At 44.5% G+C, this 72,089-nt stretch overlaps 1 protein-coding gene across 1 annotated transcript; it reads left to right on the top strand.

Annotated features, from left to right (window-relative positions):
- The first annotated feature begins 46,234 nt into the window (after window positions 1-46,234).
- On the top strand, window positions 46,235-56,903 carry LOC124622461 (prostaglandin reductase 1-like). The gene is made up of 3 exons (XM_047148164.1): window positions 46,235-46,469; window positions 48,886-49,236; window positions 56,429-56,903. Exons 1-3 carry the CDS (start codon window positions 46,269-46,271, stop codon window positions 56,879-56,881), a joined length of 1,005 nt encoding a protein of 334 aa, XP_047004120.1. The 5' UTR covers window positions 46,235-46,268; the 3' UTR covers window positions 56,882-56,903.
- The last annotated feature ends 15,186 nt before the right edge of the window (window positions 56,904-72,089 follow it).

Raw genomic sequence — 72,089 nt, 5'->3', positions numbered from 1 at the left:
AGATGAGGGAGACCTGAAGAAGGGAGGGAGGGGAAGAGATGGGGGAGGGGAATGGGGGGCGCACGGAAGAGGGCCAGGTAGGGAGGGATGTGGGAAGGAGAGAGGCAAGTATGGGGTGCAGGGTCTCAGGGCAGGGGGGATGGAGGAAAATCCGCTCTGGGAGAAGGAGGAAAGAGGAGAAGGGGGCTCTGGGGAGGGGGGGGGGAACAAGGCCGGGTTATAGTTGGAAGGAAATATGTCACGGCGAAGCTCGTCATCCGGGAGGGGGAGGCGTTGGAAATTGCCCTGATGAAGGAGATGGAGGGTGTGGAGGTGGAGAGAGGGAGGGATACAGCGATAGAGGCGCGGCAACGGGCGGGGGGTGGAGAGGAAGGAGGAAACCAGAGGGTGGGGGGGATCAACCCTGCAAACAATGTAAAGGATGCGGAGATGTCGGAGGAACAAGAGGAGGTGGGGGAAGGGGATCAGTTCATACAGGAGCCGTGTGGGGGAAGGAAGGTGGATACGGAAGGCAAGGCGGAGCGCGTGGCGTTCAAGGATTTGGAGAGCCTTGTAAAAGCGGGTGGAGGCGGAGATCCAGGCGACGCTGGCATAACAGAGGATAGGACGGATGAGGGATTTGTAGGTGTGGAGGATGGTAGAAGGATGCAATCCCCATGTCTGGCCGGACAGGAGTTTCAGCAGGCGGAGGCGGGAATGGGCTTTCTGCTGGATGGTCAGGAGATGAGGGGTCCAGGTGAGGTGTCGGTCAAGGGTGAGGCCAAGGTATTTCAGGGTGGGGGTGAGTTGGATAGGACGACCAGAAAGGGTGAGGTAGAAATCGTGGAGGCGAAAGGAGCGAGTGGTGCGGCCTATGATGATTGCCTGGGTTTTGGAGGGGTTGAGACGGAGGAGCCACTGGTTACACCAAGTGGTGAACTGGTTAAGGTGGGTTTGGAGGGTACGTTGAGACCGTTGAAGGGTAGGATAGAGAGCCAGGAAGGCGGTGTCATCAGCATATTGGAGAAGGTGGACTGGTGGGGGTGGCTTGGGCATATCAGCTGTATACAAGAGATAAAGGAGAGGGGAGAGGACAGAACCCTGGGGGACGCCAGCCGTGGGATAAAAGATAAGGGAGTTGGTGTTGTGGAGGGTGACATAGGAAGGACGGTGCGAGAGGAAGGAAGCGACCAGATGGACAAAATTGATAGGCAGGGTGTAGGTTTGGAGTTTAAAGAGAAGACCGGGATGCCATACACGGTCATAGGCATTTTGGAGGTCAAGGGAAACAAAAATGGCAGAGCGACGGGAGTTGAGCTGGAGGGACAGAAGGTGAACAAGGTTGAGGAGTTGGTCGTCAGCAGAGAAGGAGGGTCGGAAGCCACACTGGGTAAGGGGGAGGAGGTGGTGGTGAGCAAGGTGCCGATGGATACGGTGGGAGAGGATGGATTCAAAGACCTTACTGAAGACGGAGGTGAGGCAGATGGGACGATAGGAAGAGGCGGCAGAAGGGGGTTTGTTGGGTTTGAGGAATAGGAGGACGCGGGAGGTCTTCCACAGGTCAGGGTAGAAGCCAGTAGAGAGGATGACATTATAGAGATGGGTGAGGACAGTTAGCAAGGAATAGGGGCTTTCTCGAAGGTGACGGTAGGTGACACAGTCGTGACCAGGGGCCGTGTTGCGTTTGGACTGGAGGAGAAGTTTAATGTCTTGTGCTGTGATGGGAGTGTTGACGTCGGAGGGGGGCAACTGCCCCAAGTACTGGAGACTAGGAGCAAGTGGAGCGACTGAGGTATCAGCACGTTCCATGACGGTGGGGAAAAGAGAATAATCAAAGTGGGGATCATCGGGGATGGAGAAGACCTCGGAAAGGTGGGAAGCGAAGTGGTTGGCCTTACGGAGGTTGTCTGGAAGGGGGCGATCGTTATGGAGAAGGGGGTAGTGGGGAGCGGAAAGGGAACCAGTAAGACGATGGAAGGCGGACCAGTACTTGGAGGAGTTGATAGGGAGGGTGGCATTGAGTCGTGTACAGGTCTGGCGCCAGTCCCGGCGTTTCGTTGCTGTAATAAGGTTCCGTACGTGTCGCTGTATTTGCCGGTGGCGTTGGAGTGTATCTCTGTCACGAGTGCGGAGGAAGGAGCGATAGAGGCGGCGGGATTCACGGAGGAGGAGGACAGCCCGTGGAGGGAGAGTGGGACGGTGTGGGTGGATGGTTTTAGTAGGAACATGGGCCTCCACGGCGTCAGTAATTACCGTCTGAAGGAAGGACGAGGCGCGGATGATGTCGTCAGGATGGCGATAGGTAAGAGGGTGGCTTTCGACCTGGGTGGAAATGGAGTCTCGGTAGGCATCCCAGTTGGCACGGCGATAGTCATGGACGACCTTGGGAGGGGGTGCAGGTTGCGGAGCCGGAGGGGGGTGGTTTGCAGACGTTATGGTGAGAAGGACAGGGAGGTGATCGCTACCTGTGGGGTCAAGGACGGCGACAGTGATACGCCCAAGGAGGTTGGCGGAGGCAATGACAACATCGGGGGTGGTGTTACTTTCGGGTCAGGTGTGCTGGGGAATGGGAACAAGGTCACCCTGGATTGTGGAGAGGAACTGATGCCACCGCCGAAGGGTAGCAGGAGTGCGGCTATGGATGTTGAGGTCGGCGGCAATCACATAGGTGGAGAAGGTGTGGTCAATGTGTGAGATGAAGTCATAAGGAAGAGGAGCAGTGGAGCGGACATAGATGGTGGCACAGGTAATGGTGAGGGAGGGGAAGAAGACGCTAAGGATAAGGTGTTCAGTGGGGTCATTGAGGAGAGGTTGTGGCTGGACGGGGATATGCTTAAGGTGGCCAATCGCGACTCCACCCTGCGCACGAGGACCAGGAGCATCAGTGCGGTGGAGGATATGGGGGGAGGTGCAGATAGAATGGTGGGACTGGAGAAAGGTTTCGTTCAAGAGGAAGGTGTCGACCTGGTGGTGGGAGAGGGTGTGCATGAGGAGGTATTTGTTGGAGCAGAAGGAGCGAATGTTCTGGAAGAGGATGCGAGACTCGTGCCGCGCCATGACGGGAAGGAGGGGGGGAAGAGAGGGAAGGGAAGAGACTTAAACTAGGGTGTCGAGGCGGGTGAAGGTGAAGTGGGCTTGGTTGTGGGAGTAAGTGGCGAAGGTGTTCAGGTGGAAAACAGAGCGAGCAGCAAGGGATATTTGTTGGAAGGTGTGCGGGCGCTGAAAAGGGTGAATGTTTTGGAGTAATGAACCGGATGATGTCCTCGGCCGTGGGGGGTGGACGGAGGGAATTGTTAGGATGGACAGGAGGATCGACGGGACGAACTGGGACTGTAAGTTCAGGGGTGGCTGGAGGGGGTTTAGCTTTACACTTGTGGGAGTATGTGGGATGGGGGCCATTGCAGGTATTACAGGAAGGAGGAGCAGCGAGGTTGGGGCAGTTCTTGAGAAAGTGGGAGGCCTTGCAATGGGGACAGGTGGGGGGGTTTTTGCAGTTGGGAGTCAGGTGGTCATTGTACATCAGGCACCGCTGGCAACGGTAGGATTGGGGAGGGGATTTGGAGGATTCAACAGGGTGGCGACGGTGGTATATCAGGGCACCCTGGGTGAGGAGATGGTCTATGGATGGGGCGGACTCTGAGAATACCCGCATGAGGTAGGTGGGACCAGAGGCATTGTGGATACGGCGGGCAGAGCGGATTTCCAAGTCCGGGTGGGAGTTCAGTTCTACCAACACTTCATCCTCTGTGATCACCGGGCTGAGCTTGGTGATCACAGCGGTGTAGGTGGGGGGGCGACGGGGAGGCTGGGGCTGACGAGGAGTGGAAGCGGAAAGGAAGGGTGTCAGAGAGGCGTGGGGGTCAAACATAACTCGTGGGAGTTTTCGCAGGAGGTCTGTGTGAAAGGATGGGGACGGGGAATGAGTTGGGAGATGGGAGCACCAGGTAAGTACTTTCGTATTTCCTTGGTGAGGGTACGAGCGTCGAGGAACTTAGGATCGGGAGTTGACAGGACAAAGGTGTGGAGGGTGGGGGCCAAGGTAGGGGTGGCAGGAAGAGGGGTGGTGTCCATGGTGACGGCAGGGGGAGGGGGAGGTGGTGTTGATTTTTTGTGGGAAGTGGCGGGAGCAGAGTCGGTAAGGACGCGCTTTTGGGGTTTTTTGGAGACTGGAGGCTGGGAGGAGGGGAGAGGGACGGGGAGGAGAGGGAGGTGGCGGGTGGCAGATCCCTGTGGCGTAGTGGAGGCACCGGGAGAAGCAGCTGGTTCAGTGGTGGCGATGGTGGCTCGGCGCGACGTGATGCGTGCGGGAGATGCAGAAGACGAAGCGACGGGGTCGGTGAGAGAGGGGAAGCCAACCACCTGAGGGGCGGCAGCAGAGGCGGCAACAGAGGCGTACGTGAGGGCGGGGGTAGTAGTGGGAGCTGTTGAGGGTGTGGAGGCTGGAGGAAGGGTGTAGAGGTGTGGGTATACAGCAGGGGAGGAGATAGGGGGGGGGGGTAAGTGGGGGAAGGGAAGGGGAGGTGGAAGGAGGGAGGCCAGAGGCGGCACTCCAGGAAGTGACTGTGGGAGAGGGGGAGGGGGAGGTGTAGATGACGGTGGAGGTGGGAGTACTCATTGCAGACGAACGGCGACGGACAGACGGACGTGCAGCAGGCGGCGTCGGCGTCGGCGATGGGCAGCGGCGAACAGACGGACGAACAGCAGGCGGCGTCGGCGTCGGCGGCGAACAGACGGACGAACAGCAGGCGGCGGCGGCGGCGGCAGCGGTTGCGACGACGGCGATGGACAGCCAGCAGGCGGACGGACGGACGGACGAACGAACGAACAGCGACAGCAGCGGGCAGACAGACAGACAAACACACACAATCTTCGAAGACGGAGATTCCACCCTGAGAGTAGCCCAGGCTTTGCAATCTGACGCTTTCGAAGGAGGGGATCCAACCCTCTAGATGGACGCCAGGTTGCAAATCGACGTCCTATATAGGCCATCGTTCAGTACACGGCGCATGCGCCGCCCATCGCGGTTTCTGCCTTCCAAAACAGGGAGGTGGCGCCGCCCGTAGTGAAACACTGCTGGCAACGATATATCGCAATCAAGGCCGCATCGAAGAACGTTCAGTTTTGATGCGAGATAATACAGGATTCCACGTTTTGCTAAGAGGAAACCCATTGTCTCTGTTGATTAAATTATTAGGCAACCTAATTTCAATCGCCTCTTTATAGACACTGTTCCAAAAACCGGAAATGTTGGCAACCACAACAGTTTCCTCAAATTTCATTTTATGTCCCTCATTTAGGCAGTGTTCTGCTACCGCCGATTTTTCCGACTGTTGTAGCCTCGTGTGACGGCGATGTTCCACACACCTGTCATGCACTGTGCGAATAGAACGGCAAACGTAAGCTTTCCCACATTGACACGGAATTTTGTACACTACGGGCGGCGCCACCTCCCTGTTTTGGAAAGCAGAAACCGCGATGGGCGGCGCATGCGCCGTGTACTGAACGGTGGCCTATATAGGACGTCGATTTGCAACCTGGCGTCAGCTCTCAGCGGGACTCATCAGCAGAAGCAGCATTTTCCTGAAGATGGCGACCAGTTGGATCGCCGAAATATCGAGTCAAGTTGATTTTAGGATCCGGTAGCAAACCCGAAAAGACTTTCATGACTTATTACGCCGGGAAAGTCTACGTATTATTTCTGGCCTACAGAAGGAACATCATAATAAACACACTTTTTAACACATGGAATCTTAGCGTTTTCTCGCCAGATCCACGAAATAACTGCCAGGTCTAAGAAATAACTACATTACTGAATGTATCACATCACGAACTCCTAGTGTGAAACAAAGGAGGACAGAGTTCACCTAAAATTACGAAGTTCGTCGTCGTATGCTGTATCTTCCGTGCCTCCGCCCACGCACTGATTACCGACACAACAATGTTTGTAAGCAACAAAATAATACCTGTCTAGTGACACTATGGACTGAACATCTGTATTACTTCGGACTGTAGGAAAGTTGTCGACGATAAACATTGGCAGAGGTAGCACCTCCTCCAAATAATCTACGAAATGGTTCGGCAGAATGCTAAAATTTAACCCACACTGTGTTCTTTTTGTTATTTCGGCATTAGTGTGGTAACGCTCTACACACCGGCCCCTCGCCCTCTCCTCCTGACATGTATTTGTTATGGCGATAATTTGATCTGTAGCCTAGCCCGAGGTCTACGTTAGGTTGTGAGGTGATAATTCGTGATTTCTGAAGTCAGCCTACATTGCTCTAGATGCATGACGTTCAACTAACTACGGTAGCCTACAGTTTGTTCTTCATCCATTTCCTAAACAGTTGCAACAATATTTTCTCACTAACGATCTTATGTAAGCTCGACTTCTCATCACCCAAATTATGGCACAAGTTGTTCATCCAATAACAGAATGTTCATGCAGAGCAGTTTCTGTTCCTCAGATTACTAATTACAGTAAACGTTAACAAAGAAAGTCATTTGGTCGTTGGAGAGAAAGTGGGCGGCTCAAAACGGGTTACATGAAAACAATACACACCATTCCTCTCCTCTTGCACTTCTCTCAAAAATCATAAATAAATGTAAACAGATTGTCTTTACAAGCAAATATGGTGAATTCCAAAGCAGTCTTCAGACGACTAAAGTCTAAGCTGGCACCGAAGAGCAACGATGTTATCTTTTAAAATCAGTAACGCCATTGACTGACGACTTAGTATCCCCAGCGCCAAATATAGCTGCACCGCAATGCTACGATCAATAGATTGCACAATACAAGACAAATGGCTTACCTTTCCGAACATTTCCCAAGGCAAAAACTTTTTCATCGATTCATCAGAGCGAAATCTTTAGCTACGCCACGTGCGAGTTTCTCCATTTCGTACCGCATGTAAAATTACGTATCCGTGGAAATGACCTTAGCGTTCATCAGATTACTACCCATTGTTGCGTGTTCTGCATACTTTATTGGATGCATAGCGATAGAAATATATGCTCTCCTGCGTAGTCCACCGCATCAAATCACCCACTTCCGGTGGTTACAGTAGCGCAAGGCAATGAGTGCTTTCAGATAAATGAGTGCAATATCTGACCTTATAGGCATCCACGGCATTACTGTTGTTGTGGTCTTCAGTCCGAAGACTGGTTTATGCTGTTCTTCACACAATGGTGCCCCATGCCAGCCTCCTCATCTCTGCATAACTACTTTGCCATACGTCCATCTGAACCTCCTCACCGTATTCAGACTTTGGTCTCCCTCTCTACAATGGTTAACCTCTATGTTTCCGTCGATTACCGAATAAACGATTCCTTGAAGCTTAAGGATTTGTGCTTCTTCTAGTCAAGTTGTACCATAAATTTCTTTTCTCCACAGGTCGATTTGGCACTTCGTTATTAGTTATGTGATGTACCCATATAATATTCATCATTCTTCTGTACCACCATAGTTCACAGGTGTTAAGTTCTGGTCAGAATTTTTTATTGTCCATGTTATATTTCTGTATAAGGTGACACTCCTGAAAAATACCTTCAGAAATGCCTTTTTAAAACTTAACTTTACGTCAAATGTTAACAAATCCCTCTTTTACAAAAATGTCTTAACTTTACATTAAATGATAATAAATCACCGTTTTACAAAAATCTCTTTCTTGCTGTCGTCAATCTATGTTTTATACGGTGTCTACTTCGGCCATTATCAGTTTTATGCTACCTAAATAACAGATTTCATTTACTACTTTAGGTGTCTCATTTCCCAATCTGACTCCCTCAGCATCGCTTGATTTAATTCGACTACATTCCATTAGCCTTGTTTTACTTTTGTTGATATTCCTCACACAGCCTCCTTTCAAGATGCTACACATCCTGTTCAACTCCTCTTGAAAGTCCTGACAGAAATTGAATGGCTTGGTGAAACCTCAGGGTCTACTCACTGATCTCTAATTGTTTCCCTTACTGCCTAGTCAATGCAACGAGTGAATTACATCGTGGACAGACTACAACCCTGCCGCTTTCCCTTCTCAAATACCGCTTCCCTCGAATACCCTTCGACTTGCCAACTGCACAGTAGTGCAATTTACAGGTGACTTTTAATACTCGTTCAATAATATTCTGTGCTGCTCGTTGAACTACTAGCGGAGTCATAACATTAAAAAAACCTAAGGAAGGGCGAAAAAATCCTTATCCCAACCGGCACTGATTCCGGAAACATCGAACATGTGAAACCTAACCCTCTCTTTTCTCACATGGCATTCTGAAAGCAACAGATCAGCGCAATCAGGTGTATGCAGTATTTCTTAACTTTCACAAATGTATAAGTAACTTCAAGTTTGCCTGAGGGAAGTGTGTTCGGAACTTGCTATTCATGTTGTATACTGTACTAATGACCATGCAGACAATTTAACAGCATCCTCCACAGATGACACTGTTATCTAGAATAAAGCACTGTCTAAAAATTTGCAGAAATATTCAGTCGGATCTTCATAAGGTTTCAAAGCGATGCAAAGATTGCCAACTTGCTTTAAATATTCGGAAATGTATAACAGTGCACTTCACCAAACTAAAATACATAGTATCCTACGATTACAATATTAATGAGTCAGAACTGAATCGGTCATCTCTACCTATGAAACAGAACGATCACATAGGCTCAGTCGTAAGTGAAGTACGTAGCAAACTTCGGTTCTCTGGTGGAATGCTAAGGAAATGCAATCAGTTCGCAAAGCAGACTGCTTACAAAACAGTCGTGCGACCTGCTCTTCAAGTGTGTGGGGTCCGTACCAAACAGGACTAACAGCGGCTACTGAACATTTCAAATAAGGACAACATGAACGATCACATGTTTGTTTGATCCGAGGTAGAACGTCATACAGGTGCCCAAAGAACTCAACTGGCCGACGCTTGCGGATAGACGCAAACAATTCCGAAAAATCGTACTTCGTAAATATCTGGAACCAGATTCAAGTAATGAATCTAGGAATATACGTTTCGCTCCTGTAGGAGTTGCGTAGACAATATTGGACTAATGGCATCGCGCAAAGAGGGGTTTCAGCAATCATTCTTCCCGCGCTCCACGCGTGAATGGAACAGAAACAAGCCGTAATATTTGACACAGTGAGAAATATCCTCTGCCATTCATTTCACTGTAGTTTTCCGAGTATTTTTTTTTTTCGTTGGAGTTGTACTTCGCCAGCGTCACAGAAGTCTGTGTGCCTGGGTGGCACAGCGAGTATATTCCAGATATTTATGGATATGTCAACTACAAGCAAAAGTGAATTAAATGTGAGAATATTCTATGATTTTAAAAATCAGCAAAAATACAAATAGTTAAATATTCACAAATGTGAAGTGAAAACAGCTTCGAAGTGATCGTGGGTGATGGAAGCCTTTCTCGGTGATATGATATGACCAAATGCCTTGATGATTTCTAGGAGAAAATTGCCAACATTCATCTTACCTTACTATCAGTTCAACTTTATTTAGTTTGTCCTTCTCCTCCTACGACAGTCCTATTTTTTCATGTACTCTAAAATGTGTATTCAGTGCTGTCCAGATTATTTACAAATTTCTTTATAAATTTCGAGACATCCCGATTTATTTATATATATTGCACTCTATTACATTACTCACTATGTTTCTTAGATTCTAGCAGATGTTGCATTCACAGATGATTTAGTTTATCCTATCCAGTAGTATGAGTATCGAAATTTGTACGCATTATCATTTTCTATGTGGACTCTTCAGAAATGAATAGAGTCTTATTATTGCATTCGTGGCGTAATATTTGAAAACAGGACTCGTATTGTTTCGCTAGCATAAAATCTCTGAACACTTTGTGAGAATCGACACTTACAAGAAGTACCTGATTATCTAAGATCACACTACGTAAAATGGAAGCAAAACTGTTCTGTCGGCCTATCTACCGAAATTCTTGTGCTGGTGTGAAGAACGGCCCTTGCAGCAATTCACGCTCTGTAAACAGCACCAATGTCATAACTAGGGCACTGCAGCGTTGGCAGCGGTCGAAAAAAAATGAGGGAGCGCAAAAGAAACGGAGAAGGGATAGGGCGAAGAAGAGATAGGGCGAAGAAGGAATGGAAAGAAGAAGAAGGAGGAGGGGGAGGAGGAGAAGAAGGAAAAGGTGGAGGGAAATGGTTGGAGGAAACTAAAATACGAAGAGGGTGGAGATGCATCAAAGGAAGGCGTGAAAAAATTCAAATTGGACTGTTCAAATGGCTCTGAGCACTATGGGACTTAACATCTGAGGTCATCAGTCCCCTAGAACTTAGAACTACTTAAACCTAACTAACCTAAGGACATCACACACATCCATGCCCGAGGCAGGATTCGAACCTGCGACCGTAGCAGTCGCGCGGTTCCAGACTGAAGCGCCTAGAACCGCTCGCCCACGCTTGCCGGCCAAATTGGACTGTGATGAGCAGCTGTTCCGTGTAGAGTTTCCAGATAAGTTCACAGAAAGTGGAGTCAGACGGACTGGTAGTGTAAGAAAACTGCTGAAAAAAGGCCCTTCAACGTCGGGGCTCAAAAAAGGGCGTAAATTTTCAATTATTGGATAAGTATTATTTAAAATACGAGTATATGATGAATACATTTGATACACTTGTAGAACTGTACTCTAAAGTATCGTTCTCCTCATCAAAAATGACAGTTTTGCCAACTCTGTTGGTGTAATCATTATATATAGCTGTCATCTTTATTTATTTATATTGCACACACGTTTCACCTTTGTCAATTAAGGAATATTTGGTGGATTCAATCATGAATAATATAGTCTTATTTTCATATGCAACACTTATAGATTAGGAAAATGTTTACATAATAATTTTTGCATTAATAAATCATTCGTTTTTTTCCGCTGAAATCTGCGTTTCCTCTATTTGGCCACAGGTCAGAGGTCGCACTATCACTTCACCTATTTTCACATAACGATCCTTCCGGTTTTCAAATGGCTCTAAGAACTACGGGACTCAACGTCTGAGGTCATCAGCCACGTAGACTTAGAACAACTTAAACCTAACTAACCTAAAGACATCACACATCCATGCCCGAGGAGGGATTCGAACCTGCGACCGTAGCAGCAGCGCGGTTCCGGACTGAAGCGCCTAGAACCGCTCGGCCACAGCGGCTGGCTTTTCGGTTTTCTGTTTTCTCTTTTCATAAGCTAACTGCCGTGGTAAACCACCACTGCTGTGGCACCGACCGCAAATCTTTCCTGTGAGAACTGTGGCTCAACGAAAAATTTGCTGGCGAACTGTAAGAGAAAGGGTGCTGAGGAGAAACACCTTACTCACAGCCTAGGGGCTGTTTCCGGAATGTCATCTTTCACTCTTCAGTGACGTGTGCAAAGTTTTGGAACTCACCCATCCTCTCATGAAACTGTGTGTTTTTATGTACCTGTCAAAAGCACATATATTTGTCACAAAAGCAACAATGTTTTTTCAGTGCCTTGCTTTGGCCGTGACAAGAGCGCACACGTTTCCGCAATATCTTCCATCGGACAAAAAGCTTCCTAGATTTGTCGCACGACGCTCGACAGTGATTAAATCCGTGCGCGCAAAAACGTTTCACTAGCCTGAAACTCGACTCAAACAAATATCTTTCTTATTTTATATTGCAGGCCGTTTGTAGCGAAATTACGTCGCACAACGCTCTACGCTGATTAAATCCGCGTGTGCAAAAACATGTCACTATTCTGAAACTGCCGGCCGGCGTGGCCGAGCGGTTGTAGGCGCTTCAGTCTGGAACCGCGCGACTGCTACGGTCGCAGGTTCGAATCCTGCCTCGGGTATGGATGTGTGTGATGTCCTTAGGTTACTTAGGTTTAAGTAGTTCTAAGTTCTAGGGCAGTGATGACCTCAGATGTTAAGTCCCATAGTGCTCAGAGCCATTTGAACCATTTATTCTGAAACTCCATCCAAACAAAGATCTTTACTGCAGATTGGTGGTTCAATACGCATCCCCTTGTAATTCTTCCGTTTCACCACTGACGAATACTCTCCTAAACGCGACGGCTCTTTGTCAACAGAAAAGTTTTGAGATTCCTGATGAAATTCGTAATTAAAACAAATATTTCAGACAGATTAAGTATTTTCTCTGTTCTTTCTCACTTAAGGCACAACGTGAATTGTAATTTAGTTGCTTCTAACGTCATCAATTTCCAGACCATGAGAATAAGAAACAACCTTCACAATTCGACAGCCGTAAAGTTAAAAAATATAATAATCACAGATATTCCCTTGCTGGGACTAAACAATTAATGTGTAGCAGAGATCTCGAATGAATTAGATCAATAAAGTTTATTTGATGTAGATTCCAATAAATTGTAGTATTTGTCCTATCCTTAGTAGAATTAAGAAAAATGAGCCTGAAATTTTCTATTTATCATTAATTTTCGTTTTTTCGTACCTTGTGTCATTTTACTGCTTTTCGGGGAGTTCTTCGATCCGTGACTAAGTCATTTCAGAACGATTGACAGTAATCTGTTATTATATTATGACCGAACGATCTTGCACAGTAGTTTATTAAGATATGTGAGGAGTCAGGCGTGTGTGCGATCCCCTGATTTGAGTCGACAGCGATTGTCCTACGTCTTTCCAGATTAACGACTTTCGTTCCGCCATAGAGGGGAAAAAATGGAAACGAAATCCCGCGAGCAGGTCATGAAGACCACGCGATAATCGACGGAGAGCCGTATCATCCTCAGTTATTCATCATCGGATGGAGCTTGAATGGCACAGGTCAGCACACAACATCCGCCGCCGTTGTCGACGTTCGACGTCGGAGGCGCTACCTCTCACCACTAGAGACCTCTCACCAAGGAAAAATCTCTGACAGTACCAGGAACCGAACTCGGGTCCCCCGCATAAGGGTCTGTTGCGCTGGCCACATTTTTTTTTAAGAAAAACCACTCGGCTATAAAGTATATTCGTTCCTCATCATTGGACAACTTTATGTGCTCTGGAGAGATCTGTATTTATTCAAAAGGCGAGGGTTTCACAACGAGAATTCTTATTTTATTATCGATCGAGCTTACAGAACGTGAATGTATTCTCGTTCCGGATAGAGTTTCGGTTGTTATCTACGACGGTGACTGCGCTAAAAGAGGACAACCAAGTTCTGTTTACTTTCAGTGGCGATATCTGGCACGCGCGCTCATCTGAAGCACCCATGTCGTAACCTTCGTAACGCAGTTATCGCACTCAATAACGCTCCGTTATCAGCTACGCTGGCGCGCCTCCAATGAAAGGACGCCGCTTAGAAGAGGCGAGACGACTGCAAAACTCACTTTTGCATGTCGCAAGAGCATGTAACATTTCTTGCAAAGAAACTAATGCCTCAGTTTTACATAATGTAGATCTGCAGAGAAATGTTAACACCCGGGAAAGAGAAATCGCGTATACTGAGTTCATTGTTAATTTTACTTGTTTCTAAAATAACGACATACTATTTATTTCCCACTTGCAGTGTGATCCACCACCACGCCTGTAACGGTTGTAGTGTTGGGCTGATGCCCCGTAGTGTCCGCTTGATCTCCCTAAATCGGTTAAGGCTAGTGCCGGGATGAGACCTTTGTAAAATGCTGGCTTCCCTTCTCATCCTTAACCCATCTGTGTTTATGCTCCCTCTGTCTAACTACGCCGTCGTTAATATCTAGTTTTCCTTCCTTGCCTAAGTCATCTCCGATTCGCAAATGTCCATCGTGGAATGAAGTCGGTTCTCCTGACAATAGTCAGCGACATGTTACGTGTGTCTACAATTGTTGCACATTGTCTCAGTACCGTATTCAAATTCTGTTGCCTCCTAAATAAAATACGACAAGGGGAACCAAACTAACGAAGGGAGTTTTGACCTTAAAGTGAATTGTTACAGGATTATTACCTACAACCATTTGGTCGTTACCACGAAAGTGGCAGATAAAATCGCAACTAGTGAAGACGTTGACGGAGCAGCATAAACTTATCGCTCAGTTTTATTTTTTATGTCAGGTCACTCGATATGATCCAGACAGTCGCCGTCAAGTATATGTGTATTATGCAAACTAAATGTTTATAGTGCCGGTAGGTAGTAGGATGTTTATTGTGCCAATAACATAGATGACACATACAATGATTTCCTTAACACATTTCTCATACTCTTTGTGAGTTGCTTTCCATTAGAACATTCCAAACGGGGGTACTAGCAGTAAAAGGCAGCCTGGGTGGCTGACTAGTGGTATAAGCATATCATGTAAAACAAAGCGGGAATTATATCAAAATGTTAGAAGCACTGACAATCAAGCTATAGTAGCCCATTACAAACAGTATTGTAAGCTGCTTGAAAATGTTATTAGGAACGTAAAGAGTATGTGGTACGCAAATAGAATAGCTAACTCACAGGACAAAATTAAAACCATATGGTCACTTGTGAAGTAAGTGTCTGGTCAGCAGCACAAGGTCGACGATATAAAGTCAGTTCGCAGTAACAATATTTCTGTTACTGATAAATCAGATATATGTTCAGCATTTAACAATCATTTTCTGACCATTGCTGGTGAATTAAAAGTTTCTACAGGGAATCATATAACTCTCTTTGAAAAAAACTTTTCGAGACTGAGACTGAGTCAATAATTAAATCACTTAAGACGGAGGACTCTCATGGATATGATGGAGTGCCTAGCCGAATATCAAAGTACTGTGCTGCATATGTTAGCCCTGTACTTAGCCATATCTATAATTTTTCCTTTAGGAATGGTCAGTTTCTTAAACCATTAAAGTACTCAGTAGTAAAGCCGCTTTATAAAAAGGGAGAAAGGCCTATTTCTATGTCATCAGTGGATGCTAAAGTTGTTGAAAGGGCTGTGTGTGTAAGGATAATTAATCATTTTATACCACGTTATTTTCTATCAAATGTACAGTTCGGCTTTAGAAGAAGTTTAACAGCTCGAAAGGGTATATTCTCTTTTCTCTGGATGGGTTAAACAAAAGGTTTCGAACGCTAGGCATATTTTTCGATTTAACTGAGGCTTTTGATTGTGTTGGCCACAAAATATTGCTCCAAAAGTTGGACCATTACGGAACAAGAGCATAGCTATAATTGCTTCACCTCTTACTCTAACACACAGACAGCACATGTCATCATTCACAGAGTTGACAATGGCTGTGATGTGGGATCTGAGTGGGGTACGTTCCAATGGAGGAGGAGGAGGAGGGGGCGGGGAGGGTGCCCGAGGGATCAGAGTTGGGGCCACTCCTGTTCCTTATTTATATAAATGATATGCCCTCTAGTGTTACGGATAACTCTAAAATATTTCTGTTTGCTGATGACACTAGCTTGATAGTAAAGGATGTTGCGTGTAACATTGGCTCGGTTTCAAATAGTGCAGTTCATGACCTAAGTTCATGGCTTGTAGAAAATAAACTAACGCTAAATCTCAGTAAGACTCAGTTTTTACAGTTTCTTGCAATTCAACAAAACCCAATGTTTTAATCTCACAGAATGGGAATATGATTGGTGAAACTGAACAGTTCAAATAAATAGTAAAGTGTCGCGGAAAGCCCACGATCAGGATCTTGTTCAAAGACTTAATGCTGCCATTTTTGCTATTCGAATGGTATCTGAAGTAAGTGAGTGTTCGACACGAAAATTAATCTCTTTTGCTTATTTTCATTCCTTTATGTCGTATGGAATTATATTTTGGGGTAACGCTTCCCATTCTAAAAGGACTTTTGACTCAGAAACGGGCAGTTCGAGCAATAAGTGGTGTAAGTTTGCGAACCTCTTGTCGACCCCTGTTCATTAGACTGGGTATTTTGACACTGTATTTGTTACTGACAGTTTATTCCCAAGAATAAGCAGCTTTCACTCAGTTAATACTCGGCAGAAATGAAACCTGCACTTGGATCGCACTTCCTTAACTCTTGTGCAGAAAGCTGTGCAGTATACAGCTGCATCCCGACTTGAAACCGCTTATCTACTGAGCCATGGTCTACCATTACAGTTTCAATCTCTTCCTCCGTCCTCACAACACACACACACACACACACACACACACACACACACACACACACACACACCAAAATGACGAATCCGTTATTGCCTCGTTGCCAAGAACCGACCTCTTATTTTAATCATTCTATGCAATAATTTTTTTCTTTAGCCAGTTCGATTCTGTACCTCTACATTAGTTATTCGATCCCCCTCTCGAATCTTCAGCATTCTCCTGTAGCACCACATATCAAAAGCTTCAATTTCCTTCCTGTTTGAACTGTTTATCGTCCGTCTTTCACTTATGTACAAGGCTACCGTACAGACAAATACCCTGACAAAAGACTTCCTAAGATTTAAGTTTGCATTCGATGGTTAACAGTTTTCTTCTTCAGAAATACTTTTCTTGCTCTTTTGTAAATGACTCCTTAGCCTCTGCAGAAAAGATTATTTATCTGCAGTATTGCCATGAACAAGTGTGGTAACTGTGCAGTCATAGGAGATGATGACATTTACAAAATTTTCGTGACTCTGAACCCCAACTACCATAAGTTAATCAGTCTTTACCTGTTGATAGTTTGCATTTTACATCCTCTCTACTTCGGTCATCAATAGGTATTTTGGTGCCCAAATAGCAAAACTCATCTATATTTTGTCTCATTTCCTAATTTAATTCCCTCAGTACAGGCTCATTTAATGCGACTACATTATATTACCTTTGTTTTACTTTTACTGACGTTCACCTCATAATCACTTTACATGGCACTATCCGTTCTGTTTAACTGCTCTTCAATCCCTTTGCCGTGTCTCACTGAATTATAATGTCATCGGCAATTCTCAAAGTTTTTATTTGTTCTCCGTGAATTTAATTTCGTATTGTCAGTTTCTCCTTGGTTTCCTTCACAGCTTCCTCAATGTACAGATTGAATAGCAACTCACTCTTTTGTCACCTTTCGACTGTTACAACTGCAGTCTGGTTTCTGTTCTAGTACAGGTAGTGAATAACATTTCCCTATGTATATTTTATTCCTCCTATCTTGAGAATCTCAAACAGCGTATTCCAGTCACCATTGTCAAATGCAGTTTACACATTGCTCTAGTGTGGTAGACGAATGGCCACAGTGAGCTCAAGGCACGATCCTGCTGATGGTTTCCACAGTCTTGCTCAAAGCAGAGTGAATGGTGTGCAGTGTGCACAGAAATTCATTAACCGATAACTGTTGCAGCGTACGCTTGGGCAAGTAGTTTTGAATCAGTATTGTTAACTGTGAATCAGTTTGGATACAATATTAGTAGTGTCCTGTTTGACACAATCAAGTCGTTTAAATATCTGGGCATAATGTTGCAAAGCAGTATGAGGTGGACCGAGCATATGAGAACTGTGGAAGAGAAGCTGAATAGTCGTCTTCGGTTTACTGGGAGAATTTTATGACAGAGTGTTTCAGCTGTAAAAGAGATGGCATATAGGACGCTTGTGCCACCTATTTTTGAGTGCTGCTTGAGTATTTGGGATCTGTACCAGGTCGGATTGAAATAAGACATCAAAGCAATTCAGAGGCGGGCTGCTAGATTTGCCACCGGTAGGTTGGAAGAACACCAAAGTGTTACGGAGATGCTTTGGGAACTCAAATGTGAATCCTCGGTGGGAAGGCGACATTCTTTTCGAGAAACACTGTTGAGAAAATTTAGAGAGCTTGCATTTGAAGCTGAGTGCTGAACGATTCTACTTCCGCCAACGTACACTGCGTGTAAGGACCACGAAGATAAGATACGAGAAATTAGGGCTCGTATGGAGGCATATAGACAGTCGTTATTCCCTCTGTGGTGTCACCGCCAGACACCACACTTGCTAGGTGGTAGCCTTTAAATCGGCTGCGGTCCGTTAGTATACGACGGGCCCGCGTGTCGCCACTATCAGTGATTGCATACCAAGCGCCGCCACACGGCAGGTCTAGAGAGACTTCCTAGCACTCGCCCCAGTTGTACAACCGACTTTGCTAGCGATGGTTCACTGACAAAATACGCTCTCATTTGCCGAGACGATACTTACCATAGCCTTCAGCTACGTCATTTGCAACGACCTAGCAAGGCGCCATTACCAGTTACTATTGATACTATAATCATGTACCATCAAGAGCGACGCTCATCATTAATGGATTAAAGTTAAGTATTCCACCAGCTACATCCGTTTTTCTAAATTCTAATTTCCTTGTCCTGTTCCAGACCTCACACCAGCCTGTGTGAGCTAAAACGCGTGCCTTTCGGCTTCCTCTAGTAACCTGGTGTTGGCTCTCCTGCCAACCCACAACATTTGGCGACGAGGCCCCCGCATTCTTATCGAAATTGCCCTGATTTACTTGTGTAATGGCTTCGCCACAATCTCCAGATGTACTGTCCGAATTTTATCGCTTACAGAATCAGCAGACGCAGGCCTTACTGTATGCCCTTGGACAGCTCGTCCAGATCAATGTGCAATGCAAAACGATGCGGCAGCCGCCGCTCCACCGCTAATGCAGCCACAACACGCAGCTGCACTGACTTTTCGTCCTTTTGATGCTGCACTGGAAAGCTGGGCGGAGTGGTCACGCCAATTTGTATTCCATCTCGCCGCCTACAGAATTCAAGGTAACGAGCGGCAGCCGTTTTTGTTGTCTTCAGTCGGCGTGAATACGTACCGTGTGATAGTCAAATTATTTCCCCGCCGGGACATAGCAACTCTGTCCTACGACGAAATTCTGTCTGCATTAGATGCATATTTCAAAGAATCAGTCAATGTAGTTGCAAAAAGGTATACCTTCTTTCGTACAAAACGTACGGCAGGTCAGACTAATCGGGAGTGGGTTGCAACCTTGCAAGGCCTTACTAGGGATTGTGCTTTTGAGTGTCAATGTGGACTCCATTATTCAGATACTATGGTACGTGATGCAATTGCACAGAACGTTTCTGATGTTCGTATAAGGGAACAGATTTTGAAACTAGTCAATCCCTCCCTTCAACAAGTGATGGACATATTGGATCGGCAGGAGACACTTGACTTTGTTCAGGAATCATTTGAAACTCAACCAGCCGTGTGTCAGGTTAACCGGCCCGCCGGGCGAGCTGCACGGAGCGGTAAACAGCCCTCGCGCCCGGCCGCGCCGCTGCCGCCAGGCTCTCAGTCACATGTGCCGCGCAGGCACGCAAATGCAGTGCTAAAATCAAGTCCGCGGTGTGCTACTAGACATTAGCGTGAGAATTGCCCGTCATGCCAGGCTATTTGCTTTTTCTGTAATAAAAAAGGACATGTTCAGAGTGTTTGGCAGAAAAAGTTCAGATCAGACACTCACAACCATTCCAGGCCCTTTGCTTCGCGCCGGAATCGGAATCTAACCAAGGATACTCAGGCTTGCAAAACTTCGCCCATGGAAATTCATGTAGTTCATTCCACTCCGCCCAGTGCCACTCTCTCTAACAGTGACTGTGTTCGTCCCACAACTAGTGTGCGTCGACATCGCCGGAAATCCCGTCAAGTCACAAGTGATTATGTACCAGAGTCAGTTCACGTTGCACGAGACAGTCGCTCTTGTTGTCAGCAGGACAATAAACTTCTTGTAGACTTGGACATTAACGGCAAAGTGATACCATTCCAGCTCGATACCGGAGCTGCAGTTTCATTGATCAATCAAGACACTTACAAACTGCTGGGCACACCTCCGTTGTGTGCCGCAAATGTTAAGTTAACAAGCTATTCAGGTCAAGATATCCCTGTGTTGGGACAGTGCAGCCTTTTTGCAACATACAAAGGACAAACAAAACTAGTGTCATTTTATGTCCTTCGTTCTTCTTCTGCGGTGAACTTGTTTGGTTTCGATTTATTTCAGTTGTTTAACTTGTCTATAGTAAATCAGGTCCTATCAGTGAACCAGATTGTGCCTTCAGACAGTGTTTCTCGTCTATGTGAAGAATTTGCAGACATTTTTGCACCGGGCCTTGGTTGAGCTAAGAACTATAAAGTACATTTGGAACTGAAAGTACACGCACAACCGAAATTTTTCAGAGTGCACAATGTTCCCCACGCATTGCGTGATGAGGTCGCAAAAACATTACACGATTTGGAATCACAAGGTGTAATTGAACGCGTGCAGGTTTCTCTCTGGGCATCACCCTTAGTAATTTTGCCAAAACCTTCGAGAAAATTGAGACTTTGTGTGGACTTCAAGGCAACAGTGAATCCACAACTAGTGATTGCAACTTCTCTTTTACCCTGCCCGGAAGATCTTTTTGACAAACTGGGCCCGGGTAAATATTTTTCGAAGTTGGACCTAGCAGATGCGTACTTGCAAATAGCGGTGGACGAAGAATCCCAGTGCGTTTTGGTGGTTAACACGCATCTTGGTTTGTATCGATTCAAACGACTGCCATTCGGGTGTGCATCCGCCCCTGCATTGTTTCAGCAATATCTACAAACTGTTTGTGTGTCGGTCCCTACTGCAGCCAAATATCTGGACGAAATTGTGATCTCCGGAAAGACGGAAGAAGAACATTTAGCCAATCTCAGAACATTATTTCGGGTCTTCCGACAAAATGGTCTTCGCTTGCGGAAGGATAAATGTGTGTTTTTTGCTCGTGGCTTACCCTACCTGGGACATGTACTCAATGCCCAAGGCATACATCCTAGTCCCGAGCACCTCCGTGCCATACAAGACTTGCCTTCGCTGCAGAATTTGAAGCAGCTACAGAGTGTGCTGGGAAAAATCAACTATTATCATAAATAATCCGTTTCAGCTCCGCTTCATCGCTTACGCCGTAAAGGTGTTCCGTTCGTCTGGACGACGGAATGCGAACGCGCCTTTCGCCAGTTGAAATCGGCGTTGCTTTCCAATACTTGCCTTACGCCATTCGATCCCCAGAAGCCCCTTTTGTTGATGGTAGATGCATCGGATTTCGGGATCGGTGCTGTGCTTGCGCACAAAGATGGATCGCACGATCGCCCTATTGCCTTTGCGTCCAAATTACTCTCGTCTGCGCAAAGAAATTATTCACAGATCGAGAAAGAAGCATTGGCTCTCGTATTTGGTGTTACAAAGTTTCATGATCTCTTGTATGGTCGTCAATTTACCATCATCACAGACCACAAACCTTTGACTTCGCTTTTTCATCCGAACAAGCCTGTACCTCCACATCCAGCGCAGAAATTCATTCGCTGGTCTATTTTCCTCTCGCAGTACCGCTACGATATCTTGTATCGATCCACTGCTAAGCACGGAAATGCCGATGCGTTGTCCCGTTTGCCTGTTGCTGAGGATAGAGCATTCGATTCCTCCGAACTTGCTTGCATGTTCATTGATTCGGCAACCGATGACGTGGTCGAATCCTTTCCGATTGATTTTCGTCGTGTAGCTACAGCCACAGCTGCTGACCCTGTCCTTGCTACCGTTCTGCGTTCTGTTGCTACGCAATGGCCCTTGTCAAAGTCACGATTCGGGAATCCGTTGGTTCGCCGATTTTTTTCTCACAAGGAGAGACTTTTTGTGCGACGTGGTGTTTTGCTGTTGCGTTCTGATAATGATCAGTCCAGGGTCGTGGTCCCACGTTCGTTACAGTCCTCTGTCTTACAGCTTCTCCACCAAGGACATTGGGGTATAGTGAGAACGAAACAACTTGCTCGTCAGCACTGTGCTTGGTTCAGAATCGATGCCGCGATTACGAATATGTGCTCTTCTTGCATGGTGTGTGCCGAACAACAATCATCCCCACCGCGGAAATTCTTTGCATGGCGAAAAGCTGCTTCCCCTTGGCAACACTTACACATCGATTTTGCTGGCCCATTCTGGAATGCTCGATGGTTGGTTGTGGTGGATTCCTTCAGTAATTTTCCTTTTGTTGTCCGGATGTCTTCCACGACGTCATCTGCCACCATCCAAGCGTTATCTGCTATCTTTTGCATTGAAGGTCTTCCACAGACTATTGTTTCCGACAATGGCCCACAGCTCATGTTCGCAGAATTTGTCATTCTGCAAAGCCAATGGTATTAAACATCTGACGTCCGCGCCGTTTTCGCCACAGTCTAACGGTGCCGCTGAACGATTGGTCAGGACTTTCAAGTCACAGATGTTGAAGTTAAAAGAGTCGCATTTTCGGGAGGACGCGTTATTGCTCTTTTTGTCCTCGTATCGCTCTCAGCCCCGAGATGGTTGCTCGCCGGCTGAGTTGCTCCACGGCCGTCATCATCGAACCTTGATGTCTTTGCTACATCCGCCACATCAGGTTCCTGTGCAGCGGCAGACACCTGCTTTTGCTCCAGGCGACGTTGTCTACTATCGTCACTACCGAGGTTCACGGCGTTGGCTCGAAGGGCGCATTCTTCGCTGCCTCGGTCGCGCTATGTATCTGGTTTTGGGGGCCTCTGGTGAGGTGCGCCGGCATCTCAACCAGCTGCGCCTCTGTCGTCGCATGGGATCTGCCGCTCGCCGTCTGCTTTCAGCGACGGTGCCGTCCGGTCAGCGCCCTGGGGACCCAACTACTGGCTCGCCTCAGCCCCAGGTGTTACCGACGCTGCCTTCCATTTTGCCCCATGGCGACGCGCCGCCGCCGCCGCCGCCTGTTCTCCCGCCGGCGACGCCCGCAGTGGACGCTTCGCTGCAGCCGCCGGGCGCCTCCCTGGGTCACGCGCCGCCGATCGCTTCCCGTGACCGGATGTCCTCCGACAAGGAACTCTTGCCCGCTCCGGACCATATGTCGTCTTCGCCCGTCGGGTGCCCTGACCCGATGGAGGTCGACCCTTCGGCCCCTCCTGTCTCTCTGCGGGCGCATACACCGCATGTTGGCATGCACCCTGGAGCAGGTTTTCAGGCGTTTCCTAGCTCCCCGCGGTCCGAATGGCAGGGTGCGGGTGGCACAGCCTCGCCTGTTGTTAGGCTCCCCACCTCGTCGCATACGTCAACATGGGGTCCTCCCCACGGGGGGCGGAAGCCTTATGCCACAACCGTACGCCGATTTGCGGGGGAGGAATGTGGTGTCACCGCCAGACACCACACTTGCTAGGTGGTAGCCTTTAAATCGGCCGCGGTCCGTTAGTATACGTCGGACCCGCGTGTCGCCACTATCAGTGATTGCAGACCGAGCGCCGCCACACGGAAGGTCTAGAGAGGCTTCCTAGCACTCGCCCCAGTTGTACAACCGACTTTGCTAGCGATGGTTCACTGACAAAATACGCTCTCATTTGCCGAGACGATAGTTAGCATAGCCTTCAGCTTCGTCATTTGCAACGACCTAGCAAGGCGCCATTACCAGTTGAAGTTACTGTAATCATGTATCGTCAAGAGCGACGCTCATCATTAATGGATTAAAGTTAAGAATTCCACCAGCTACGTCCGTTTTTCTAAATTCTAATTTCCTTGTCCAGTTACAGACCTCACGCCAGCCTGCGTGAGCTAAAACGCGTGCCTTTCGGCTTCCTCTAGTAACCCGGTGTTGGCTCTCGTGCCAACCCACATCACCCTCGCTCTATTTGCTAGCGGAACAGGGAAGGAAACGACAAGCAGTCGTACAGGGTACCCTCCACCACACACCGAACGGTGGCTTGCGGATTATCTACGTAGATATAGATGCAGATGTAATGACGAACAGTATTCTGCATCTTCACATCATAGTGTACTTACGAACGATATTCCGTCGAATTCAGAGTATCAGACTATTATATCCTGGTTGCCTGACTAGAAACATCGCACTACACAATATGCTTTCCTTGCCAACTAAATTTTGGGGTTCGTCATCAGCATTCTAAGGAGCTACAGCTCACAGGCTGCTTCACGAACGATAACTGTTCGAATAAATTCAGTTATATCGCACTGAATAGGTACTGAAGAAATATACAATGGGTTCAAAATGGTTCAAATGGTTCTGAGCACTATGGGACTTAATATCTGAGTTCATCAGTCCCCTAGAACTTAGAACTACTTAAACCTAACTAACCTAAGGACATTGCATACATCCATGCCCTAGGCAGGATTCGAACCTGCGACCGTAGCGGTCGAGCGATTCCAGACTAAAGCGCGTAGAACCACTCGGCAACACCGGCCGGCATATAGTGGGATGCTATGAAGTATGATATACGCTGTCCGTCCAAAAAGTTCTGTGAGTGATATTATTCCTGGGGTACAGGCGATGTCAGCGCAGTAACTACAGTGGCAGCTTCAGCTAACAACTGTAGCCGACAGATGGGCATACGACCAGACAGTTGTGGACAGGCAGTTGTAAGTAGTGGGCGTGCTGGTGTAGTGTGGCAACGTTATTGCATCACAAATTGCAATGGAGCAACATCTCTAACTCAAGCATTCAGGATATTATCCAGACTGTTTCGAAGAAGAGAAAGGTGTTTGCAAAGCTTGTCCTGCACACCTTCACAAATCATCAGCGATGGCGACGCTTCATGTTATCAGTATGAACCTATCACAAAATAACAAAAGTGCAGAAAGTCACGTGAAGCGTAAATGCTTTGGCTACATAAGATTCAAGCTAGCGTGACACGCAAGCTGAACAACATTCTAAAGAAGAACTTTTCTGATAGATAGTTAACATGGTTGTATGAACGTTCTGTGCGTTGTGCTGATGTGTGTGTGTGTTTAGTGTGGTGGGAACGGTTGGGGAGGGGGAGACGACAGCGCGGTGTAGAATATGTCGAACACCTGAAGCATTAAAACCTCCACGTTAACTTTTCCCTGCTTTTTATTAATCCAGTCTCGAAACATTTTGGACTGTTGGGCTATAACAAATCTTGGCACTTATTTATTGCACAGAATATTATAAATAATTAGACTTTTGAATTTATTTATGTAGACTTCTGGTTTTATGTATGTGTACGTTGAGGGCATTTGAAATTACGAGCCGGCCGTGGTGGCCGAGCGGTTCTAGGCGCTTCAGTCCGGAACTGCGCGACTGCTACGGTCGCAGGTTCGAATCCTGCCTCGGGCATGGATGTGTGTGATGTCCTTAGGTTAGTTAGGTTTACGTAGTTCTAAGTACTAGGGGACTGATGACCTCAGATGTTAAGTCCCATAGTGCTCAGAGCCATTTGAACCATTTGAAATTACGATACAATGTTCGTATACTAGTTTACTGGGAACGCTTTCATTGTTTCGTAGTGACTGTGTTCTCAGATCGTTCATTCGGATATTGAGTTGGTGATGCTGTTTTCTGTTGGATCACCGCCGATGATTATGTCTCCTAAATGTGAATTACCTACCATTTAATATATAGCAACAAACAGCCCTTAAATGTCATAGCGTGCCTGTAAATTCTAAATAGTATGAATATTTCTTCCTATGAGTGGTGTTCATCACGTTGACTATGCTACTGACAATTTTTCGCAGTGTATTGTCTACATGTCGGCCTGATAAGGAAAGAGCGTCACATCTTGTGCATTTTGTTGGTTACCCTTGTAAGCAAACATCGAAGATGTCAGTTCATGTCTGTCGATTTAAAATGTAAATTCTTGTCTGAATACTGTTCCAGGGAGCTGTGGCAAACTATACGCATCCACCAAACCTCCACAGCCTCTGTAATTTTTTTGAATTTAGTCATTTTCTCCATCTAATTGTGTCTCTACGGAAATACACTGTCGGTGAATATAGACGCTTAATTCATTCTCAGTCATGCAACGAACGTATACTAATGGAGGATATACGTGTCTATAATAAGTAATAGTTATAACACCCTCTTTCTCCCTTTCAGTCACTGCAAGAGTGATCGCGGAACAGAAGTTCACCTAAAATCGCTCAACTGGAACGGTAAATGGGGCTGATGAGATACCTGTACGTTTCTATGTAGATTATGCGAAAGGCATTATTTCCCATTTAATAACAGTTTATAGTAGGTAGCAGGAGTTTTGAGGAGTCCCAAGATAATGGAAAAAGTCACCGACTTGCTCCCTTTCCACGAAGGGTCTATCGTTAGATGCCCAGTACTACTCGTATGTGTTGTGACTTGGCAAGACAGCCAGGCCACTATGAGTTAGCCGAAAGGCACGCGTTTAAGTTCACGCAGGCTGGCGTGAGGTCTGGAACAGTTAAAGGAGTTGAGTCTAGTAAAAAAAGTACGTAGCTTCTGGAATACTTAACTTTAATCCATAATTGGTAAACATCGGTCTGACGGTACATGCATCACAAGATAAATAGCAAATGATAATGGCGCCTTGCTAGGTTGTAGCAAATGACGTAGCTGAAGGCTATGCTAACTATCGTCTCGGCAAATGAGAGCGTAATTTGTCAGTGAACCATCGCTAGCAAAGTCGGCTGTACAACTGGGGCGAGTGCTAGGAAGTCTCTCTAGACCTGCCGTGTGGCGGCGCTCGGTCTGCAATCACTGATAGTGGCGACACGCGGGTCCGACGTATACTACCGGACCGTGGCCGATTTAAAGGCTACCACCTAGCAAGTGTGGTGTCTGGCGGTGACACCACAGTATGTAATGTCGCTAACCTCGGTGTATCGTAGAATTGTGGATAACGTTTTATTGTCACCTATAATAATCTTACTGGACATCAAAAATTTCCTCATCTCGAATTGAGACACATAACAAAAACAGCGATCTTTCCAAACTGAGACTGTTAGTCCTGGCATTTAAAAACCGTAAATAGAGGCTTCCAATTTGTAGGCGAGTTCTTTGATGTCAGGAAGGTGGCCGATTTAGTTCCGGACTGCCACCTAGTGAAACCAAAAAGCAAAAGATGCTAGCAGATCGAACCAAAGTGACGTCTCCCTCACAAGAATGACGTATTTTTCCTACTTTATTACCTTCAGTATATTTAATCAGATACTATAATAGAGAACTTTAAGGGTGTTGTGTACAGTGTCAATAAAGGACGTGAATAGGATGGATTGTTGACAACAAGTCTTCATTTGTTCACATGCAGGTTCACATGCAAGAGTCGCATAGCTGAAGGCGTGAGAAGCAGCTTGATTACACTACTGTGCGGCAAGGCTAATGTTGCAGGTGCCAAAACGCCGAGACTGATGGTTTATTATTAACAAAGGCCAGTAACTGTTAGATATACGTACTTCATGGAACCTCTGTTTATTTGCCATGCCATAATAACATGCAAACATTAGTATATCATTGGTAATGAAAACGACAGACATCAGTAACTGTAATCGAGTGTCCCCGAACTTTAATGAAGCTGTTTTCAGTGTTACTCAAAAGTACGAGTACGTAAAAGATTTGGACAACTCGCCCGTGACTGATCTAGATACGTAAAGTGGTGTTATTCATTGTGAAGCTATCGCTAAGAGTACAGATCAGCGACAAGTTATACGTCAGGGTAAGGTCTCATTTTACTTTTAATTATTATTTAGAGAATTACATGTTGTAGGCGAAATGCTGAAACCTTGTTTGAACATCTCAGAACACTTGCACAGGACGCTGTACAGAAGGAATATAAGTTTCATTAACACCGGCGAACAGTTTTGTAACACATTTTCTACTGAGTTTATTTTTGGGCTGTTTTAGAGTTAAAAAGGCACGCTTATTTCAAAACTGCAGTTAAGTTTTCTCTTAGCACGTTAAATGTTGTCTGTACACTTAATGTGAATGTGACCAGTCTCCGCAGGATCGAGTAGGGAACATAGCGAGCACTATTGCTTTACTTGGCTGGCAAAGATCTTCTCCGGCGACGAAAGCCGTGATTGACACCGTAGCAGACCAGCGACAGGTTAATATTCTCTAGAGCAGTTCAGTTATGCTTGACATACTGTAGGGAGACGTAGTGTCTCGCTCTGATATAGTGAAGCGCATTCCAATGGAGTCCGAGTTATTGTTTGTATACAAGGTTGGCTGTGTTTAGTTTTTATTTATATACCACGGAAAAAATCGTATCATCAAAAAAATAATTAAAATAGAGTAGTGAAATTTCCGAAATACATATGTCTAGGTAACATGTTTAAGAGATTAACGTTGCAAGATCACAAGTTAATGTACGCTCGACGGAAGCCACTGTAGAGGTGAAATGCTGGTACTTCAAGATCCTGTGTAGCCGCCAGAGTGCTAAACTGAAGCGTGCAAAGATGCATGCATTGTGTTGTACAGGTGCTGGATGTCAGTTTATGGGATGTAGTTCCACGACTTTTGCACTTGGTCTGTCAATACAGGGGCAGTTAATGCTGGTTGTGGATGATGTGCCATATCTGCTGGATTGGATACGGGGCAACATGCCGAAACCCCGTAGAGCGTGTGGGTTTGTAACAGCGGTATGAGGGCGAGTGGTATCCTGTTGGAAAACACCTGCTGGAATAGCAGCACTACAGGTCGAATCATCAGACTGACGTCGAAATTTGCAGTCAGCGTGTGTGGGGAAACCAAGAGAGTGCTCCAACTGTCCTACGAAATCACACCCCACACCGTAACTCCAGGTGTAGTTCCAGTGCGTCTAGCACGCAGACAGGTTCATTGCAGGCCCTCAACTGTCCTCCTTCTAACCAACACACGGTTATCACTGGAACAGAGGCAGAACCAGCTGTCATCAGAAAACACCAGTGACCTCCAGCCTGCCCTTCAATCTCTCACTTGACACCACTGAGCCGCGCACGGCTCGCGTTTATCTCATTCATTGTTTGTCATCTATTGCAGTACTGCCGCCTCGTTTTCTTATTCCATTTACTGGCGTCACTAACTTCCTGAATTACTTGCCCATGAGCAGCAGCAGCAGCGCGTATCGGCAAGTGCTTTGTCGTACCATCTCTGGAACGACCGATTGTATTTCCGGGTCGTCGTGTGTGGCGGTCAGTTGGACCAGGAGTGCAGTCGGGACGCAGCAGCAGTGAAGTCGGGGACGGAGCGCTGGTGAGGTGCCGACAGCCAGTGATCGCCGACCGCTTGCGACACACACGAACTGTCCGACGGAGGGAAATTGGAGCGGGACGACCGTTGGTTGGTCGTTCGGTTCGTCGTCTCATCGGCCGACGTATATTTGGTCCTTTCACCATTTCCGGGCCTCGGAGTCGGTCGGTTGGCGTCGATCAGCGAGGAAATCTCCGCAGTCCGTAGTTTGGCCGGGCCTGCTGGCGGCCTCTATATTGTGTCGGAGTGTGTGGTGCTGTTCCCATTGCTACGAGGTTCGTAGCTCACCGATCCTGGACATGAAGGTTGAGTTTTGAATTAATGTACCAGCAAGTTACGATTGTTCACATTGTGTCGTTTGGAGTTCGTTGTCGGATGTTGGGATGTTCCCGCGAGCAACAACGTGTGTTTTCAAGGTGGCAAATTTTAGCCGACCTCCGGTGGAGTTTAACTGTACATGGTTATTTGAATTGAAGTGCACCAGCAGAATCTTCTGTCTTGTGGCCGTTAACGTTCCGGTTACCTGCCCTGGCCGTTGACGTATATTCAGGCAGTGTATTTTCCTCATCATGTTGTCACTGTCCAGCATGGTGTGTAGTTTGACAGCTCAATGTATAATTGGTTGTGGGTGCCAATACCTTCTACATTGTTCAATTGAGCTCCCTGTCGTGTGCTGGCTGGGTGAAGCGGAGGTTATCTTTTCGTGGGTCCGTTGATTGTCTGTTGGTTTGGTTGTCGTTAGATCAACAATGGTTGGGCGGACTGCCTGTCTCACCTAAGCGGGCGTTAGTGTTTGAATTCCAGGCCGAACCCTCGGAACTTCTGAGTGCCCTTGGTTGTACTGCCTTTTCTTGTTTGTTCTTGTTTGAACTTGTATGGCTTCTAGCCGATTTTTAGATTAAGGTCGTTTTGCTCTTGAGCTGTTAGTTAGTTTGGGCCGTCAGCCTAATTTAAGAACTGTTTTACGTAAGGCCTTTGGCATTTTTAAAATTAATGTTATTGAGTCTTAAGTGTTGGCCTTCAGCCGATTCTGAATTTAAGTTGTTTTGCTCTTAAAGTGTCAAATTCTTTGAGCCTTCAACCTAATCAAGGAACTGTTTTAGGATAAAGTTTTGCCTTTTAAATTTCTAATTTTGGTTGAGCTTTATTGGCTTTCAGCCGTTTTTAAATTAAAGTGGTCTTGCCCTTAAGGCATGAGATTGTACGGCGCATTCAGCCGCTAATAAAGTTCCAAAACTAAAGCCGTGTTTTTTTTTTAATTTTTTCTTGGCTCTTGTGATGTTTGATCAAATAAAAGGTTGTAAGTTCGAGTGTAACTAACAGTCGCTTATTTTGGCCACTTTCCACAACTTAAACTACCTGTCCTGTCCTGCGGGGTCAGCAGGCCGTCTCAACCACTGAAGTGGCAAATGACTGTGTTGTGGGGTCAGTGAAATGCATGCTACAGGGCGTTTATCTCGGAACTGTCCTTGAAGTAACCGATTTGTAACGGTTCGTTGTGTCAGGTTGCTGCTGCAGATGCAATACGATGCGTCAGAGCCATGCGTCGAACACGATCGTCTTCCCCCCTCGGTAGTGCCAGGATAACAAGGAGCAGCTAACAACAGCTGTGGGCCAGCATGTCTAAGAACAGAACACAACGGCTTTATGACATCCCCCCCCCTTGCCCCAGCCGAATCAGTGCATGTATCCGGGCCAAACGCGCAACATCATAGTGATAAGTCGGCTCTTACGGCCAAGCACTTTGTAAATTTGAGTCGGTTTTGAAAGCACTGGAATAACATGACATCCTCTCTAAACCCGTGGGGTTTCATTCCGTTTCCTCGTCCCCTTCTGGGGCAGTTCAGATCACATTACTTTACACAGTGAATCGCTGTGTTTCTGTTACAGACATACTCTGCTGTCAAGTCGCGGACTCATTTCTCTGCATCTGTGTGTTCACTGCCATCAAGGAAGACAATAATTTCTTACCTCGCTTTTCTGAGTAAAGGAGGCATTTGTGGATTTTGTTCTTTTCCATCTCTGCCGAATACACTTGCGGAGTAACTTGGAGAGGAACCTGAGAGCCACTGCAGACGAGTTCTTGTCACGCTGACATCATATCTGCTCTTTTTCCCTCAAACACGCAAGCGAATCGGCTGAACTTCAAATGCTGGTGGGGTAAAAAGTCCCCTCCGGGAATAAAATGTGTGGATGTGTATCTGAGTGGGTGTTTGGCGTTTAAGAAACGCCAAAATACGCCGCGCAAGTGCCCAGACATCGGACGCTGGACCACAGTGGAAGCGGTTGTGTCGTCCACTCCACAGCGGGTGCAGAGGGACGAGTTAGCTAAATGGATGCAATGCAGTCGATATCGGTTAACTTGTTTGCCATGATATACCACGCTGATTGAACGTTGGATTCGAGAAAGTGGGCATGGACCGCTTTCCATATGTGCTGCCACAAGTACTGGGGATACTTAATTTCGATGGGGTTGGGTGGGCGGCATTGTTGTAACACTTTGTAAACTGTTTTCTTCTGTAATAACTGTATAAGGAGTGAAGACCGGTAGACATAACTGAAGTCCAGGAAAAATCGCCAGATATGATAAAAGTGGGATGGGATGGTCGAGACCAAAACTGGGGCAGACAACGAGACCAGCGCAAAGTCTTGGAATAGGAGCCCAGTGAGACTTTGCGGGCAACGATGCCAGAGTTTGAGTTGGGAGCTGATGTACAGCGCCGTGACTCTGGTCGGCACATGTATTAATCCCATCTCACCATGGTCCTGTGGGAGTGCAAGGGAGTCATATTGCACTTTGAATAGCACCCCTGAGCTGACGAAGGACGTCGAGCCAGGAGAGTTGGGACCAGCAGTACCCGAGCCACGTGTGGTATCCGGGAGGCACGATAGATGTTGACATATTGGGCGCGTTCATCCTCAGTGCGGAGATAAAGAACAAGGCTGTTGGCATAGGCCATGGAACACAAACAGTGCCCGTGCAACATCTTACCTTCCAGAGATTGACGCAGTCCCTGGAGCAGGAGTTCCAAAGCGAAAACATATAAAATCGCGGAAAGGGGGCAGCCTTGCCAGACAGATCGAGCTATGACAAGAGGGGGCGTGAGGCGGCCGTTGTACATGATTCTGGACGTTGCGCCACTCAAAAGGCTCAAAATGACTGTGATAAAATGGGGGGGGGGGGGGGGGCGGGAAACCTGCCCGAAAATAGCAGTGGTCTACACGGTCGAAGGCTTGGCTGTAATCTAGCAATGCCAAGGCACCAGGGAGACATTGGTGACGAGTCGTGTGGCCAGTTAAGACCTGTGTGACCTTCTCAGTGAAGAATGTATGTCAGTCATGATGGCGGCTAGAGCCAGACGGTGCGTAGATGTTAATGGTACACATGCCAAATAGGGTGAGGGTCATACCCTATGCATTTGGGAGGTATGCGACATCCTCTGCAGGGAGCCAGTCGTGTAGGAGTATTCGACGCCACTACCAGTGTCGGAGGTATGAGAAATGTTGAAGTCAGTGACGAGCATCTCCTGTAGGAGTGCAATATCAACATCCACAGAGTAGATGGTATCTCGGAACATGGCTAGTTTGTGAGGGCAAGATTCATTGTGGTGACACGCTATTGCTGTGCACGGTCCCTTGCAGTTGATGCAGAATGCGTGGTGGAAGCATCATGCAGGTGTAGACCCAGTAGGTCTGTCGCATTGCTCACGATTACTGGCAGGGCGCTGTCTCAGGCACCTCAGAGGGATGCTCTCGCTCGGACATGCTGGTAGTCTGATCTGCTCCTTCTCCAACATCATCAGCATAGGATACCGACGCCGAAGACATGTGACAGCCGTTTACTGTCGGAGTGGGGGAAGCAGGCATTGTGACAATGGATGTTGGGTATCTGTCGTCCTCAAGTACTGGCAACATTGAGTTCGTGTTCTGGACTGAGAGAGGATTCTTCACGGGAGGGGCGTCAGGAGTGGTCATACCATGTGACGAAGCAATATGGAAGATTGCCATCAGACATCCAGTCGTCATCTTGCGAGATCATCTGAAGGAGGGCGTCATCGGAGCGTGTTCGTCGGCGTTTCTTGCGCTTCCTGGGCGACTGCTGTTTCCTAATGTGTTGTTTCGCATCAGAATGTGGTCGCCCATTGTCCGACGTTATACCCACCCGGGTAAAGGCAGCAATCAGCACGACATCTAGTTCGACGTCCGGAGTTCAGGCAGGGTCGTCCGCCAAGGTCCTCAGAGTGAATGTTTCCGGTGCCAGCACTGGGGGTGACGCCTTGCTGGTTTCGTCGGTGTGTTGTGATGCAGTGGGTGTCGTTGACGAGATTTCAGGCATATCCTGAAGTGACGTGACAGCAAGGGACATGAACGTCGGTGCCGCGATCACTTCCGCCAGCGGTGTCTGTATCAAATGTCGGCGTAAACATTTGGACTGGATACTTCCTGGCCAAATAAAGAGCACGTTCATGGCTGGCCATCATACATGACATTGGCCTGCACACCGCCAATCATCAGGTACGAAGGAACATGTTTTGTCAGCTCAATTTTGATGTGCCAGACGCCATTTAAGAGGACATTGTATGTCCTATACCGCCAATGTTAAATTATCGAATTTTGTGACCCATTATCTTGGAAACTTTTTAAGATACCAACTTACAATTTTCCATAATTATTGAATGCACCTTTCTATATACACTGTACTAGAATTATTACTAAAATTATTGGTGGGGCATGTTATGTTTGTTTTTTCAGAAAGTCAATTTTTTGACAGAATTTTGTGAATAAATGAACATTAAAATATCCTGAGTTTTTTTGTTTTTATTATTCTTGTTTCATTTGTGTTGAATCTCACACTTGGGGTGCTGTGTACATTTCATGTCCCTACCATCAGTACTTTTTTAGAAAACGGATCATTTATTGCAAAATATGTAGTTCAGAGATGTTGAGGTTTATAACTTTTTTATTACAAATCCTTGTACACACGTTTCTGCATCTTTTGTGCACTAGCATTGCCCTGGCCCACAGTCTGTGTCTTCTTCATTGTCACAACAGCCCAGTCCTTGCCTCCTCCTTTGCTTTCTTTCATCTTTTGTCATTTGCTGAGCAGCTAACTCTGCTTCACATACACGAAACTCATCCAGTTCCCGCAGTCCTTTAGCTGTGTTCTGTCCGAATCTTACCCCTAACTTCTCCAGAATCTTAAGTCTTTCGTAGTTCCCACCATTAAAAGTTATTGCAGATTCAGACATTGCTAATGTTAGAGTCATAAGGCCAACAAATACATTTTTAGGCACACGGCACCACACAGCATTACTGAAGGACTCATTCACATTCTCGGTCTTCTGATATAAACACTTCTTTAGTATCTCAGGATTTGCCAAATCTCTGGAAATAGGTTTGATTGCCTCTATTACTGCCAAAGGAAGAGAATGTGTATGTGTAAATTCATGCAGGGCGCCAGAAAACTCAGCTTGATTTTATTTACACCAAGTGTTTGGTGGAGGTGGACACAAAGCATGACATGGCTTTTCATCAGTTGATATTCGTTGAAAGAAAGTGCTCCAAACAGCTCATTTCATCTTCTCGAAATTGTCACAGTTATCTCTTAATGGCCTTCCCATAATATTCCTGTAATTCATCAATTACTCTGCCCGTTAGTCTTCCAGCACATTTTATTGCCTTGCCATCAGACAGTTTTGTGTTACCCAGCTTGGTTTTTGGGTTACGCAGACGAGTTCCCATCCTTTTCTTGACATGTCCTACACTCACAAGTTTTTGTATAGGAACATCATATGGCTTACTGTTTTGTACTGCAATGAAAGCCTTGCTGTCTCCATCATCTAAATAATTCACATATCTGACAACCCTCTCCTTCTGCAAACGCTGGAAAATGTTAACTGCTCCTTTTACCTCCATTACTCCACTTGTGCCATCACAATGCTGCTTATGAAGTAATCTGTTCTGGTTCACTGTACAACCTTGGCAGTACTTACTGAGAACTTCAAAATCCAAAACTTTTCCAGTGTCAATACTTTTTACAGATGTAAAGCCATTTTTAGAACTAAACCCACGCTTTTGCCAGGATCCATCCATAGAAAGGCTGATTCCTGTGTCACCTTCATTTTGTTCAACAGCTTCTGATGTAGCAGCAACCATTGATTCTTCAGCCACAGCATTTACAGAGTCCCCAATTGCTGTTAGATATTTCGTATACCTAGAAGGTAGTTTTGGCAAATTCAACACAGTGCGGAGAACATTACCAGCCCTTGTACCTTTACCAATGCGTCTAAGGCCATAGACCACTCTCACATTAGTTTCATACAATTCATTAACTGAACACTGATGAAGCATGAAATGTTTATTCGTTTTTGCACTTCTGACATTTAATAATTACTTTAGACACAACACCTATTCTAACTCCAATATCCTCATAAAGTTTTCCTTCGCCACCACAAATACAGCAAGAGACAGTTTCAGAAAGAACTTGTGCAAGTATTTGCAGATCAATAATGACGTTGCCCATAATATCATTACTTTTACCACTGACACCCGTTTCTAAAGCTACTTTCCTTTTGATGCATTAGACGGCGTGGTCACTTCAGAAACATTATCGTGGTTTCCTTCACTGCTAGCACACATGTTTTCAAGTACTTTAGAAGAAAATGCAGGTCTCACATGTCTGTTACCCGCAAAATTGCTTTTCTTGAAGTTAATTTTACGCTTAGTCATTTTATTTACATATAAAAAGCAATAGAAGTTAGCTTACTACAAAAATAGCAGATAATCACACTACATTCAACGAAAACTGGTATCAGAAACAAAGGACTGATCTGTTTAATCGTAATGCCAACTTCTGAAAGGTAGCGGTAGGCACAAAACGAAGCAATTCACAGCCTACTGGACTGTGTAGTTCCCAATATATGACTGCTCAATTGTGGCAGTATATGCGTAGCCGCGACAGTTACACGTCTATATTCAAAATATTATTTGAAGGTCTTACAACTGTCTGATTATAATGTACTATATACCAAAATGTCCAAATTACATTATAGAGTAGTAAACGGAAAATGTCAAATTTCAACGATTTCATGTACAATGTCCCCTTAACACTGGGTGGGTTGTAAATGTTTGCCACTTCTCCGCGAGGTGACACAAAACGTTTGAATATCGCTAGAAAGCGGCAAAGACCACCTCCTGAGGCACCTCAAGCCGGAGCTCAAACACACGCAAAGTTCGGAGACCGAATCCCGCGTGGTCCACTGTCACTGCACCTACGTGTCCATCAGAGTGTTTCAATTTTAGTCCGGCGGCGTGTCGTCGGACTTCAGCGCATAGCGCCTCCGTCGACATCTTGATGTATACAACACTTCTTGTCATGGAAAAATGTATTCTGATCAGTTTCAGAGGGTTCAAACCCAGATCCTCTCGTATGAACTGTTCTACTTCAAAAGCTATTGGTCGTGGATGTTCGGCCTGAAACGTTACTCATATCGTTCCACAGCGGTAAGAGTGCACCATGAAGTACGGTGGCAGTGGACCCTTATAAACACGAGAGCCGCGGCACGGAAGTAACACACCACGGCCCAGAGCCGACCAGTTGTCCACTATCCACTCGCTCGCACCTTTCGATTGAGTCTCACAAGAGTCGGGAGAAGTGTGCATCCACACTGAAATTACCTTGAGCGGTCTATAATCACAGATATTACTATATATATATATATATATATATATATATATATATATATATATATGAAGGAATGCGCACTCAAAAACACCATAATTAGTTTCTGGCATTTCCTATAGTTTTTGTTGTTGTTAGGCGTGAGGTTCTATTTTATATAGCACTTCTAAATATTTCGCGCTCTACACATTGAAATTCTATATAGAACATTGCTGTCAATTCTTCAGTTACAGAATTATATCAAGAGTAAAATGCTATATACGTTTTAGAACTGTTTACATAATACATGGACTATTAAGCTAAGCTTCGTCGGCTGTGCACCATCTTGTACCTTGAAAAAGGAAAACGTCTTTTACCTTGGCCCATGTGATACTTCCAAATCCGCTGACATTCTTTAGTGTCTTATCGATTTTACCTGTCATGAAATGTAAATTTGTTTTAGTTTGCTGTAGCTTCCATTATAAAATCCATTTAACTTGTAACTGGTTTTAATAATTCTTAGATTTCATTTACTGATTATTTTATAGGATTTGACATTGTCAATAAAATGGAAAAGCGTTCTTAATTATCAACACAGCATATACTTTTTATCGCGAGTTTGTAAAATGATATGACTGGCTCGACTGTGCCAGAAATCATTCTCAGATCTAGAACAGGCAGAAAAAATTTTATTCATAAAATTTCTATCTACTTAAAATAAATAAAAGAAAAGAAAGTGACAAAGGACATACTAGAACATATCGTTACAGAGTTAACTCGTCATGTGTTGTACGATCGAGCACTGAGTTAATAGAACTGCTGTGTGTTTCCTAATGCTGGTATTCAAGATGAAAACAAGCGCGAATTTGCTAGAGAGCACCACTGTACGCACAACTCTGTAAATGGATTTATGATGTTAGGACAAAGTTAAATGATATATACAAAAACCTTGGCACACTAGCTTATGGTACTGAAAGAGTTCAAAAACTGATAACAGTAAAATATAGGGAGAGTATATGAGAAGACAAAACAATAATTGTGATGAGCAGGCTGCAAACTGATAATGGAAGGTGCTCCTTGAAAATCCTTTATTTTTATAATGTACATAGTGTATGTAGCTCCAACATCTCATCAGAAATATATTTACTCCCTGTTTTAGATCTGAAAATGATTGCTAGCACAATCGAAACCGGTCATATCGTTTCATAAACTCGCCATCTACACAAATAAATATTTCACTAGTTATTAGTGTGTAGCAGAGATAATGTAACAGATAAACTATCATATAATTTACTGACAAGATTTTCTTCATTGCAACGATTCTAAATTTGAATCCAATATTTATTTCTTAGGTACATAATCGATGGAAGAAGGAAGTACTAATATGTTCAAGTAAATTCGGGAATACAGAAATGCAAGTCACTGAGGAATGAAATCAATAGGAAGTGCAGTGAAGCTAAGGCGAAACAGCTGCATGAAAAATGTAACGAAATCGAAAAAGAAATAATTGCCGGAAGGACTGACTCAACGTATTGAAAAGTCAAAACAGCCTTCGGTGAAATTAAAAGCAAGGGTGGGAACATTAAGAATGCAAAGGGATTTTTCACTGTTAAAAGCAGAGGAGAGAGCGGATAGGTGGGAAAAGTACACTGAAGGCCTCTATGACAGGGAAGACCTGTCTGACAACGCGAAAAAAAGATAGTGGAGTCGATGTAGAAGAGATTGGAGGTCCAGCATTAGAATCAGACTTTAAAAGAGCTTTGGAAGGCTTAAAACCGAGTAAGGCAGAAAGGACAAATAACATTCCAGTAGAAATTCTAAAATCTTTGGGTGAAGTGACAACAAAATGACCCTGACTTTCGAAAAAATATCGTCCACGCAATTCAGAGGACTGCAATAGCTGACAAATGCAAGAATTATCGCACAATCTGCTTAACAGCTCATGCATCCAAGTTATTGACAAAATAATAATTCACAGAAGAATGGAAAAGAAAATTCAGGATATGTTAGATGACGATCAGTTTGGCATTAGGAACGGTGAAGGCACCAGGGTGGCAAGTCTAACGTTGCGGTTGATAATGGAAGCAAGAATGAAGAAAATTCAAGACAAGTTTATTGGATTTGTCGACCTGTAAGAAATGTTAGACAACGTAAAATTGTGCAAGATGTTCGAAATTCTGAGAAGAAAAAAATAGGGGTCAGCTATCGGGAGAGACGGGAAATATACAATATTCACAAGAACCAGGAGGGAGGAATAAGAGTTGGAGACGAAAAAGGAAGTGCTCGGGAGAAAAAAAGGATTGTAACACAGGGATGTAGTCTTTGGCCCCTACTGTTGCATCTATACATCGAAGAAAAAATGACCGAAATAGAAGAAATGTTCAAAAGTGGAATTACAATTCATGGTGAAACGATGCCAATGATAAGAGTGACTGATGACACTGCTATTCTCAGTGAAAATGAAGAGGAGTTTCAGGATCCGCTGAATGGAATAAACAGTCTAATGAGTGCGGAATATGTATTGAGAGTCAATCGAAGAAAGATCAAAGTAATGAGAAGTAGCAGAAATGAGAAGAGAGAGGAACTTAACATCAGAATTGGTGATCACGAAGTAGATGAAGTTAAATAATTCTACTAATTGGCCAATTGAAGTCTACGAGTACCAAACATAGGTTTTAGTATTAGGAAGAAACTTCTGAGAATGTACGTTTGGCGGACAGCGTTGTATGGCAGTGAAACAAGGAATGTGGGAAAACCGGAACAGAAGAGAATCTTAACTTTGAGATGTGGCGCTACATACAACTGTTGAAAATTAGATGAACTGATAAGATTAGGAGTGAGCAGCTTATGCACAGAACTGGCGAGGAAAGGAAAATATGGAAAACACTGACAAGAAAAGGTACAGTGTAATAGGACCCCTGTTAAGACATCAGGGAATAACTTCCACGGTACATGAGGGAGCTGTAGAGGGCAAAAACTGTAGAGGAAGGCAGAGATTGGAATACATCCAGCAAATAGCTGAGGACGTAGGTTGCAAGCGCTACTCTGAGATGAAGAGGTTGACACAGGAGAGGAATTCGTGGCGGGCCGCATCAAACCAGTCACAATACCGATGACTCAAAAACGTTACATGACCATGTTGTTCCTCGGAACATGTTTTCAGATTTGGAAAAACCTTAACTTTCTGTAGTATTTTTTTGTAGTTTCCCAAAAAGACTGCCATCATTTAAAAATGGAGTAAGCAAATATATTACACTTGTATTGTGGTGGTGACCAGCGGCGATATTCTGAGAAGTGTACCAAGACACAGCACTCGTACCTACTATGAGAATAATTTCCAGTGAAAACAAGACCACGCCGACCAGTGTTAGTCCACACATGGCCTTGAGAATGCGGTAATATCAACGCGAAGAAAATTGTAACACCCCATCCGTCACTTAGCTGGTTTATGCGTGTGTTCACCCCAACTAATTGACTAACAGATCAACAGAGAGTGCAAACTGCCGCAATATCGGATAACGCAAAAAAGTAATATGGCCCTGTGACTCCTGATTGAACTGTGGTGGCAGTGTTGACATTAATTTATTCAGAATTGATCACTTTTAATTAAAAATGGGTGCACATTGATGTTTTATTCAGCTATTGAACACCAGATGCAAATGTGGAACATAAAATTAATTTTGAAAGTGACTTGGGATTTCAACTACTTGATTGAAAACAGATGAAGTCGATTAGCACAAATTTATTTTAACTCAAGATCTTCAGTCATGACATTACAAGACTCTCCTTGCGTTTGCGTGGAGTAAAGCGCTGTAATGGTATTTTGACTTCTGCGCCTCTGCCAATACAAAGATATAATTTACGATCGCGCACGCGGAAGAGCGCTGCACCAGCGACCGATTTTTATAAATAATTTTGTTCGTCTTTTTACTTTTGCGTAGGTTTTTGTTTTTAACAACTAATTGATTACACTCTCTCTCTTGTCTTCATATGAAAGACGTGTATTTTTCGTCAATGTGTTGAATGTGCTTTTGGGTGGAAATTAAAATTATATTACAAAGCGAGGTTGTTTCAATAGTGATTCGAGGTGGTTATCATCAAATTTGTAAATTGATCATGACAGTCACAACTTGAAGAAGTTTTCGACAGATGGAGAAAAGTGAAAGACGGGTCGTCCTACAAGAGAAATTAGGAGGACAGCCATGAAGACTATATTGTAATTAATACTGCATATCTAACAAGGTTATAAGGTAAATTTCAATTAGTTTCTGATGCTGTTTCCGTACAGTCGCTTTTTGTAGTGTTGCCGACCCGGTCTGCAATGCACGGTCAAATTACAGCACGATCTCAATCAATAATATGAAGTCCGCCTTATCCCGTCATTGTGGGGATGTCGGCCGACCTCGTGGTGCTGCAAGGCTGCGCTCATCTATTCACTCCTAGCTATCTTGCTCAGTACATAGCTGAACCAAAACTTCCTATCTCCAAGCTCAATCGTTCTCTTTGCTAAGTCCTAAACTGCAGAGATGCTCACTCTCTCTCAGGCAAGCTGAGTCAAGAACGCCATATCCGCACTCTAGGCAAGCTGGGAACGGAAGACCTCTACTGAGACTTCTGCCCGTCCGCTCTTCACCTCGGTTTCCCCTCCAGCAAAATCACTTACGCCAATTGCAGCGCAAGTCGCGTTAATTATGCGTCGCTTCCCAGCGCCGACCAATGCCTGCCCTGGGAAGTGAACAAATTCCCACAAAATTTCCCTTCCTCTCAACTTCTTCTGTTTAGCTCTCCCCAGGCCACCCATCAAGGTTAGCATCTGCACAAACACCAAGTTTTCTGGAATTCTGACTCCCAGGAGAGTACTTCAAATTCCTTGGTCCTACATTCCCATCGGAGACCGGCGTATTTCATGCTGTCGCTCTTCACCTGATTTACTTCAGGCTCTGCGGACCGTGAATTCACGGTGAAGTTGCTATAGTCACGAACACGCATATTTTGACCTCTGTTGACTGTTCCTCCGTAGCTTTGCGCGGCATTCTCGCATGTTTCACAGAAAACGGGACGACAGACATTTATCAACAGGCATAAAGTTCTCCTTCTGTTTCCCGGTACAGAAACATGGAGTTGGGGTCAACCACCCACTCACTGTCATTCATCTTAAGGCAGCTGGAGGCCGTGCACCGTTACCACTTTCTCAGAGCTTGAGCCACCCTAAGCTGCCTATTGTCGCTTCCCTTAGCCGCTCCCCTGGCCGCTCACGCTTATCTCTAGATGCTTCCCTGGGGTAAACTAGCGTCCAGTAAATCGACTCGTTTCCACAAAGTTTTCATGTTGTGTGACTTACTTTAAAACCATCACCCGACATTAATTATTCCACTACATCCATACTATACCCTCTACAAGATGCATTGTGCCTTGTCAGTCATTTTGTTCAGCCCTACTGCTCGCTCAATTTGAGTTAGGTGATCTTTAATGACTTCATGTAAGGGGCATAGTTCTTGCCATCTTACAAAATATGCCCTTTAGTTATAAACTGTTATAATGTTTCCGTCTGTTAAAATCTTGTCATGTGAACTCATATAACGTGACGTTACTTTGTTAAACTGTTTGTGAGCTTTTGAACATTAATGATAAAATGTTGATTTGTGCAACGAGTTTTGATAACTTTTCCTATGATTTTTCTGACTGCTATAAAATGTTATTGAAAGAATCTGCTACATGCTAGATTTTAATTCTGATCACCGAAATTACCAATTCTTTATCTGGGAAGATTTACTTTACTACATATGTGTAAAAGCTGTTCTTTGTTACCCTTAAAATGATGGTGAGCTCAGCTTGTGTGCACCAATCTTTTCTTGAAGTTATTACAATTGTGAGTGATTAATCGAATCAATAGACCTACAGTTCTTTCTGCTTGAGTTATCACTTACTTCCAGTTTGTTGTTGTTGGAACCAGCTGTTATCATACAGCCTTATGATTGATTGCACAGCATTAGTTCACTCTGTTCAGCACTTCATAAAAACAGAATTTTCTCACTGACATGTCGTTACTATCTTATGCGTTCAGTATTCTTTCGAAAATTGGTAAATAACTCAATTCTTCTATAGTACTCCCAGATCGTTTGTCATCTTCACTCTCACTTCTGACACTTCTGACACCTGCGGTCTCTCTTCCTTGGTGTGCACACCCTATACCGAACTCTTATGGGAACTGGTGAGATGCCGTGGGTGATGAGGCTAATGAGCGGTTGTGTGACGTAAGTTCAGGATTTTAGCCTAACAGGAGGCATGCTAGGGTAGTCTGTGCAGTGGCGGTGGCCACTGTGTCCAGATTGTGTAATGGTCAGCACATCTGCCTAGTTGGCAGGAGACCCAATTTCGAAACCCTGTCTGGCACAAGTTTTTAACTTGCCCCATTGATATAAATCAATATTCACTCGCAGCCAATGTCTTCATTTTCTTTGTGTCTTCATTTATAGTGGCTTCAGGATCAAAATGGTGTCTGTTATTTTAGACGTGTCTGAAAGATCAGAATCACACATATATTTACTTTTTGAAATTCACTCATATTAAGTTGTTGATATCACTTGGTAAGTTTTCAAAGATTTTAATGGCTGAATACATCATCACTACTTAATGTGGCACAAAGGTTGAGGGATGAATGCTGCAACTCATTTCTCTTTCTAGTATTATATTTATTAATGTTGCTGCTGTTTTTCAGCTGCGACTGATACCTGACAATAATCCCCATAAAGGAGTAAATATACTGTATGTCAGTTGTACAGAAGCCCAACTGTTTAAGGACCTGTCACACAATGCAAGCTTTCATGGCAGCGGTCTAATGATGTCACGAAACGAACGTTGCATGGATACGTATAACAGTTCCGCGTCCTGAGCTTGTTTCGGTTTGTACTGTTGACTGCATCTTTATAGCCTCTGATGACGTTTCCAGCATTGGAAGACGAAGCGTTACCCAGAAAAATAAATCATGATCATGCCCTAATGCCCATAAAACAAAAACCACGATGTTTAAGCATCTGTCTAGTACATGTTTTAGAGTGAACAGTTCGTATTATCCTTATTACAAGCTTCTGCCTAACAAACACTTTCTCCTCAAGTGGAGTTGCCCCACAATAAAATGGTGTAAGACGTAAGTGAATGAAAACAGGAAAAGCAAGCCAATGGTTTAGCATTTTCGTCTGTAAAGTCTATTTATTATCTGTAACGCAGAAGTTTCAAAACTTTTACTTTTTAGTCCAGTAACTTGTGAATTTCAGCTGAGGTTCTTATCAATATATTTACCTAAGAATTTAAAAGACTACTTAATTATTTTTTTCCCTCGTGCCCAATTTCTGATTGTATCTTGTAATGGTACTTGAATTATGTAACAATTATGGCACCTCACCTGAACCTCTCGATACTACTAATATTCTACTGTATTTCTGTTAACTACATAATTCTGAGACAACATTCAGATTTGATTTCATTTGTGATACATCGATATGTTTATATTGCAATGATATTATTCTTATGTGTATTCTTTCTTTTCTCACTATGATCTTTGACGTACTTGTAACTCTGATTTTTGGGCACGTAAGCGATTATTAGATTTATTGAAAAAGTCAAGTCTAGGACCTCATGTTGGAAAGACGCATATTGTAGTCAGCTTATAAAATGTGAACTTTAACAGTGATGAAGATGTTTTCAAGTATGTTTTGTATTGTGAAGTGATGTTTTGTATGTTACGTGATATTGCAATTAAAGCAATTAAAAGGATGTGTAACTTAAATTCGGAGTGCTGATTATTTTTTTTACATCACTATTGTGTTAACTTTGAAATGTTTAATCTCCAAGAATGGTTTGTGAAGCGCATCTACAAAACTTTTGAATATAGCAGAATAAAACCTTGGCCTTTTTGCATCTAAGCTCGGAATCATAACCACCTAGATTTTCTACGATTGAGCCATGATTTTACAACGAGACCAGCGTAGGAAACACGAAACGATGAGTGCCTAGTTTATTCATTATTACATGAAATGACTTTAATAACTGTGCTCTAATGACACCTGCCACATAATAACTTTTTTGTTGCCCGAAAATGCAGTATTTAGCAGCGTGAGCACCACCACAGTCATTATTAAATTTTGACCTTTGTTGTGGTAGGGTTGTTAGAATCTACAGCACTGACGCAGTACAGAACTACATGTACTGTTTTATGTGCAGCCATATTCTGCCTATGGCTTACCACATCCGTACATTTGTTGGAAAATGCTGTACACGTATTTATTTTATTTAATTGTGCGTCATTGGTCAGTTTCTGCCCTACAAGCCGTTCTCAAGTACTGTAGGTGCCAATACGTCTTAATGTATCTGGTTATTTAACAGCAGACTTGACACTTCTGAAAGCGAGCAAGAGTCAAAAAAATGGTTCAAATGGCTCTGAGCACTATGGGACTTAACATCTATGGTCATCAGTCCCCTAGAACTTAGAACTACTTAAACCTAACTAACCTAAGGACAGCACACAACACCGAGCCATCACGAGGCAGAGAAAATCCCTGACCCCGCCGGGAATCGAACCCGGGAACCCGGGCGTGGGAAGCGAGAGCGCTACCGCCAGCAAGAGTCAATCTCGAAACAGAATGTTTACTAAATATCGTAATAGTCATCGTAGAAACTATTAATACGTTTTTAAACATCGTACGTGTTCACTTTCGTAGTTTTTTAAGGTTCCAGTAGCATCTACGATGAGCATTACTGAATCCAGTAAACATTCTGCTTTAAATTTCACGCTTGCACGTATACGGTGTGAGCCAGGAGGAAATGTACGTGTTTTGACGGGTGATAGCATTACTGACTCTGAACAAAAAACATGATGTGGACATATGCCCTATTCCGAATGGTTTCCGAGATAGAACACTATTAACGTACATTTCTATTTATTTTCTGTATTATTCATTGTCATTGTTTACAACGTTCCACAGTAATATAGGGGAAGTTGAGACGAACATTTTGATACAGGACGCTTGTCGTCTATCAAGTCGGAAAACTATCTTAAGCTGGCATACAAAAAGTACCTAAGCTACAGTGCACGTGCGTCGCGCAAGATTTTCAATATTCCCGCGACTTCTTCGCGCAAACTGTTAGTCCTAGACAAAAGATAAGTAGGACCATTTTTGTAGCAAATTTCATTTAGTTTAATTGTGTACTGAGACACGTTTTCGTTGGAATGTGCGGTATTCCAGTTATTAAAGAAAAACGTACAAACGTGATATTAAACGTGTTATGTCTCGCAAACCATTCGCAATAGGCCTTATGTCCATACCAAGTTTTTATGTTCTGAATCACTAATATTATCGCGTCTAAAAGCATATACCATTCCTCCTGCTCGTTTTCAAGACTGCCATATCCGCTGTTAAAAACAACATATATTAAGTCGCAGTGACACCTAAAGCACTCACCATTGACCTGTAGAGCGAAATACGTGTAAACAACAGACACGGTGGAACCTGTTCAATGTCTTTCAATGACAGTCCAGTTTGTATTTGTCACAATAATTTTACCTACATTTCCAAGTGGTAAAGTTTATTCATTAGGTTGTGCAATAAGGTTATCACGAAAACAATTATTCGACTGGATGTGCAGATGCGTGATGATGCTGAAACTCGCAGTCTCGCCACAGAGTAACAGTGACTCAGCTGCTCGGGAGCCACGACCTTAGTGCCTGGGACGAAACACAGATAGTGGCAACAGTTACGCAAGGACAGGCGGCCGCAGCTTATAAGCGACTGCGTGCGGGGGGCCCTGCAGTGCATCACTGGCAGCCATGGTGAAGGCGCGCAAGATCGTGATCGCCCGCGTATTCCAGGGGGAGCCCCGGATAGAGGACTTCCGCATCCAGGAGGAAGAGCTGCCGCCCCTCCGCGATGGGCAGATTCTCGTTGAGGCCGTCTACATCAGCGTCGATCCGTATCAGAGGGCGCTTAAAGACAAGCACCAAGTCGGCAGCACCATGATTGGATCCCAGGTAAAGTTTCTGTGATACACCTTACTGCTAACCCATTGAAAATAATACGCACTGATTGTCAGAGACTGCAATGTCTCTGACACATTATTACAAGAACGCTGTATGCAAGAACGCACACACACGTAAATAGAACACTGACTTTCTATCGGGCTATCACGGCTTCTGTACACCACTGAAAGCAAAATAAAGAGGATGTGGTGTGTTGAAGTCGATGAACCTGTTATAGCTACTTGCTTCGTAATTGCTTGGCTGATTTGCGGGAGGCGACCAAACAGCGATTTAATCGATCCCATCGGGTTAGGGAAGGAGGGAGAAGGAAGTCGGCCGTGCCCTATCAAAGGAACCATCCCGGCATTTGCCTGAAGTGATTTAGGAAAATCACGGAAATCCTAAATCAGGATGGCCGGACGCGGGTTTGAACCGACGTCCTCCCGAATGCGAGTCTGGTGTGCTAGCCGCTGAGTCACCTCGCTTGGGTTCGTAACAAGGACTCTTTACTTTTGAGCAGTGGCAGAGTAAAAAGTTTTGCAGAATTGTTGAGTGTAAGCGACCATAATATGTTATAAAGTAAAAACAGAAATCTTTTTAGACATTGTAACAGATATTTCACTTAAATCTTTTTCCTGCTGATTTATTTAATTTGATGATAAACGATGATGAGTGAGAATAATATTAATAGCTGTGTATCACAATTAAGTGGTCTAGTTGAAATGATTTCGTATAAACTAAAATACTTTGTATGTTACTAATTATTGCAAAGGATTATGTGACAAGTAATTAATTTTTTTTGTTTATGGTATTTTGTACCTGAGTCAGCAAAAACAATGCTGTCGTAAATTGGATGTCTTATATCCTTATGTCGTTAAGTTAAATTAATTTATTTTTTAATGTCATTTTTTGTTCATCAGAACCATACAGATCATTGGTATTTTCCTACGTCTACTAAGTGTCCATATATATATATATATATATATCTTGGCCAGTGGTCTAGGAGTGGCGTCTTTGATTAGCAATCAAAACGCCCGTGGTCCCGCGTTCAAACAACGCCGAGAAAAGTGCCATGATCTCAACAGTTAAACATTAGATATAGAGAATACAAATCTTAGCGACCAGCCTAGCAGGTGAATCGCTGCTCTCTATACACGAAGCAACGCAATACTGCGTCATTATCACGCTTTCTGGCCACCTGTTGCTTGTTGGGGTGGGGTGGTGTACTGATCTTGCCTGCTCACTAAATTACGGCAGCGTGAGCTTTCATATACTGCGTCATAAAACGTGATCTGAAATGTGGCAAACGCCACATATTGTGTCTTTGTGTGTGTGAGGGGGGGACGGGGGGGGGGGGGGGGAGGGTAATTGTAGCAGGTACAAATGGATGTAGCACGTAGGTTGCAGTAGTTGTGCTGACATGAAGAGATAAGTGCAGGGGAGACTCTCACGGACAGCTGCATCAAATCATACTTCCGACTGAGGACCACAACAATAATGGACCACTAAATACACAAAGGAATTACAAACTTTGGCTGCGAAGGGGGAATTTATTGAAATCGATTGGCGAACAGTGATTCGAACCCGGGCCTTCAGCTTACTAGGCAGACTCTCCGACCACTGAGCCATCTGGACACAGGGCTCATTGCAGCTGCACGGACTACCCTAGTATGCCTCCCGTCACACCCAAATTCTCAGCCTACCCACACACTACAAATACAGTGTCCCATCCCAATTATCCTCACTACTCGTGGCATTTCACCGATTCCCATAAGCTGTACATCTGCACTGAAGAGGTCATTGGCAATATCTCCTTAATTTCTTCCGGAGATGTCTGAAAGGACAGGCACAGTTTTCGATCCAGCAGCCATTACGTGTTAATACACAAAGAAATTGCAGATGTTGGCTGCGACCACGATATTGATTGACATCAATGTAGAAATTTGAAAATTTGTAACGGGCTGGGATTCGAAACTGGGTCACGAGCTTACTAAGCTACATTTGTAGTGCGTGGATAAGTTGAGAATTTGGATCTGACGGTAGGCGTGTTAGGGTAGCCCGTGCAGTTGCGCTGACCAATGTGACCGGAAGGTGTAAAGGTCAAAGCATCCGTCCAGTAAGCAGAGAACCAGCTTTCGAGTCCCGGTCTAGCACAAATTTTCAACTTTCCCCATCGATTTGAGTTAATGCCTTCTCGCGGCCAGGTCTGTGATTTCTTTGTGTATTAATTCGTAATGGCTGCTGGATTAAATATGGTGTCTGCTCTCTCGGGTATCATTGAAGGAACAGACATCACATACAGTCCACTAAATCTTTGTAGTACAGTCAGGCTTCATTTTACCATAAACCACAGTTCGACTTAAAGGTTACGAATGTAGAATGGAAAATATCAGGCCTTGCAGAGAATCGTGTCAATCGCTGCCAACAGGTGGCCCGCATCGTGGAGAGCCGTGCGGCGGGCTTCCCCGTGGGGCGGCACATCGTGGGCTACTGGGGCTGGCGCGACCGCACCGTGGCCGACGTGGGGCCGGACACGCCCTACCTGCTGTCGCCGCCCATGCTGGTGCCGGACCTGGGGCGGCTGCCGCTCTCCCTGTCCCTCGGTGTGCTGGGCATGCCCGGCATCACCGCCTACTTCGGCTTTCTGGAGATCTGCAAGCCCAAACCGGGAGAGATTGCCGTCGTCAGCGGGGCAGCAGGCGCTGTGGGCTCCATAGTGGGACAGATAGCACGTCTCAAGGGGTGCACCGTTATTGGCTTCGCTGGATCAGACGCTAAGGTAAGACAGTATTTCCATTTTGGATTTCGGCACTTACGACCCGTTAGAATCTATCACAAAATGGTCCCATCAACTCTGTGACACTTGTTCAGGTTCCTATATAGTCAAGAGATGTACGAAGTAGAAATGAAAGGAAAGTGCGGTTAATCTGCAGAGGACTCTGCATATAGGACACTAACGCGACCTAGTCTTGAGTACTGCTTGGGTGTTTGTGATCCATATCAGGTCGCATTAAAGGAAGACATCAGAGCAATGTTAAGGCGGACTCTTAGGCTTGTTACTGATAGGTTCGACTGGTAGTGTTACGGACATGTTACAGGAACTCAAATGGGAATCTCTGAAGTAAGGTTACATTGTTTTCGAGGAACAGTATTGAGAAATTTTAGAGAACCGGCATTTGGAGCTGACTGCTGAACGATTCTACTGCTTACAGCATACACTGAGCTAAGGACGACGAAGATAAGATACGAGAAATCAGGGCTCAAACAGAGGCTTATAGACAGTCGTTTTACCCTCGCTCTATTTGTAAATGGAACAGGGAAGGGAATGACTAGCAGTGGTACTTACGGCGGATTGCGGAGTGTCTAGATGCAGGTGTAGAGCATACACTGACTGACGAAAAAAAGTGAAGCATCCAGAAGGACTGGTGGATATCACCGTAACTTTGTACACGTACACGCTGTTGTCGGGTATGTAACTGATGAGAGCTGCTTTTCTCTTTGACAGGCAAAGCATCCATTTGACAGCATTCGTGACGCTTATATTTCGTGTTGTTACCAGGCCAGGTATTGTATAAAACAGAATCAGATGACGAGTGAAGGACACGGAGATGTGAAGTACATGTATGAGACAGCGTTATCAGCACCTGACAGATGTCGGTGTAGATATGTGTGCCTGAAAGAAGCCTCTTTGTGGGTCTCCGTATGTCGGGCTGGTCGAATGAGGTAATATTTGGGTTTGTGGGGTTTTCGGATGTGACAGTGGCTTAATGTTGGACTAAATGTAAACCTGAGCTCAGCCACTCTCATTGTGAAGATGCTGGTTTACAATATCTGACCACTATAACGGAGGAATGCCGCACTGTGCACCAACCACATCATAATCCCTTCACATCTTCGCCTACCATCTGAGACCAAGTAATGGACTCCCTGCGACATTGTGTATCATCCTGCACCATTGGTTGGAGATTACCAACAGCCAGACTAGGCAGTTACCGTCTCACGCATGCCCTGACGTTAAGACCACAACACAAACGGATACGTTTGGAATGGCTCCTCGGCTGCGAAGCGTAGTCTGCTGAATGGTATTCCAATCTGTTCAGCAGTGAATCGCGGTTCTGATCTACCCCGGACGAGCATCATTGGCGTTAATGGCGGAGAGGTTCCATTCTTCTGATGTTATGGAGAGGCCTGGCAGTGTTACTTGTGATGTCATGGTGTGGCGAGCCATCGCGTATGACTACAGATCATGCCTGGTATTAATTGAGGGAACTTCGGCGGGACAGTGGTATGTCAAAGACATCATACGTCGTTGTATGCTACCTCTCATCCTATAGTATTGTGATGCCAAATTTCAACAGCACAGTGCCCGTTCAATCATGGTATGTGTCTCTATGAACGTCAATGTGGTACTGGGGTATGACCATGACCAGCGCGATTTCCTAATCTGTCCCTGACAGAACATTTGGGGAACTAGCTCAAAGGTCAACATCGCCATAGCGCGAGAATCAAGGATAACAAGGACCAGTTAAAAGGAGATTGTGGGCAAGCTTGCCTCAGGGAACGATGCAACGATTTTATGACACACTACCCAACTGAAACAGTGCTCGCTTCTAAGCTGGAGGGGGGAGGGGGGAAGGAGGGAGAGGAAAGTTTCAAAGTCATACTAAAAAGTAGGCTCATACAGCCAAGTTATTCGTAGAGCTGAGTCGATTTTTTAATCGCTTGAATAATATCACATACTTTCTCAGCCCATGAAGTTACGTTTCGTTTCTTTCTCTCCTTCTGGATGCTTGTCAGACAGTGTGTGTGTGCATTGACTACAATATTTAAGTTGACGTACGGTGTTCAGTGCAACATTCTTGGCTGTTTGTGTGGTGTGTCACATATACAGAACTGTATTGAGTGATTGGCTGCTATAAGGAATGCTGGGAGGGTGAAGCCTTCGATCTGTACTCGTATTATTGTCAGTAAAGACGTATACGAAAAACAGAAAAGAGAGTGAAACTCGGGATGCGTTCATAGTCACCTCTCTTCAGTGAACATGTACAGGATATCTATTTGATGAATGGATGGTGATGAATTTCATACAGCATCTTCACTCCGTATTTTCGAATGAGAGATTTTAATAGCAAGTCAGGGTATAAGGATAACATATGCTGGCTATAAATTGCACGCCACTTTCTTATTCACTTTGTTAATAGTCTAACTTGAAGTTTGCAAAATCGTTTTTCACCACAAAGGTGCTAGCCAGCTACCGCCTGCTCGACTACTGATGTCTCAAGACCCTTACCGGCATGTCATTGTAAGGCTGTCGTATCAAATATGTACAAAACTGTTGTTTATATTCATTGCAGGCTTTACTAAAATGCTCTACAAAACAGAAATATAATACTGAATGAGATGCAGATAGTGACACAGAAATTTTTTGTGTACTAATCATCTGGTGTCTGGTTGCACAATCGCACTATTCCCATATCATGTGTAACTTGCTTTCATCTAAAGTTTGGGAAATGTTCTCGGTGGTTTGTAACGGGTTTGTGATGGATGATACAGCAGAATTATTTTCATCGGCCTCTCGTATTTCGCAAGCAGAGCCAATTTCATGTAGCAAATATCCTGTAAAGAAGCTGTTTTTAATATATCAATGTTTAAAACATCATGTAACTATGACAACGCACAGTCGGTAAAAGTATCATGAGTCGCGAAAACGGTATGTGTATTATGTTATGACCATTCTGGAGTTAGTTAATACCGCAATTAACGACACAGGACACGCATAAGCACCTACTCAATAAATCACAATCGTTTATCTCAGTCATTTCGACAGTTCTGTGAATGGAACAAAGAACGTATCTTTCAGGAAATTGATTGATGATCAAACATTTCTTGGGCCCTTGAATTTCCGAAATTATTTTTCTATATGCTCTTCCCGAGAACGCTTGCTACTCCTTATCCTAATTTTGTTTCTAAATGTTCTTTTACATACTAAGCGGAAATACGTTGTCAGATAACTGTGAATACGAGAACGGTGTCCCTCAAGCTAGAGATTTCGTTCATTCATGAAGTCTCAGCAACAATGCGTCATGTTCGGAACCATAAAGCCACGATGGAGGCAGGCAGTATCGGGCGTCGCCGGATTCGGTATTAGGTCCTATACTCTTTTCATTGTATATCAATGATGCGTCGTCAGTTTTGTCCTTATGCAAATACCGTGTGTATTGTATATAAATGCAAAACCAATAAACCCGAAAACAGCTATCGAGCTCCTCAATACTAACTTGTGTAAATTATCAAAATGGGCGCAAAATACAGAGTTAAAGCTCAACCCATCCAAAACCCAAGCGGTACTCGTTAGTCACTCTAGGCTGATTAACCGGAAATATCGGGAATCCCTACCGTCTTTGATCCAAAATGGGAAAAATATCAACTTCTCTATCTCAGAAAAACGTCCACGAGTGAAAATAGATAACTGCAATGTGCAAAAAGACATCACTATATCTCCGTGCCATACGAAAATATAAAAAGTTCTTCTCTCTTTACCTGAAAAAGAAGCTTGTGCAAACACCTATACTTCCAATTATTGACTTCAGCGATGTTATCCTGCAAGGTCTTGCTCAAGGAACGTCACGGCGCCTGGAAGTGGTTACGAATTCCTGTGTTCGCTATGTGTATGATATTCTATTCTTTGATGGTATTTCACCAGCATATGCACAGCTATCCCGGCTGCGTGCGGACAAGCGCAGAGATTTCCATACGGTCTATCTTCTCTGCTGTCTTATCAACGTCCACTGACCTTCATATCTCTCCTTGACCTTAATGCTCTTGTCTGAATGAAATAGCAGAAATACCCGTTGCCTAGAGAGCAAAATCCTTACTGATCCACTTCATAGTTCAGCCACTTTCTCGAAGTCCTTCTCAGTAGCAGGAACCCGACTCTCGAATAACCTCCATCATTATGTTAGAGAACTGAATAACATCTCCAGCTTCAGAAGACTTAATGACACATCTACTAAAGTAAAAATAAGGATTACAATTGTCCCTGTACGTATTCGTTACCCTTGTACATCCTTCTTCCCAACTCGATATTAATCTTTTCCCTGTATTCTTAGCTGGTGCAATTTCCTTAAATATTTCAACGACGATATAATGTTTTCTATCTGGGGAAAGCGTTTGATCAAGTTTCGCGAGAGATAAACTTGAGTCCTCTATTACCCCACATTCATATAAATTCCGTTCAGTTTAATATGCAGCTAGCGAGGAATCTTGTTGTTGCAGGTCATTGAATTATTATACCTCGCGCTAGAGAAAGCCAGAAAGAAAGAAAAAGGTAAAAGAAGTTTAGACTAACTATTGAGTGATATCTGCAAGTTATCTCTACTCAGTTTTGGAGAAGAAACACATTGCATTTAATTAGTTATAAAATGGTGTAAGATATCGATGTATTTCACTATTTCTGCCTGGGACTTCCAACGGCATTGAGTTCTTGCCAGGTCGAGTTGCTGCTCTACTCCGTGCAAAAGGAGGTCCGACACGAGTAGAAGTTATCCGATGACTTTTGTCACCTCAGTACACATACACACATCCTGACAAATTCGCCATTAGAGTGAATTCGACATCTGAGACTGAACTGCCATATCTCGGTTTACGTGGAACTATCAACAATATGAATAAAGCTTATCATCTTCTATGTTTGCATTCAATAAATCTTTTCCTCATCGACTGTCTTTTACCATTGTTTACAGTCGAAGTCTTCAATTACAGTCGACGTCATCATCGTCCGCCGCCCCCCTCCCCCACCCCCGCATCACCCATCCGCGCCTTTTTCTGTCCGTATGTGAAGACTGATCTCTGAAACTACTGCAGGGACTGTGATACGGTATTCACTCATAAACAGACTGATTGACTAGGAGAGTTTGTATGTATCATTTATTAAATTACCGTTACGCCATAGAAGTCGTCCGGCCGCAGATATATAATACTCCGTGTGCGAAGCTGCGGTAGGGTCGCCAGTAGTGTAGTAAACATACAGCATGCAAATGTGATTTATATTAAAAGTTTTAACAATACACAGCGCAAAGGAAAAGTGTTGGTCGTATCGTATTGGTAGGAAAGCTGGTCATTCGGAATGAGCTGGAAAAACGAAAGAAAAACGAAAACTTAATTATTTATACAACGTCAAAACTTCTTCTTGTAGTAAAATACACTGAAAAACCAAAGAAAATGGTACATCGGCCTAATATCGTATAGGGCCACCGCGACCACGCAGAAGTGCCACAACACGACGTGGCACAGACTCGACTAACGTCTGAAGTTGTGCTGTAGCGAACTGACACCACGAATCCTGCAGGCTGTCCACTAATTCGTAAGAGTACAAAGGAGCGGAGGTCTCTTCTGAACAGACTGTTGCAAAGCATCCCGGATTTGCTCAATAATGTTCATGCCTGGGGCGGAAGTGTTTAAACTCAGAAGAGCGTTCCTGGAGCCACTCTGTAGCAATTCTGGACGAGTCGGGTGTCGCCTTGTCCTGCTGGAATTGCCCAGTCCGTCGGAATGCGCAATGGACACGAATAGATGCAGGTGACCACACAGGATGTTTACGTACGCGTCACCTGTCAGAGTCGTATCTAGACGCACCAGAGGTCCCATGTCACTCCAACTGCACACGCCCCGCACCATTACAGAGCCTCCAGTACAGTCCCCTGCTGACATGCAGGGTCGATGGATCTATGACGTTGTCCCCATACCTGTACACGTCCATCCGCTCGATACAATTTGAAACGAGACTTGTAAGTAGGCTGTTTATGTTTTCTCTATGTAAGTAGGCTGTTTATGTTTTCTCTATGTAAGTAGGCTGTTTAGGTTTTTTTATGGTAACGCCACCTCTGTATGAAAATCACTGGCTCTGCTGTGTGCAGTCTGTGGCTGCTTTGCATTGTTGTAATACTCGCCATTGTAGTGTTAGGCAGCTGGCTGTGAACAGCGCGTAGCGTTGCGCAGTTGGAGGTGAGCCGCCAGCAGTGGTGGATGTGGGGAGAGAGATGGCGGAGGTTTGTAATTTGTCATGAACTGATATATATATTATGACTTGTGATGATATTAAGGTAAATACATTGTTTGTTCTCTATTAATATCTTTCATTTGCTAACTATCCCTATCAGTAGTTAGTGCCTTCCATAGTCTGAATCTTTTATTTAGCTGGCAGTAGTGGCGCTCGCTGTATTGCAGTAGCTTGAGCAGCGAAGATTTTTGTGAGGTAAGTGATTTGTGAAAGGTATAGTTTAATGTTAGTCAGGGCCATTCTTTTGTAGGGAATTTTGAAAGTCAGATTGCGTTGCGCTAACAAAATATTGTGTGTCAGTTTAAGCACAGTCATGTAGAATTGTTCAAAGGGGGAGTTTCAGACTGCCGGCCGCTGGCGGCCGAGCGGTTCTGGCGCTACAATCCGGAACCGCGCGACCGCTACGGTCGCAGGTTCGATTCCTGCCTCGGGCATGGATGTGTGTGTTATCCTTAGGTTAGTTAGGTTTAAGTAGTTCTAAGTTCTAGGGGACTTATGACCTCAGCAGTTGAGTCCCATAGTGCTAAGAGCCATTTGAACCATTTGAAACGAAACTCGTCCGACCAGGCAACATGTTTCCAGTCATCAGCAGTCGAATGTCAGTGTTGACCGGCCCAGGCGAGGCGTAAAGCTTTGTCTGGTAGTCATCAACAGTACACGAGTGGGCCTTTGATTCCGAAAGCCCATATCGATGATGTTTCGATAACACCACTTTCAAACTCACCTAAATCTTGATAACCTGCCACTGTAGCAGCAGTAACTGATCAAACAACTGCGCCAGACACTGGTTGTCTTACATAGGCGCTGCCGACCGCACCGCCGTATTCTGCCTGTTTACATATCCCTGTATTTGAATACACATGCATGTACCAGTTTCTATGGCGCTTCAGTGTGAATGGCCTCTCTTTTGCAGGTGAAGTGGCTGAAGGAGGAGCTGGGCTTCCACCACGCGTTCAACTACAAGACGACTGACGCCAAAGAGGCGCTGAAGCGCGTGGCGCCCGACGGCGTCGACGTCTACTTCGACAACGTGGGCGGCGAGCTGAGCAGCGCGGTCGTCAACAGCATGCGCATGTGGGGCCGCGTCTCCATCTGCGGCGCCATCACTGGCTACAACTCGGCCGACCTCCCGAAGGCGACCATCATCCAGCACGCGGCCATCTTCAGGCAGCTCCGCTTGGAGGGATTCATGTACAGCCGGTGGCACGACCGCTGGGATGAGGGCATCTCGCAGCTCGCGCAGTGGATCAGGGAGGGGAAGATCAAGTACCACGAGACTGTCACCGACGGCTTCCAGAACACTCCTAAAGCGTTTGTCGGTATGCTGCAAGGCGAGAATCTGGGCAAAGCTGTTGTCAAAGTGTGATGGGCATCGGCGTACCGGCATTAGTAGAAGCACAGACAACTTGTCGCTGCATCCTGTACAGTGATCTACAAGAGATAGTAGGTTCTTCACTGGCACATAACATTCTTCTGTTAATTATGTTTGTCGTTTTAGATTCTCAACTAGATTTACACCATGACTCCAATTCACATAAGCAAATAAAAATTAATGTAATAGAAACACTTTTGTCTGTTGTGTCCATTATTTAACAATACACCAATTACCACACGTGAGCGTGAAACTACGGAAAACGTCCAGGTATCTGCTTAATGAGTTCGTTTCATGTAGTGTTACTTCAAAATCTCTCAATAACAGCGCCGTTGGAGGCAGGTAATTCCTTCTTCTGTGAACTGTGCAAGTGCTGCAGTGTGGACTCTAATGTAACTCTGGCTATTTTTCGGGCCATTGTGGACGTCGTCCTCCTTCAGCGTATACCAGATTAGGTATACGTTTTCCACTATTTTTCTACACGTTAATGACAGGATAGAAAACTGTCTAGGTTAACATAATTGTGAAATAGCTGAGTCCCATGATGACTTTCTAATGGACGAAACTTTCGTATAGTTAGGACACCACTTGTCGCTAACCAGCTCATCGAAATAAGAATATTGTATGCGCTTGCGTCAGATTATGGTAACACGAACTATGTATGCAACGGTTCTACTACAGTAAATATGACCAAGAAAAAACAAAGTACTTTATATTTACAATACTTTATTCTTCTATTAACACCCAGTCACAAGTACAACCGAGTCTCGTTAAAAATATGCAATACATTCCTTGAAAGGAATTACAGATAATTTTCAACATACGTATAATCAGCTGAGACCACTGTTAATGTGTACTGTTTAACAGAACTCGATAGAGAAACAATGGCGAAGTACTAGCCAACATAAAATTACAGCAGTTACGATACATGCAAGACGAAAACATAAAAGTGCAGCAAATGATGAAGGGAAAAGGGAATACAGATGTCTAGAAATGAGATTGAGTGAAAGTGTAAAATGGGTGCGCAGGAATGGCTAGAGGGTAAATGCAAGGCTGAAGAAAAAATGGTTCATATGGCTCTGAGCACTATGGGACTTAACATCTATGGTCATCAGTCCCCTAGAACTTAGAACTACTTAAACCTAACTAACCTAAGGACATCACACAACACCCAAGGCTGAAGAGGCAACGTAACAACGGGACAGATAGATGCCACCTATAGGAAAATGGATGGGTATTTTGCAGATGTTTCAATATCAAAAACTCATACGGCAAGCCAGTTCTATGTGAAGAAGGGAAAGTTGAAAAGGTGGAAGTAATATGTATTGGGCCTGTACGAGACAAACGAAGTTGAAGGCCAGATTATACACTCCTGGAAATGGAAAAAAGAACACATTGACACTGGTGTGTCAGACCCACCATACTTGCTCCGGACACTGCGAGAGGGCTGTACAAGCAATGATCACACGCACGGCACAGCGGACACACCAGGAACCGCGGTGTTGGCCGTCGAATGGCGCTAGCTGCGCAGCATTTGTGCACCGCCGCCGTCAGTGTCAGCCAGTTTGCCGTGGCATACGGAGCTCCATCGCAGTCTTTAACACTGGTAGCATGCCGCGACAGCGTGGACGTGAACCGTATGTGCAGTTGACGGACTTTGAGCGAGGGCGTATAGTGGGCATGCGGTAGGCCGGGTGGACGTACCGCCGAATTGCTCAACACGTGGGGCGTGAGGTCTCCACAGTACATCGATGTTGTCGCCAGTGGTAGGCGGAAGGTGCACGTGCCCGTCGACCTGGGACCGGACCGCAGCGACGCACGGATGCACGCCAAGACCGTAGGATCCTACGCAGTGCCGTAGGGGACCGCACCGCCACTTCCCAGCAAATTAGGGACACTGTTGCTCCTGGGGTATCGGCGAAGACCATTCGCAATCGTCTCCATGAAGCTGGGCTACGGTCCCGCACACCGTTAGGCCGTCTTCCGCTCACGCCCCAACATCGTGAAGCCCGCCTCCATTGGTGTCGCGACAGGCGTGAATAGAGGGACGAATGGAGACGTGTCGTCTTCAGCGATGAGAGTCGCTTCTGCCTTGGTGCCAATGATGGTCGTATGCGTGTTTGGCGCCGTGCAGGTGAGCGCCACAATCAGGACTGCATACGACCGAGGCACACAGGGCCAACACCCGGCATCATGGTGTGGGGAGCGATCTCCTACACTGGCCGTACACCACTGGTGATCGTCGAGGGGACACTGAATAGTGCACGGTACATCCAAACCGTCATCGAACCCATCGTTCTACCATTCCTAGACCGGCAAGGGAACTTGCTGTTCCAACAGGACAATGCACGTCCACATGTATCCCGTGCCACCCAACGTGCTCTAGAAGGTGTAAGTCAACTACCCTGGCTAGCAAGATCTCCGGATCTGTCCCCCATTGAGCATGTTTGGGACTGGATGAAGCGTCGTCTCACGCGGTCTGCACGTCCAGCACGAACGCTGGTCCAACTGAGGCGCCAGGTGGAAATGGCATGGCAAGCCGTTCCACAGGACTACATCCAGCATCTCTACGATCGTCTCCATGGGAGAATAGCAGCCTGCATTGCTGCGAAAGGTGGATATACACTGTACTAGTGCCGACATTGTGCATGCTCTGTTGCCTGTGTCTATGTGCCTGTGGTTCTGTCAGTGTGATCATGTGATGTATCTGACCCCAGGAATGTGTCAATAAAGTTTCCCCTTCCTGGGACAATGAATTCACGGTGTTCTTATTTCAATTTCCAGGAGTGTAGAAAGACGAGAGAATACAGGTTAAGGTCATGTGGGAGATAAGACCCTGCGAAAAGACTTTGACAGAGCTCTGAAAGACATAAGTGGAAACGAGGCCCCAGGAGTAAAAGACTTTCTCTCAGGACTTTTGAGATCCTTAGGAGAGTCAGTCATTGCAAAACTATTCCATCCGGTGTGCAAAATTCTTGAGGCAGATCAACTATCCTCAGACTCCAGGAAGAATGTAATAATTCCAATTCCAAAAAAGCCAGATGCTGAAAGGTGCGAGTACCGCAGAAGATCATTTTAATAACTTACGTTTGCAAAAAACTGACACGAATTGTTTACTGATAAAAAGGTAAACTGGTACATTGAGCAAGCTGTAAACCAAGGAGAAATTTGGAAAGGGAATTAAAGTTCAGAAAGAAGAAATAAGAACTTTGCAGCTTGCTGATTACATTGTTATTCTGTCAGAGACATCAAAAGACTTGGGAAACGGACAGTGTCTCGAAAAGAGCTCGTAAGATAAACATCGCGAAAGTCAAACAAGGTTAATGTAATATAGTCGCGTTAAATCAGGCGATGCTGAAGGGAATTAGATTAGGAAACGAGACATTAAAAGTAGTAGTTGAGTATTGCGATCTGGGCAACAAAATAACCGATGTGGCCGAAGTAGGGAAGATGCAAAATGTAGACTTGCAATAGCAAGGAAAGCATTTCTGTAAAAGAGGAATTTGTTGACATCGAATATAAATTTAAACAATAGTAAGTACTTTGTGAATGTATTTGTCGGGTGTATAACCTTTTGCGGAAGGGAAACTTGGACGATTAGCAGTTAAGACGAAAAGAGACCAGAATCTTTTGAAATGTGGTGCTTTAGAAGGATGCTTAAGATCAGACAGCTAGACCGAATAACAAATGAGGAGGTACTGAATCAAATTGGGGAAAACAAATTTGTGGCACAATTTCACTAAAATAAGGAATCGGATGATAGGACACTTTCTGAGGCAGGAAGGAATTGTCAGTTTGGCTGTGGAGTGAAGTGTGGGCGATAAAAATTATAAAGGAAGATCAAGCCTCGAATACAGTAAGGAGTTTCCAACGAACGTAGTTTGTGGTATGCACGCAGAGATAACGAGACTTGGATAAGATAGACTAGCCTGCAGCAGAGCAGCATTAAACCAGTCTTCAGCCTTAAGATCGCAACAACGTCGGACGTGCTTCAGGAAATCATCATCAAAAATGATAGATGTAATAGTAGACTGTTTATGGCATACTACCTGTGAGAAAGTTTAGTTAATCACCCACATTGAATTAAAATATAGTAACTAGTTTAAATCAAACCTTAGTAAACGATTGCTATTGTTATAATTCAGTTTTTTAATTTCACGTATATATTACGTCTCTGGATACCCACTGCTACAATTTACGCATTCTTTAAAGAAAGGTACTGAAACTGATTCGAGCCATTCACTTTCCCATATATATGCAACTTAATCGCTTAAATATGAAATATCTGCATGGCGGAAAACCTCTCTGAATATTCTTTTTTTTTTTAAGTTTTACGACTGATTCATCGCCATCCTCAGCATTTTGATAACTTATCCTTTATACAGGCCTCGACTAGCCTTTCGCAAGCACTATGATATGCACGTTGTTGATTCATTTTTTATAATGTGATCTTCCTGTCTTTCATTAGTTATCCTCTTATACAGAGTATAACAAAAAGGTATTCCTCACACGCAGAGGTAGAAAAAATGTCGTGTGAAAATGTGTCTGGAAACGCTTTATTTCCATATTTGTGCTTGTTATTTACTTCTCTTCATAGTCTCGTAAACCATGGAGAATAGCAGCAATAGAACCTACCAGCGTTACACGAAACGTTTTCTTACATGAAATGTCCAACATACTTTCTTGGTTACTGTATGCAACAGTTTTCTAAATGAAATGTTCAAAATGTCCTCCCTTATAGTAAGATTACATACATCAATTCACCGTCGTGTTAAATCTCTGAAGCCCAGATGTCTCTGGAGGATCGCTTACCCCTGGAGAACTGTTCACTGTCTCACAGCCTTACACAATACGGGCGCGAAGACGTTGCATTTTGTACCGCGGTTCCGTACACATGAGCTTTCAAATGTCGCCACAAATAAAGATCTAGTTGGTTTAGGACCGGAGAGCGTGGAGGCCAAAGAGTTGGTCCATCTCTGCCTGTCCGTCTGTCACGGAATCTGTTATTTAGAATCCTGCGAACATTAACACTGACAATGAGAAGTGGAGCAGCTCCGTGCGGCATGAAGTACGTGTTTTCTTGCAGTTGTAAAGGCATGGACCTATGTTCTAGCAGAACAGATAGAATATTCTCTATAAAAGTACGGCAAGTTTCTGCGTTGACCATGAGTGGAATAACATGGGGCCCTCACAGTCAGCAACAATGCCGGCCCAATCACTGACAGAAAATGTTTGTTGACAATGTGTCTCCAGGGATACAACAGCGCGTCGGGGATTCAATGCGACGGCGAGTTATCCTTGTAAACGGCGGGCATTTTCTACATTTTATTTAGGGAAGTATTTCATATTGTAACCGAGAGGGTATTTTGAAAATTTCATTTAAGTAAATGTTTCATACAATGCTGGTACGTTCTGTTTCCGTGTTTTCCATTATTAATATGACTAAGAAGAGAGGTAGAAAATGAGATCTAACATGGAAATAAAGGGTTTCCGAACCCACGTCCACATAACATCTCTTCATCCTCTACGTGTGAGGAAATGTTTCCTGAAAGTCTGGCCACATTTTTTTCTTACAAACTGTATTTTGAAGTGCATCAAATAACTTCCTCGGCCCAAATGCCACCCATTCGCCTAGCAGCGTGTTCAGACCACTTCCATTAAATTTTTGGTAAGTGTCATAATTACATCTTCCAGTCCAGTCTGTTCCCTAAACCACTTCTACCATTTTCATATCCTCTTACTAATGTCCAACCTACAGCTCCCCATTTCTCAGATTAGTCCTTGCGACATTGACGAATTTCTAGACGGACTATGCAACAAGCGTTTCGCGGCCGTAATTCAACGATAACTTCTCACAAGTCCGGAAAAAAAGGATAATTCACTCGATCAGACAACGAACTCAATTTCTTAAATAAACGACACACGTGACAAGAGAAGAGAAATGAGAGCTGGATACTAGCGTCACCTACCTTCAGTGCACTAAAGTGGTATTTTATCTGACAAAAGTTAGCGCCTATTGAACCAGTTTTCAATAAACAAAGGGAATGCTTGGAGTAACGGCGCTACACTGCGCAACACTATTAAAAAATCACTTTTTCGAAACAACATAATTGTCTCATAGAGACGCATAAATTTGAAGTTTGTCTCAAAAGCGCCAGCAACCTTCCTCTGTAATCGTGCCAAATCTTAGCACCCTCCGACGTCAGCCTCTAGCTTGACAGCGTTTCAAACAGCAAGATGTCGACTTGTGCGGAAAGAAAGGCCACAGCTCAGAAGCCCGTGCGAAATGTAAGGTGGATTAATGACGTCACATTGGCACCAAATTTTACCACAACTCTGTCCACCGCCATTGTGGACGTGTCAGACGATGGGAAGGTCGTCACAACCGCTCTCACCAACATTCTTTTGACGCATCTGCGATGGAGTGCAGAACCGCGACACCCAGCATTTAAATCACGCAGTATTCTTATGGGTAACTAAGCAAACGTTTCAGAGATACCATCACTCGGAATCGACAAGAAAAGGTAGCTCGTGGCATAAAGGTTGTCAATTAAACCACCCCTTTCTTTGGAGTGTTGATTCCCATACACTTCGCAGTCGAAAACGACTGTTTGCAATGCGATGATCAACAAGACGACGTCTTTGACAACGTTCGACGTGCTGAATCTTCCTAAACGCTTCAGTCCTTTTGTGATGACCTCGTTGGGCAGCAAACCCACTGAACCTCGCTGGTAATCCCCTGCAGATCAGCACATCCGAAAATGTTAGCTAGAATTCAGTTATGTGCGAAAAGCTGTAGCAGCAAAGAAACAGCTCTCGAATAAAATGAAATATGACTGGATACCAATCGAGCAAAAGGAATCGCAGCTCAAGTTGTCAGTCTTATGGAGAAATATGCGTCAAACATTTCTCCCATCGCAGAGTAGATCTTTGTGGTAATGAGAAATACACACGAATGACAAAGTACACAACATGTACACTGGTGTACAAAATTAAAGCAACAAGCGGAAATTTTGCAAGGTTGCGTTTACTTTGCCACAAAACAGTGCAAACAGGTGATAGCAAAGTAGAAACAATGCAAAAACACACAGCGAAAACATCTACAACTTGTATAACGGTAGACAAAGATGTTCGTCGTTTTTTCCAACTTAACGGATTTGCACACGCATTCCGACAACTAATTAATGTGCTCAGTACGGGGTTTGACCACCTCTGGCAGCAATATAGGCCTGCCAACGATAGGGCATGCTGTGAATTACGTCATCAGTCTCATGTTGAGACACGGCATGCGTGCAATATCTTCCGCTTCGTAGAAAACATCAACCACCTGTGCTCTGTGAGGTCGAACATTATCGTCGACCAACACAAAGTCTCGGCCCACAGAAACTCGCAACAACCGCACATGAGATACCAAGACCTCGTCACTATACCTGACAGCAGTTAAACCTTGCAGATTCACCCATACAATTTCATGAAGAGGGGCTCGAGTCGTCAACGTAATCCCTGCGGCAGTATTAGGGATCCTTTTCGATATCGCTGTCTTTCCACAATGTTTGGATTCGAAATCTTGTTCCACGTTCCCTCCAGAAGCGAATGCGTCGAGAATTACTCTCCAGACCAAATTAGGACTCCTCTGCGAAAAGAACATTGGCCCACTGTTTGACTGTCCAGGTGACATTTTGACGACTCCACTCTAGACGTTCCCTTCTATGAGGACGCATCAGAGGCACACATACAGCAGATCTCCGACAGTAAAGGCCACTCTGCCGAAGCCTTCTGTACACCATTTGTCTCGGTACAACACGTCCACTGGATGCCGCGAGGTCACATGTCAGTTGCTGCGCAGTACTAAGGCGGTACCGTCGTGCCCTTACAGCCAAATAACGCTCCTCTTTCCGATGTCACATGTGGTTGACCCCTTTGTGATACAGTTCATAGATACAACAGAACGATTCACGTTAAGACTTCGGGCCCGGTCAGTTTGCGACTGTCCTGCTTCCATTCTTCTTATTGCCCTCCGCCGCAGAGAGTCTGATAGGCGTCTTATCTGTGTCATACTGCACCGTCTGTGACTGTATACACAGCGACTGTGAAGTGGAAGTACCCGGCGAACACTAACCCCTTTGATAGATGGGTTGACGTCATCGTTGACACGGTTGTCCGTTAAATATAATACTATCTTCCGTGCAGAACACGAGTGTACGGACATCTGTTGACATTTTGTATGACTATACCGTGAATTAGACACAAGACGGGCAAATATCGGTTTGTTACTTTAATTTTTGACACCAGTGTAGTTGCCAAAGCCACCGATGAAATATGTGGAAGTATTGGTTCGTCATTACACAGATTCACTTGCGAAACAGCATCAACAGTCTCGAAGATTCTGCGCTACTGTTTGTCAGTAATCGACCGATCGAAACCACGTCTTGTCAGCGTGAGGGAACTGCTTCTGCCCGACCGCGTGCGATATCCACGTACAAAACATAATGCTGCCCTTTGGATGTTGGGGCACTCTCCAAATACGCCATCGCAAATCGAAAAGCTATAATTGATGAACATCAGTCCGATACCGATTCCAAATTTTGGCATACAGCTGGAAAAAGTATCCACAAAACAACATTTGTCAAACATATTACATTTCACGGTTACCGGACCATCGTCAGTGCGACATCTCGTACAGTAATCAAATCAACAACTACAACAGTGACAGAATACAAAGTAACTTCAACCTCAGAACAGATTTTCACGGTTTGAAATACATGGCATCTATGAAAATGCAGTGAATGTGAACACTAGCCACTCCAAGGATTTGTTCCACATTATTACTGATGATTATCTATTCAGTCTTTATAGTATCAAGTCTACTGAACAGAAATTGGAGATATGAAAAGCTACGAAAACAAATGTGAAAGTTGTGATGAGGTATTTCCCATCACTTCGACCGGGGAAAAGTCCCGTGACGAAGTGGCGAATTTGAGCGTTTCTGTGTAAGTTTCCTTAAGGTACATTAAAAAGGCCACAAAGATTCATATTGGGCACAACATAGCCCGGCAGTGTTGTTAGGCAGCCTAGTCGGCCACGCGAATTGCAGTCACATCTTCCACAACAATGCCAGCTACTGTTGCCCGGCAGTATTCAGAGGAACATATTTCCGGGTCAGATATGTTCACACGGGAACATTATAGCCGTGAAATGGAAGAAAGAGAGCTAGTGGAAGTAAGTGCGGCTCTCCTTCATTTGTATACCACAATGAAAAAAATGGGCATGAAAAAGTGAAATCCGGCTTTGTGGTTCCATTATTTTGTAAGTAACTTTAAGTCGTGAACTGATGCTGGATACATAGCATTCCCAGAATACTGAAACACAAGTTTAAATACATCGTGTAAAACAGGTAGTGCGAGAGCTGGCAAGGCCAACACGAATATGAAATAAATATACCAGCCACAGCTAGACTTCCGATCACCCTTCACTTTTGGCTACTGGCGATTCATCCAGACATTTGATGTACACATATCAACAAAAGTTTTACATCGCCCCGATATGTTGTGCAGGTGGGTTGATATTGCGACTGTTGCAGGAGGTCGTCCGGGACGTTGTTTGTAAACATACACACAGTTACCACGAGCGCTACCTACAGGTAGAATGCCTTGTTTGAATGAACTGCAGCATTTCAGTTGAAAGTAAAGCACCGGTAGGGACGCATAACAGACGTCCGTGGAACAGTGAACATCCTTCGTGCCGAAACGGACAATCGCGATGTAATGTTATGTGTGCCTCACTGCTTTTTTTTTAAACTAATTTGTGCCTGATTTTATTCTGAGAAGCTCAGTAATGTATGTAAATACCGTAAATGTAAATGTGATTCAAAAAGTACTTGAAGTGAAGTGATGCACAGCTGGACAGCAAGAAACTCCTTAGCGCGAAATCCCCGCAACGATAGTAGTTGTGAATGTTTGAGTATGGACTCTAAAAAAAAAGACAATTGGTTTATTTAAAAAAAAAAAGGACTGTTAATCTGTATCTTGTGGAAAGAGGACGTGTTGCTAGGCCGTCACTCAGAGCGTTATATTTAATGAAAATTGATATTTTAGTGATAAAACCGAGTAAAGTATGTGTAAGAGTTGCCAAACATTTATGTATACGAATTTTCTGGAAGTGAAGAATAGAAATATCTTGATTTTGGAAAAGGAGGTGAACTTCATTGTCGTCACCGTCTATCAATCGACAGAATTGTAAGTGTACAAAGTTCACTAAAATACAGGAAAAAATGTATTCTCTATAGTTATCACTCGATAAGTAACAAACTCTCATAAGTTGTAACTTCCTGGCAGATAAAAACTGTGTGCCGGACCGAGACTCGAACTCGCGACCTTTTCAAAGGTCCCGAGTTCGAGTCTCGGTCTGACACACAGTTTTAACCTGCCAGGAAGCTTCATATCAGAGCAGACTCCACTGCAGTGAGAAAATCCCATTCTAGCTCTCATAATTTCTTAATTACAGTAATTGGATTATGTTCTTGTACAATAGTATGGTGCTGAACTCCACTGCCCAATTTTGATGTAGCAGGACGTGTAGTCTGAAGGAAGTTTGTGTGCCAAGCAATCTCCTTTTCTCACGAAGAGCAGATTCCTGTTTGATCTTATTTATATACAACAGTGGTCCCTTAGGTATGAAAAGCTACGAAAACTTGGGCTCAAAGCTGTCCGCAATACGGCCAAGTAACTAACAGAGTCGTATTTTAAACCTTAAAGAACAATAACTTCCTCCAAATTGCAATACGGCACCAACTGGTGCAGAAGCTGATCATTCAAGGAGGCAGCAACCAAAATTCAGGTACCAGTTACGACTTAAAGTAAAAATCTCAATAAAAAATCAATCTCTCTCTCTCCAAACACATATATAAATATTCATATTATTAAGATAAAAGTCATTTTATGGCGACCAATGCTAGCGCCCACACCATCACGTTACTTGTAGAACGCTTGTCACTCAGGAAAGTTGTTCGACATGCGCATTGTAGTCAAAGTAATGTGGTGTGGTCATGGAATCATTTTTGATCGACAGGTAGTATTAAAGACTTACAGGTCACAGGCCCTCCACGTTCGATAGGTGCTTGGGTCGATATGTACGATTGTTAACTCAAAGGAACCGTGGTCCGAGTGCTCCAGAACTGAATTTGGCGTTCGAAAAGGCTACAGTATGCCATGGACCGCATCAAACTGTTAGCATTTCATGATGTAAATGTCCATACCAGACGACCGTGGCAAGCACCGCATCGTGCACCACAACACCATGGACTCTGTTACAGACGGGCAAGAAAGCATTGTAACGAATTTGGCAGGAGGAGAAGGGGAGACTATAGAATTGTTGCTTAAATACAACAGAATTAATCACTGAAAGATTATTTGTTTAAACAGAGAATTTGAAAAGTTTGTTGTTATACTGTGTCGATGACATCAAGAACTGTGAACATGTGGGTGTATTTGTTACTGATCACCACTCAAAGATAACTTTGAGACAAATACATATATTTACTGCTAGAATAATTTCCAAACATTTCACTTTAGTAATTAGTTCTCCAGTGACACATAAAATTTAGTCCATTTCGGTGTAACTCTGAGTAATCTACTTCCTGTTGCTGCTGCTGAAGTCGTCGTCCTGGTACATTTCATCTGTTACGTGAATTCCATGAAATGATCCAGGTACCAAGTCGTTTTATAATGGTTTATTAATGAAAAGTTGCTCAACTTCTTCTTCGTGGGAGCCCACTTCACATAACAGGCTACATAGTCACAAAACCGTAGTACAACAATCGTATTATTACACAGACGTGCGACACTGTTGTGGCGTCTGTGAACTGTCTCCAACGGAGCCTCCACTGAGCCTTCTGCTCTCCCTATTTATGTGTTCGTAACAATGTTATTATGAAGTTATTATGAATGGCTACACACAAAACCTTTCCTATTTTATGCCCAATCTGGCGTATACAGTATAAAAGATTTTTACATAAGATATACATCTCATTATACAAAATAGTGAAAAACAAAAATGCCAACCTAACTTTTCTTAATTATGGCTTAATTAGTGATTGCAAAATATTCCTAGCATCTATTGGACGAACATGGCATAAAGGTAAACAAATGAAATAATAAATTTTATGAAATTTAATGAATTACACAAAATCACTTATTTTGTGCAGGTATACTAGATACAGTTGGAATTACGAAACTTTCAATAAATTGCCTCTTCGGAGAGTTTTTATTAGGGTACCGAAAGGAATGTAAAACAAAGGGTTGTTTTATTTCAGCATGCAAAATGGACGCCTCAGGGTTGGCGTTGAGTGTTGTTAGATCTGATCTTTTAGCAGACTGATAATAGCAGGCAACGTGGTTGGAGACTACGCGGTAACATCTAACGCCAGTACTGTGTCCCACATGTGCAACAAGATGGTGGCATTACATCAAACCACTATACTCCTCTCATGGTTTTTGAGGTCAACCTCACTGCTCTATGGTACAGGGACGAGATTTCCGACCAACACTAGGACCGTATCCCCAACATGTTGGTGTCAATTTAATGTTGATGGACGCTAACTCGCATGCTCACAGTGTTTTCCCCGTGAACACGTTCCTTCAGCGTGCTAAGATCACCTTCCTATTGCCCAGACATCAATCCAAACGGAAATGTATGGATTCGATTGAAACGAGGTGTCACTGAACGTCGACAAGCCTGCCTCCAAGCAAGAGGGCAACAGACGATTTTGTCATTACACAAATATTTGGACTTGGTGTTCTGGATACATTGCCTATGAATATAAATGTATGCCTCAGAGCTAGCTTTTGTTTTCTGTGCTATGAATTTGGAAGTGCAGGGGCGACGCAAAACTTTTGTTGAGATGTGTACCTCTTTAAGGTGTAGGCTTATTTATTATTGATATCGGTCTTGGCACTAGGCGTTTGCAACCCTTTGGTGGAAGGTCTCAAGGCGTTCATTAAAGTTGTTTGAAATAATAATCAAACGTTTATGTTAATATTGTATTGTGGTTCTCCAGTACAGTGAAACAGTTATGAGTTTCACAAAAGCGTTGCGTCTACGACATTAGTTATGGGACATGAAAAGTAATGCATACGGAGACCATATTAATAATAAAAAAGAAAGACAATTGGCAATTTGCTGCCCATGAACAGGTAAACGCACGTGGCGGATTTTCAAAAGAAAACTAGAAACATACGTAGACCAAAATCATGGCTCACTGTTGCATGTCTGCTACCACGATAGCAGCGAAAATAGCCATTTCCAGATTTTGTTGTTAGTTTATATTACTTTCTGTGTCCCACAGCTCTAATCATAGATGTACGCGTGACATTTATGGAATTCATGATTGTGTTGTTTGCCCATTTCTTCATGCCTGTAGACAACAGAATGTCTCTACTTACGCCACCTTTCGAAATCGAAATAATATTCTTTTACCGCTCGATTACGTGTTACCTGATTTGCCACTGCAATGCTGTCAGCTTGAGGAGGAGGAAGCAAGGCTGAGAGAGAGAGAGGGAAGCACTTGCAGACGAGGACAGAGATAGGTATTCCGCCGCAATACGAAATATTCTCCGCCCTTGGTGGACAACATCGGTAGAGAATCTCGGCAGTATCTCGGCAACGACCTGCAACAGCCTAATCCATCAGCAATATTGTCCGACTATCCCGCAATATTGCTGCGTGTCGCAGCCACGTTGTAGCAGTGATGACGGGAACAGTATTACGGCCACACTTTGCTGTACTGGTCTGCAAGATTTAAGGACGAAAGTAAGTTTCGCGTACTGTGTCACTGCCAAGTAACATAGCTCGGTGAAACATCGGACCATACACAGAAAGCACTGCTAAGTACAGTACAGTACAGCACATCACAGTACGTGAGACGAACAGGAGGCACATTTTTTTTTCTTTTTCTTGAGACAATAACACTGCCGGCCGGAGTGGTCGAGCGGTTCTAGGCGCTACAGTCTGGAACAGCGCGACAGCTACGATCGCAAGTTCGAATTCTGCCTCGGGCATAGATGTTTGTGATGTCCTTAGGTTAGTTAGGTTTAAGTAGTTCTAAGTTCTAGGAGCTGATGACCTCAGACGTTAAGTCCCATAGTGCTCAGAGCCATTTGAACCATTTTTGAACAATAACAATACAGAATTCACCGAGATTTATGACGATGCTCTGGACGTTACAAAAGGCTGGACATGGCTCTTAATAGGGTGCGTGATTACCAAAGAGGCAAATGCATGCTCTGCAACGTGCTCCCATACTGGCCATAAGGTTAGTAAGGAATATTTGTGCCAGGGGGGTTCCGTTGCCCCACCACAGCGGTTGACAGCTGCAGGGTGGTCATTGATGCATGCAGATTTCGTGTAATACGTCTCCCCAACTCATCTGATATGTGCTCGAGGCGATTTCAGTAGGAGGAATGGGTAGGCCAGTCCATTCGCCAAATATCCTCTCATTCCGAGAGCTCCTTCACGTGCAATGTTCAGTGCGATCACGCGCGTTGTCGTCCATAAAAATAAAGTTAGGACCGAATGCACCCCTGAAAAGACGCTCATGGGAAAGGAGTACAGTGTCTCAACAACGTTGATCCTTGAGTTCAGTACACCCTCGCAACATTATGGCTCCCCACACCATCCTAACGAGACTACCAAAACGATCATGTTCGACAGGGCTGTACGTGCCCTGATATGGCGAGCGGCGGGACCACGTTATGCAGCCAGGAGAGATGGGAAACTTAATGCAACCAGGAACACTGTCAAACATGGTCATTTGGTGGCCCAAGTGCTTTAGAGGCATAATGTTCCACGAGCGTACTAACACCCAAATCTTTGAACACGATCAACGTTATTGTGGCACTGTAATCCTTTCTCGTGAGCGTCTTTTCAGGGGTGCATTCGACGCTGGCTGGCTTCATTCTTGTGGATGATAATACACGTGCACATCGAACTACGCTGGTGGAGGAGCTCTTGGAAAGAAACGACATTCAGCGAATGGGCCGGCCTGCCCGACCCCACGACTCAACGACCGCCGAGCACGTGAGGGATACGTTGAGGATCCACCTGCACCAGCGACCATCCAGCAGTCAGCAAACGCGCTGGTAGAGGAATGGAACGTCCTGATACAAGAGCTGCCTACCAACCCTGAGCCTGCCATGAAAGCACGTTG

Source organism: Schistocerca americana, chromosome 7, assembly GCF_021461395.2.
Source record: "Schistocerca americana isolate TAMUIC-IGC-003095 chromosome 7, iqSchAmer2.1, whole genome shotgun sequence".
Lineage (NCBI taxonomy): Eukaryota > Metazoa > Arthropoda > Insecta > Orthoptera > Acrididae > Schistocerca > Schistocerca americana.
Note: the sequence above shows the minus strand (reverse complement) of the source record. Positions and strands in the feature narration are given on the sequence as shown.

Bases quoted from the DNA above. Each gene is read 5' to 3' on its own strand.
- LOC124622461 (XM_047148164.1), top strand. From the start codon at position 46,269: ATGGTGAAGGCGCGCAAGATCGTGATCGCCCGCGTATTCCAGGGGGAG. The intron at 46,470-48,885 runs GTAAAGTTTCTG...CGCTGCCAACAG, and splicing joins GCACCATGATTGGATCCCAG to GTGGCCCGCATCGTGGAGAG. The intron at 49,237-56,428 runs GTAAGACAGTAT...TCTCTTTTGCAG, and splicing joins TCGCTGGATCAGACGCTAAG to GTGAAGTGGCTGAAGGAGGA.